Here is a 72089-nt window from a genome sequence, read left to right as displayed (position 1 = left end):
ACTTGCACGTCTCTTCTAAGGCGCATTTAAACCGTTTTTTAAGCTACTGCGACTGGCACGTCTCTTCCAAGGGACATTTAAACCGTCTTGTTAAGCTACTGCGACCTGCATGTCTCTACCAAGGGACATTTAAACCGTCTTGTTAAGCTATTGCGACCTGCACGTCTCTTCCAAGTGGCATTTAAACAATCTTGTTAAGATGCTGTGACCTGCATTTCTCTTCCAAGGGGCATTTAAACTGTCTTATTAAGCTACTGCGACCTCCAACGCTCTTCCAAGGGGCATTTCATCTGTCTTGTAAAGCTACTGCGACCTCCACCGCACTTCCAAGGGGCATTTAAATCATCTTGTTAAGCTACTGCGACCTGCACGTCTCTTCCAAGTGGCATTTAAACCGTCTTGTTAAGCTACTGCGACCTGCACGTCTCTTCCAAGGGGCATTTAAACTGTCTTGCTAAGCTACTGCGACCTCCACCTCTCTTCCAAGGGGCATTTAAATCGTCTTATTAAGCTACTGCGACCTGCACATCTCTTCCAAGGGGCATTTAAACCGTCTTATTAAGCTACTGCGAACTGCATGTCTTTTCCAAGGGGCATTGAAACTGTCTTGTTAAGATACTGCGACCTCCACCACTCTTCCAAGGGGCATTAAAACCGTCTTGTTAAGCTACTGCGACCTGCAAGCCTATTCCAAGGGGCATTTAAACTCTCTTGTTAAGCTGCTGCGACCTGCACGTTTCTTCCAAGGGGGATTTAAGCCATCTTGTTAAGCTACTGCGACCTGCATGTCTCTACCAAGGGACATTTAAAACGTTTTTTAAGCTACTGCGACCTGCACGTCTCTTCCAAGGGATATTTAAACAGTCTTGTTAAGCTACTGCGACCTCCACTGCTCTTCCAAGGGGCTTATAAACTGTCTTGTTAAGCTACTGCGAGCTGCACTTCTCTTCCAAGGGGCATTTAAATCGTCTTGGTAAGCTACTGCGACCTGCAAGCCTCTTCCCAGGGGCATTTAAACCCTCTTGTTAAGCTACTGCGACCTGCATGTCTCTTCCAAGGGGCATTTAAACTGTCATTTTAAGCTACTGCGACCTCCACCGCTCTTCCCAGGGGCATTTAAACCATCTTGTTAAGCTTCTGCGACCTGCACGTCTCTTCCAAGGGGCATTTAAACCGTCTTGGTAAGCTACTGCGACATGCAAGCCTCCTCCAAGGGGCATTTAAACCGTCTTTATAAGCTGCTGCGAACTGCATGTCTCTTCCAAGGGGCATTTAAACCATCTTGTTAAGCTACTGCGACATATACCGCTCTTCCAAGGGGCATTTAAACCGTCTTTTTAAGCTACTGCGACCTGCACGTCTCTTCCAAGGGGCATTTAAACCGTCTTGTTAAGCTACTGCGACCTCCACCGCTCTTCCTAGGGGCATTTAAACCATCTTGTTAAGCTACTGCGACCTGCACGTCTCTTGCAAGGGGGATTTAAACTGTCTTGTTAAGCTACTGCGACCTCCACGTCTCTTCCAAGGGGCATTTAAACCATCTTGTTAAGCTACTGCGACCTGCTCGTCTCTTCCAAGGAGCATTTAAACTGTCTTGTTAAGCTACTGCGACTTGCACGTCTCTTCAAAGGGTCATTTAAACTGTCTTGTTAAGCTACTGTGACCTGCACGTCTCTTCCATGGGGCATTTAAACCGTCTTTTTAAGCTACTGCGACCTTCATGTCTCTAGCAAGGGAGATTTAAACCGTCTTGTTAAGCTACTGCGACCTGCACGTCTCTTCCAAGGGGCATTTAAACTGTCTTATTAAGCTACTGCGACCTCCACCGCTCTTCCAAGGGGCATTTAAACCATCTTGTTAAGCTGCTGCGACCTGCACGTCTCTTCAAAGGGTCATTTAAACTGTCTTGTTAAGCTACTTTGACCTGCACGTCTCTTCCAAGGGGCATTTAAACTGTCTTGTTAAGCTACTGCGACCTCCACCGCTCTTCCAAGGGGCATTTAAACCATCTTGTTAAGCTACTGCGACTTGCACGTCTCTTCCATGGGGGATTTAAACTGTCTTGTTAAGCTACTGCGACCTGCACGTCTCTTCCAAGGGGCATTTAAACCGTCTTGTTAAGCTACTGCGACCTGCTCGTCTTTCGCAAGGGGCATTTAAACTGTCTTGTTAAGCTACTGCGACTTGCACGTCTCTTCCAAGGCGCAATTAAACCGTTTTTTAAGCTACTGCGACTGGCACGTCTCTTCCAAGGGGCATTTAAACAATCTTGTTAAGATGCTGTGACCTGCATGTCTCTTCCAAGGTGCATTTAAACTGTCTTATTAAGCTACTGCGACCTCCAACGCTCTTCCAAGGGGCATTTCATCTGTCTTGTAAAGCTACTGCGACCTCCACCGCACTTCGAAGGGGCATTTAAACCGTCTTGTTAAGCTACTGCGACCTGCACGTCTCTTTCAAGGGGCATTTAAACCGTCTTGTTAAGCTACTGCGACCTGCATGTCTCTTTCAAGGGGCATTTAAACCCTCTTGTTAAGCTACTGCGACCTCGACCGCACTTCGAAGGGGCATTTAAACCGTCTTGTTAAGCTACTGCGACTTGCACGTCTCTTTCAAGGGGCATTTAAACCATCTTGTTAAGCTACTGCGACCTCCACCGCTCTTCCAAGGGGCATTTAAACCGTCTTGTTAAGCTACTGCGACTTGCACGTCTCTTCCAAGTGGCATTTAAACCGTCTGGTTAAGCTACTGCGACCTGCACGTCTCTTCCAAGGGGTATTTAAACTGTCTTGTTAAGCTACTGCGACCTGCACGTCTCTTCCAAGGGGCATTTAAACTGTCTTGTTAAGCTACTGCGACCTCCACCTCTCTTCCAAGGGGCATTTAAACCGTCTTATTAAGCTACTGCGACCTACACATCTCTTCCAAGGGGCATTTAAACCGTCTTATTAAGCTACTGCGAACTGCATGTCTCTTCCAAGGGGCATTTAAACTGTCTTGTTAACCTACTGCGACCTCCACCACTCTTCCAAGGGGCATTTAAACGGTCTTGTTAAGCTACTGCGACCTGCAAGCCTTTTCCAAGGGGCATTTAAACTGTCTTGGTAAGCTACTGCGACCTGCAAGCCTAATCCAAGGGGCATTTAAACCCTCTTGTTAAGCTTCTGCGACCTGAACGTCTCTTCCAAGGGGGATTTAAACCATCTTTTTAAGCTACTGCGACCTGCATGTCTCTACCAAGGGACATTTAAAACGTCTTTTAAGCTACTGCGACCTGCACGTCTCTTCTAAGGGGGATTTAAACCATCTTGTTAAGGTTCTGCGACCTGCATGTCTCTTCCAAGGGGCATTTAAACTGTCTTGTTAAGCTACTGCGAAATCCACCGCTCTTCCAAGGGGCATTTAAACTGTCTTGTTAAGCTACTGCGACCTGCAAGCCTCTTCCAAGGGGCATTTAAACTCTCTTGATAAGCTACTGCGACCTGCACGTCTCTTCCAAGGGGCATTTAAACTGTCTTCTTAAGCTACTGCGACCTCCACCGCTCTTCCAAGGGGCATTTAAACCATCTTGTTAAGCTACTGCGACATGCATGTCTCTTCCAAGGGGCATATAAACTGTCTTGTTTAGCTTCTGCGACCTGCACGTCTCTTCTAAGGGGCATTTAAACAGTTTTGTTAAGCTGCTGCGTCTTGCACGTCTCTTCCAAGGGGCATTTAAACCGTCTTCTTAAGCTACTGTAACCTCCACCACTTTTCCAAGGGGCATTTAAACCGTCTTCTTAAGCTACTGCGACCTGCACGTCTCTTTCAAGGGGAATTTAAAACGCTTTGTTAAGCTACTGCGACCTGCATGTCTCTTCCAAGGGGCATTTAAACCGTCTTGTTAAGCTACTGCGACCTCCACGTCTGTTCCAAGGGTTATTTAAACCGTCTTGTTAAGCTGCTGCGACCTGCATGTCTCTACCAAGGGGCATTTAAACCGTCTTGTTAAGCTACTGCGACCTCCACCACACTTCCAATGGGCATTTAAACAGTCTTGTTAAGCTACTGCGACCTCCACCGCTCTTCCAAGGGGCATTTAAACAGTCTTGTTAAGCTACTGAGACCTGCACGTCTCTTCCAAGGCGCATTTAAACCATCTTTTTAAGCTACTACGACTTGCACGTCTCTTCCAAGGGGCATTTAAACCGTCTTGTTAAGCTACTGTAACCTCCACCACTTTTACAACGGGCATTTAATCAGTCTTGTTAAGCTACTGCTACCTGCACGTCTCTTCCAAGGGGCATTTAAACCATCTTGTTAAGCTACTGCGACCTGCATGTCTCTTCGAAGGGGCATTTAAACCGTCTTGTTAAGCCACTGCGACCTGCACGTCTCTTCCAAGAGGCATTTAAACCATCTTTTTAAGCTCCTGCGAACTGCATGTCTCTTCCAAGGTGCATTTAAACCATCTTGTTAAGCTACTGCGACCTCCACCGCTCTTCCAAGGGGCATTTAAACCATCTTGTTAAGCTACTGCGACCTGCACGTCTCTTCCAAGGGGATTTTAAACCGTCTTGGTAAGCTACTGCGACCTGCAAGCCTCTTCCAAGGGGCATTTAAACCGTCTTTTTAAGCTGCTGCGAACTGCATGTCTCTTCCAAGGGGCATTTAAACCATCTTTTTAAGCTACTGCAACCTCCACCGCTCTTCCAAGGGGCATTTAAACCATCTTGTTAAGCTACTGCGACCTGCACGTCTCTTCCAAGGGGCATTTAAACCATCTTGTTAAGCTACTGCGACCTGCACGTCTCTTCCAAGGGGCATTTAAACTGTCTTGCTAAGCTACTGCGACCTCCACCGCTCTTCCAAGGGGCATTTAAATCATCTTGTTAAGCTACTGCGACTTGCACGTCTCTTCCATGGGGGATTTAAACTGTCTTGTTAAGCTACTGCGACCTGCATGTCTCTTCCAAGGGGCATTTAAACCGTCTTGTTAAGCTACTGCGACCTGCTCGTCTTTCCCAAGGGGCATTTAAACTGTCTTGTTAAGCTACTGCGACTTGCACGTCTCTTCCAAGGCGCAATTAAACCGTTTTTTAAGCTACTGCGACTGGCACGTCTTTTCCAAGGGGCATTTAAACAATCTTGTTAAGATGCTGTGACCTGCATGTCTCTTCCAAGGTGCATTTAAACTGTCTTATTAAGCTACTGCGACCTCCAACGCTCTTCCAAGGGGCATTTCATCTGTCTTGTAAAGCTACTGCGACGTACACCGCACTTTGAAGGGGCATTTAAACCGTATTGTTAAGCTACTGCGACCTGCACGTCTCTTTCAAGGGGCATTTAAACCGTCTTGTTAAGCTACTGCGACCTGCATGTCTCTTCCAAGGGGCATTTAAACCATCTTGTTAAGCTACTGCAACCTCCACCGCACCTCGAAGGGGCATTTAAACCGTCTTGTTAAGCTACTGCGACCTGCACGTCTCTTCCAAGGAGCATTTAAACTGTCTTGTTAAGCTACTGCGACTTGCACGTCTCTTCCAAGGCGCATTTAAACCGTCTTTTTAAGCTTCTGCGACTTGCACGTCTCTTCCAAGGGTCATTTAAACCGTTTTGTTAAGCTACTGCGACCTGCACGTCTCTTCCATGGGGCATTTAAACCGTCTTGTTAAACTACTGCGACCTGCATGTCTCTAGCAAGGGACATTTAAACCGTCTTGTTAAGCGACTGCGACCTGCACGTCTCTTCCAAGGGGCATTTAAACAATCTTGTTAAGCTACTGCGACCTCCACCGCTCTTACAATGGGCATTTCAACTGTCTTGTTAAGCTACTGCGACCTGCATGTCTCTTCCAAGGGGCATTTAAACCATCTTGTTAAGCTACTGCAACCTGCATGTCTCTTCCAAGAGGCATTTAAACCATCTTGTTAAGCTACTGCGGCCTGCACGTCTTTTCCAAGGCGCATTTACACCGTCTTGTTAAGCTACTGCGACCTGCACGTCTTTTCCAAGGGGCATTTACACCGTCTTGTTAAGCTACTGCGACTTGCACGTCTCTTCTAAGGCGCATTTAAACCGTTTTTTAAGCTACTGCGACTGGCACGTCTCTTCCAAGGGACATTTAAACCGTCTTGTTAAGCTACTGCGACCTGCATGTCTCTACCAAGGGACATTTAAACCGTCTTGTTAAGCTATTGCGACCTGCACGTCTCTTCCAAGTGGCATTTAAACAATCTTGTTAAGATGCTGTGACCTGCATTTCTCTTCCAAGGGGCATTTAAACTGTCTTATTAAGCTACTGCGACCTCCAACGCTCTTCCAAGGGGCATTTCATCTGTCTTGTAAAGCTACTGCGACCTCCACCGCACTTCCAAGGGGCATTTAAATCATCTTGTTAAGCTACTGCGACCTGCACGTCTCTTCCAAGTGGCATTTAAACCGTCTTGTTAAGCTACTGCGACCTGCACGTCTCTTCCAAGGGGCATTTAAACTGTCTTGCTAAGCTACTGCGACCTCCACCTCTCTTCCAAGGGGCATTTAAATCGTCTTATTAAGCTACTGCGACCTGCACATCTCTTCCAAGGGGCATTTAAACCGTCTTATTAAGCTACTGCGAACTGCATGTCTTTTCCAAGGGGCATTGAAACTGTCTTGTTAAGATACTGCGACCTCCACCACTCTTCCAAGGGGCATTAAAACCGTCTTGTTAAGCTACTGCGACCTGCAAGCCTATTCCAAGGGGCATTTAAACTCTCTTGTTAAGCTGCTGCGACCTGCACGTTTCTTCCAAGGGGGATTTAAGCCATCTTGTTAAGCTACTGCGACCTGCATGTCTCTACCAAGGGACATTTAAAACGTTTTTTAAGCTACTGCGACCTGCACGTCTCTTCCAAGGGATATTTAAACAGTCTTGTTAAGCTACTGCGACCTCCACTGCTCTTCCAAGGGGCTTATAAACTGTCTTGTTAAGCTACTGCGAGCTGCACTTCTCTTCCAAGGGGCATTTAAATCGTCTTGGTAAGCTACTGCGACCTGCAAGCCTCTTCCCAGGGGCATTTAAACCCTCTTGTTAAGCTACTGCGACCTGCATGTCTCTTCCAAGGGGCATTTAAACTGTCATTTTAAGCTACTGCGACCTCCACCGCTCTTCCCAGGGGCATTTAAACCATCTTGTTAAGCTTCTGCGACCTGCACGTCTCTTCCAAGGGGCATTTAAACCGTCTTGGTAAGCTACTGCGACATGCAAGCCTCCTCCAAGGGGCATTTAAACCGTCTTTATAAGCTGCTGCGAACTGCATGTCTCTTCCAAGGGGCATTTAAACCATCTTGTTAAGCTACTGCGACATATACCGCTCTTCCAAGGGGCATTTAAACCGTCTTTTTAAGCTACTGCGACCTGCACGTCTCTTCCAAGGGGCATTTAAACCGTCTTGTTAAGCTACTGCGACCTCCACCGCTCTTCCTAGGGGCATTTAAACCATCTTGTTAAGCTACTGCGACCTGCACGTCTCTTGCAAGGGGGATTTAAACTGTCTTGTTAAGCTACTGCGACCTCCACGTCTCTTCCAAGGGGCATTTAAACCATCTTGTTAAGCTACTGCGACCTGCTCGTCTCTTCCAAGGAGCATTTAAACTGTCTTGTTAAGCTACTGCGACTTGCACGTCTCTTCAAAGGGTCATTTAAACTGTCTTGTTAAGCTACTGTGACCTGCACGTCTCTTCCATGGGGCATTTAAACCGTCTTTTTAAGCTACTGCGACCTTCATGTCTCTAGCAAGGGAGATTTAAACCGTCTTGTTAAGCTACTGCGACCTGCACGTCTCTTCCAAGGGGCATTTAAACTGTCTTATTAAGCTACTGCGACCTCCACCGCTCTTCCAAGGGGCATTTAAACCATCTTGTTAAGCTGCTGCGACCTGCACGTCTCTTCAAAGGGTCATTTAAACTGTCTTGTTAAGCTACTTTGACCTGCACGTCTCTTCCAAGGGGCATTTAAACTGTCTTGTTAAGCTACTGCGACCTCCACCGCTCTTCCAAGGGGCATTTAAACCATCTTGTTAAGCTACTGCGACTTGCACGTCTCTTCCATGGGGGATTTAAACTGTCTTGTTAAGCTACTGCGACCTGCACGTCTCTTCCAAGGGGCATTTAAACCGTCTTGTTAAGCTACTGCGACCTGCTCGTCTTTCGCAAGGGGCATTTAAACTGTCTTGTTAAGCTACTGCGACTTGCACGTCTCTTCCAAGGCGCAATTAAACCGTTTTTTAAGCTACTGCGACTGGCACGTCTCTTCCAAGGGGCATTTAAACAATCTTGTTAAGATGCTGTGACCTGCATGTCTCTTCCAAGGTGCATTTAAACTGTCTTATTAAGCTACTGCGACCTCCAACGCTCTTCCAAGGGGCATTTCATCTGTCTTGTAAAGCTACTGCGACCTCCACCGCACTTCGAAGGGGCATTTAAACCGTCTTGTTAAGCTACTGCGACCTGCACGTCTCTTTCAAGGGGCATTTAAACCGTCTTGTTAAGCTACTGCGACCTGCATGTCTCTTTCAAGGGGCATTTAAACCCTCTTGTTAAGCTACTGCGACCTCGACCGCACTTCGAAGGGGCATTTAAACCGTCTTGTTAAGCTACTGCGACTTGCACGTCTCTTTCAAGGGGCATTTAAACCATCTTGTTAAGCTACTGCGACCTCCACCGCTCTTCCAAGGGGCATTTAAACCGTCTTGTTAAGCTACTGCGACTTGCACGTCTCTTCCAAGTGGCATTTAAACCGTCTGGTTAAGCTACTGCGACCTGCACGTCTCTTCCAAGGGGTATTTAAACTGTCTTGTTAAGCTACTGCGACCTGCACGTCTCTTCCAAGGGGCATTTAAACTGTCTTGTTAAGCTACTGCGACCTCCACCTCTCTTCCAAGGGGCATTTAAACCGTCTTATTAAGCTACTGCGACCTACACATCTCTTCCAAGGGGCATTTAAACCGTCTTATTAAGCTACTGCGAACTGCATGTCTCTTCCAAGGGGCATTTAAACTGTCTTGTTAACCTACTGCGACCTCCACCACTCTTCCAAGGGGCATTTAAACGGTCTTGTTAAGCTACTGCGACCTGCAAGCCTTTTCCAAGGGGCATTTAAACTGTCTTGGTAAGCTACTGCGACCTGCAAGCCTATTCCAAGGGGCATTTAAACCCTCTTGTTAAGCTTCTGCGACCTGAACGTCTCTTCCAAGGGGGATTTAAACCATCTTTTTAAGCTACTGCGACCTGCATGTCTCTACCAAGGGACATTTAAAACGTCTTTTAAGCTACTGCGACCTGCACGTCTCTTCTAAGGGGGATTTAAACCATCTTGTTAAGGTTCTGCGACCTGCATGTCTCTTCCAAGGGGCATTTAAACTGTCTTGTTAAGCTACTGCGAAATCCACCGCTCTTCCAAGGGGCATTTAAACTGTCTTGTTAAGCTACTGCGACCTGCAAGCCTCTTCCAAGGGGCATTTAAACTCTCTTGATAAGCTACTGCGACCTGCACGTCTCTTCCAAGGGGCATTTAAACTGTCTTCTTAAGCTACTGCGACCTCCACCGCTCTTCCAAGGGGCATTTAAACCATCTTGTTAAGCTACTGCGACATGCATGTCTCTTCCAAGGGGCATATAAACTGTCTTGTTTAGCTTCTGCGACCTGCACGTCTCTTCTAAGGGGCATTTAAACAGTTTTGTTAAGCTGCTGCGTCTTGCACGTCTCTTCCAAGGGGCATTTAAACCGTCTTCTTAAGCTACTGTAACCTCCACCACTTTTCCAAGGGGCATTTAAACCGTCTTCTTAAGCTACTGCGACCTGCACGTCTCTTTCAAGGGGAATTTAAAACGCTTTGTTAAGCTACTGCGACCTGCATGTCTCTTCCAAGGGGCATTTAAACCGTCTTGTTAAGCTACTGCGACCTCCACGTCTGTTCCAAGGGTTATTTAAACCGTCTTGTTAAGCTGCTGCGACCTGCATGTCTCTACCAAGGGGCATTTAAACCGTCTTGTTAAGCTACTGCGACCTCCACCACACTTCCAATGGGCATTTAAACAGTCTTGTTAAGCTACTGCGACCTCCACCGCTCTTCCAAGGGGCATTTAAACAGTCTTGTTAAGCTACTGAGACCTGCACGTCTCTTCCAAGGCGCATTTAAACCATCTTTTTAAGCTACTACGACTTGCACGTCTCTTCCAAGGGGCATTTAAACCGTCTTGTTAAGCTACTGTAACCTCCACCACTTTTACAACGGGCATTTAATCAGTCTTGTTAAGCTACTGCTACCTGCACGTCTCTTCCAAGGGGCATTTAAACCATCTTGTTAAGCTACTGCGACCTGCATGTCTCTTCGAAGGGGCATTTAAACCGTCTTGTTAAGCCACTGCGACCTGCACGTCTCTTCCAAGAGGCATTTAAACCATCTTTTTAAGCTCCTGCGAACTGCATGTCTCTTCCAAGGTGCATTTAAACCATCTTGTTAAGCTACTGCGACCTCCACCGCTCTTCCAAGGGGCATTTAAACCATCTTGTTAAGCTACTGCGACCTGCACGTCTCTTCCAAGGGGATTTTAAACCGTCTTGGTAAGCTACTGCGACCTGCAAGCCTCTTCCAAGGGGCATTTAAACCGTCTTTTTAAGCTGCTGCGAACTGCATGTCTCTTCCAAGGGGCATTTAAACCATCTTTTTAAGCTACTGCAACCTCCACCGCTCTTCCAAGGGGCATTTAAACCATCTTGTTAAGCTACTGCGACCTGCACGTCTCTTCCAAGGGGCATTTAAACCATCTTGTTAAGCTACTGCGACCTGCACGTCTCTTCCAAGGGGCATTTAAACTGTCTTGCTAAGCTACTGCGACCTCCACCGCTCTTCCAAGGGGCATTTAAATCATCTTGTTAAGCTACTGCGACTTGCACGTCTCTTCCATGGGGGATTTAAACTGTCTTGTTAAGCTACTGCGACCTGCATGTCTCTTCCAAGGGGCATTTAAACCGTCTTGTTAAGCTACTGCGACCTGCTCGTCTTTCCCAAGGGGCATTTAAACTGTCTTGTTAAGCTACTGCGACTTGCACGTCTCTTCCAAGGCGCAATTAAACCGTTTTTTAAGCTACTGCGACTGGCACGTCTTTTCCAAGGGGCATTTAAACAATCTTGTTAAGATGCTGTGACCTGCATGTCTCTTCCAAGGTGCATTTAAACTGTCTTATTAAGCTACTGCGACCTCCAACGCTCTTCCAAGGGGCATTTCATCTGTCTTGTAAAGCTACTGCGACGTACACCGCACTTTGAAGGGGCATTTAAACCGTATTGTTAAGCTACTGCGACCTGCACGTCTCTTTCAAGGGGCATTTAAACCGTCTTGTTAAGCTACTGCGACCTGCATGTCTCTTCCAAGGGGCATTTAAACCATCTTGTTAAGCTACTGCAACCTCCACCGCACCTCGAAGGGGCATTTAAACCGTCTTGTTAAGCTACTGCGACTTGCACGTCTCTTTCAAGGGGCATTTAAACCGTCTTGTTAAGCTACTGCGACCTCCACCGCTCTTCCAAGGGGCATTTAAACCGTCTTGTTAAGCTACTGCGACTTGCACGTCTCTTCCAAGTGGCATTTAAACCGTCTTGTTAAGCTACTGCGACCTGCACGTCTCTTCCAAGGGGCATTTAAACTGTCTTGTTAAGCTACTGCGACCTCCACCTCTCTTCCAAGGGGCATTTAAACCGTCTTATTAAGCTACTGCGACTTGCACATCTCTTCCAAGGGGCATTTAAACCGCCTTATTAAGCTACTGCGAACTGCATGTCTCTTCCAAGGGGCATTTAAACTGTCTTGTTAAGCTACTGCGACCTCCACCACTCTTCCAAGGGGCATTTAAACCGTCTTGTTAAGCTACTGCGAACTGCAAGCCTTTTCCAAGGGGCATTTAAACCGTCTTGGTAAGCTACTGCGACCTGCAAGCCTATTCCAAGGGGCATTTAAACCCTCTTGTTAAGCTTCTGCGACCTGCACGTCTTTTCCAAGGGGGATTTAAACCATTTTTTTAAGCTACTGCGACCTGCATGTCTCTACCAAGGGACATTTAAAACGTCTTTTAAGCTACTGCCACCTGCACGTCTCTTCCAAGGGGGATTTAAACCATCTTGTTAAGGTTCTGCAACCTGCATGTCTCTTCCAAGGGGCATTTAAACTGTCTTGTTAAGCTACTGCGAACTCCACCGCTCTTCCAATGGGCATTTAAACTGTCTTGTTAAGATACTGCGACCTGCTAACCTCTTCCAAGGGGCATTTAAACCCTCTTGTTAATCTACTGCGACCTGCACGTCTCTTCCAAGGGGCATTTAAACTGTCTTCTTAAGCTACTGCGACCTCCACCCCTCTTCCAAGGGGCATTTAAACCATCTTGTTAAGCTACTGCGACATGCACGTCTCTTCCAAGGTGCATTTAAACTGTCTTGTTTAGCTTCTGCGACCTGCACGTCTCTTCTAAGGGGCATTTAAACAGTCTTGTTAAGCTACTGCGACTTGCACGTCTCTTCCAAGGGGCATTTAAACCGTCTTCTTAAGTTACTGTAACCTCCACCACTTTTCCAAGGGGCATTTAAACCGTCTTCTTAAGCTACTGCGACCTGCACGTCTCTTTCAAGGGGAATTTAAAACGCTTTGTTAAGCTACTGCGACCTGCATGTCTCTTCCAATGGGCATTTAAACCATCTTGTTAAGCTACTGCGACCTCCACGTCTGTTCCAAGGGTTATTTAAACCGTCTTGATAAGCTGCTGCGACCTGCATTTCTCTTCCAAGGGGCATTTAAACCGTGTTGTTAAGCTACTGCGACCTCCACCACACTTCCAATGGGCATTTAAACCGTCTTGTTAAGCTTCTGCGACCTGCACGTCTCTTCTAAGGGGCATTTAAACAGTCTTGTTAAGCTATTGCGCCTTGCACGTCTCTTCCAAGGGGCATTTAAACTGTCTTGTTAAGCTACTGCGACCTCCTCCGCTCTTCTAAGGGACATTTAAACGCCTTGTTAAGCTACTGTGACCTGCATGTCTCTTCCAAGTGGCATTTAAACCGTCTTGTTAAGCGTCTGCGACTTGCATGTCTCTTCCAAGGGGCATTTAAACTGTCTTGTTAAGCTACTGCGACCTCCACCTCTCTTCCAAGGGGCATTTAAACCGTCTTATTAAGGTACTGCGACCTGCACGTCTCTTCCAATGGGCATTTAAACCGTCTTGTTAAGCTAATGCGACCTCCACCGCTTTTCCAAGGGGCATTTAAACCAACTTGTTAAGCTACTGTGACCTGCACATCTCTTCCAAGGGGGATTTAAACCATCTTGTTAAGGTTCTGCGACCTGCATGTCTCTTCCAAGGGGCATTTAAACTGTCTTGTTAAGCTACTGCGAACTCCACCGCTCTTCCAAGGGGCATTTAAACTGTCTTGTTAAGCTACTGCGACCTGCTATCCTCTTCCAAGGGGCATTTAAACCCTCTTGTTAATCTACTGCGACCTGCACGTCTCTTCCAGAGGGCATTTAAACTGTCTTCTTAAGCTACTGCGACCTCCACCCCTCTTCCAAGGGGCATTTAAACCATCTTGTTAAGCTACTGCGACATGCACGTCTCTTCCAAGGTGCATTTAAACTGTCTTGTTTATCTTCTGCGACCTGCACGTCTCTTCTAAGGGGCATTTAAAAAGTCTTCTTAAGCTACTGCGACCTGCACGTCTCTTTCAAGGGGAATTTAAAACACTTTGTTAAGCTACTGCGACCTGCATGTCTCTTCCAATGGGCATTTAAACCATCTTGTTAAGCTACTGCGACCTCCACGTCTGTTCCAAGGGTTATTTAAACCGTCTTGATAAGCTGCTGCGACCTGCATGTCTCTTCCAAGGGGCATTTGAACCATGTTGTTAAGCTACTGCGACCTCCACCACACTCCCAATGTGCATTTAAACCGTCTTGTTAAGCTTCTGCGACCTGCACGTCTCTTCTAAGGGGCATTTAAACAGTCTTGTTAAGCTATTGCGCCTTGCACGTATCTTCCAAGGGGCATTTAAACTGTCTTGTTAAGCTACTGCGACCTCCTCCGCTCTTCTAAGGGACATTTAAACCGGCTTGTTAAGCTACTGTGACCTGCATGTCTCTTCCAAGTGGCATTTAAACCGTCTTGTTAAGTGTCTGTGACTTGCACGTCTCTTCCAAGGGGCATTTAAACTGTCATGTTAAGCTACTGCGACCTCCACCTCTCTTCCAAGGGGCATTTAAACCGTCTTATTAAGCTACTGCGACCTGCTCGTCTCTTCCAATGGGCATTTAAACCGTCTTGTTAAGCTAATGCGACCTCCACCGCTCTTCCAAGGGGCATTTAAACCATCTTGTTAAGCTACTGCGACCTGCACATCTCTTCCAAGGGGGATTTAAACCATCTTGTTAAGGTTCTGCGACCTGCATGTCTCTCCCAAGGGGCATTTAAACTGTCTTGTTAAGCTACTGCGAACTCCACCGCTCTTCCAAGGGGCATTTAAACTGTCTTGTTAAGCTACTGCGACCTGCTAACCTCTTCCAAGGGGCATTTAAACCCTCTTGTTAATCTACTGCCACCTGCACGTCTCTTCCAAGGGGCATTTAAACTCTCTTCTTAAGCTACTGCGACCTCCACCCCTCTTCCAAGGGGCATTTAAACCATCTTGTTAAGCTACTGCGACATGCACGTCTCTTCCAAGGTGCATTTAAACTGTCTTGTTTAGCTTCTGTGACCTGCACGTCTCTTCTAAGGGGCATTTAAACAGTCTTGTTAAGCTACTGCGACTTGCACGTCTCTTCCAAGGGGCATTTAAACCGTCTTCTTAAGCTACTGTAACCTCCACCACTTTTCCAAGGGGCATTTAAACTGTCTTCTTAACCTACTGCGACCTGCACGTCTCTTTCAAGGGGAATTTAAAACGCTTTGTTAAGCTACTGCGACCTGCATGTATCTTCCAATGGGCATTTAAACCATCTTGTTAAGCTACTGCGACCTCCACGTCTGTTCCAAGGGTTATTTAAACCGTCTTGATAAGCTGCTGCGACCTGCATGTCTCTTCCAAGGGGCATTTAAACAGTGTTGTTAAGCTATTGCGCCTTGCACGTCTCTTCCAAGGGGCATTTAAACTGTCTTGTTAAGCTTCTGCGACCTCCTCCGCTCTTCTAAGGGACATTTAAACAGCCTTGTTAAGCTACTGTGACCTGCATGTCTCTTCCAAGTGGCATTTAAACCGTATTGTTAAGCGTCTGCGACTTGCACGTCTCTTCCAAGGGGCATTTAAACTGTCTTGTTAAGCTACTGCGACCTCCACCTCTCTTCCAAGGGGCATTTAAACCTTCTTATTAAGCTACTGCGACCTGCACGTCTCTTCCAATGGTCATTTAAACCGTCTTGTTAAGTTAATGTGACCTCCACCGCTCTTCCAAGGGGCGTTTAAACCATCTTGTTAAGCTACTGCGACCTGCACATCTCTTCCAAGGGGCATTTAAACCGTCTTGTTAAGCTGCTGCGGCCTGCATGTCTCTTCCAAGGGGCATTTAAACCGTCTTGTTAAGCTACTGCGACCTCCACCATACTTCCAATGGGAATTTAAACCGTCTTGTTAAGCTTCTGCGACCTGCACGTCTCTTCTAAGAGTCATTTAAACAGTCTTGTTAAGCTACTGCGCCTTGCACGTCTCTACCAAGGGGCATTTAAACTGTCTTGTTAAGCTACTGCGACCTCCTCCGCTCTTCTAAGGAACATTTAAACCGCCTTGTTAAGCTACTGTGACCTGCATGTCTCTTCCAAGTGGCATTTAAACCGACTTGTTAAGCGTCTGCGACTTGCACGTCTCTTCCAAGGGGCATTTAAACTGTGTTGTTAAGCTACTGCGACCTCCACCTCTCTTCCAAGGGGCATTTAAACCGTCTTATTAAGCTACTGCGACCTGCACGTCTCTTCCAATGGGCATTTAAACCGTCTTGTTAAGCTAATGCGACCTCCACCGCTCTTCCAAGGGGCATTTAAACCATCTTGTTAAGCTACTGCGACCTGCACATCTCTTCCAAGGGGCATTTAAACCGTCTTGTTAAGCTGCTGCGACCTGCATGTCTCTTCCAAGGGGCATTTAAACCGTCTTCTTAAGCTACTGCGACCTCCACCACACTTCCAATGGGCATTTAAACTGTCTTGTTAAGCTTCTGCGACCTGCACGTCTCCTCTAAGGGGCATTTAAACAGTCTTGTTAAGCTACTGCGCCTTGCACGTCTCTTCCAAGGGGCATTTAAACCGTCTTGTTAAGCTACTGCGACCTGCACGTCTCTTTCAAGGGGCATTTAAACCGTCTTGTTAAGCTACTGCGACCTGCACATCTCTTCCAAGGGGCATTTAAACCATCTTGTTAAGCTACTGTGACCTCCACCACACTTCCAATGGGCATTTAAACCATCTTGTTAAGCTTCTGCGACCTGCACGTCTCTTCTAAGGGGCATTTAAACAGTCTTGTTAAGCTACTGCGCCTTGCACGTCTCTTCCAAGGGGCATTTAAACCGTCTTGTTAAGCTACTGCGACCTGCACGTCTCTTTCAAGGGGCATTTAAACCGTCTTGTTAAGCTACTGCGACCTGCACGTCTCTTCCAATGGGCATTTAAACTGTCTTGTTAAGCTAATGCGACCTCCACCGCTCTTCCAAGGGGCATTTAAACCATCTTGTTAAGTTACTGCGACCTGCACATCTCTTCCAAGGGGCATTTAAACCGTCTTGTTAAGCTGCTGCGACCTGCATGTCTCTTCCAAGGGGCATTTAAACAGTCTTGTTAAGCTACTGCGACCTCCACCACACTTCCAATGGGCATTTAAACCGTCTTGTTAAGCTTCTGCGACCTGCACGTCTCTTCTAAGGGGCATTTAAACAGTCTTGTTAAGCTACTGCGCCTTGCACGTCTCTTCCAAGGGGCATTTAAACCGTCTTGTTAAGCTACTGCGACCTGCACGTCTCTTTCAAGGGGCATTTAAACCGTCTTGTTAAGCTACTGCGACCTGCACATCTCTTCCAAGGGGCTTTAAACCATCTTGTTAAGCTACTGCGACCTGCACCACTCTTCCAATGGGCATTTAAACCGTCTTTTTAAGCTACTGCGACCTGCACATCTCTTCCAAGGGGCATTTAAACCATCTTGTTAAGCTCCTGCGACCTGCACCACTCTTCCAATGGGCATTTAAACCGTCTTTTTAAGCTACTGCGACCTGCAAGTCTCTTCCAAGGGGCAATTAAACCGTCTTGGTAAGCTACTGCGACCTGCAAGCCTATTCCAAGGGGCATTTAAACCCTCTTGTTAAGCTGCTGCGACCTGCACGTCTCTTCCAAGGGGGATTTAAACCGTCTTGTTAAAGTACTGCGACCTGCACGTCTCTTCCAAGGGGCATTTATACCGTCTTGTTAAGCTACTGTGACCTGCTCTTCTATTCCAAGGGGCATTTAAACCGTCTTGTTAAGCTACTGCGACCTGCACGTCTCTTCCAAGGTGCATTTAAACCGTCTTTTTAAGCTACTGCGACTTGCATGTCTCTTCCAAGGGGCATTTAAACTGTTTTGTTAAGCTACTGTAACCTCCACCACTTGTCCAAGGGGCATTTAAACTGTCTTGTTAAGCTACTGCGACCTGCATGTCTCTTCCAAGGGGCATTTAAACCATCTTGTTAAGCCACTGCTACCTGCACGTCTCTTCCAAGGGGCATTTAAACCATCTTGTTAAGCTGCTGCGTACTGCATGTCTCTTCCAAGGGGCATTTAAACCCTTTTGTTAAGCTACTGCGACATCCACCGCACTTCCAAGGGGCAATTAAACGGTCTAGTTAAGCTACTGCGACCTGCACGTCTCTTTCAAGGGGCATTTAAACTGTCTTCTTAAGCTACTGCGACCTCCACCGCTCTTCCAAGGGGCATTTAAACAGTCTTGTTAAGCTACTGAGACCTGCACGTCTATTCCAAGGCGCATTTAAACCATCTTTTTAAGCTACTACAACTTGCACGTCTCTTCCAAGGGACATTTAAACCGCCTTGTTAAGCTACTGTGACCTGCATGTCTCTTCCAAGTGGCATTTAAACCGTCTTGTTAAGCGTCTGCGACTTGCACGTCTCTTCCAAGGGGCATTTAAACTGTCTTGTTAAGCTACTGCGACCTCCACCTCTCTTCCAAGGGGCATTTAAACCGTCTTATTAAGCTACTGCGACCTGCACGTCTCTTCCAATGGGCATTTAAACTGTCTTGTTAAGCTAATGCGACCTCCACCGCTCTTCCAAGGGGCATTTAAACCATCTTGTTAAGCTACTGCGACCTGCACATCTCTTCCAAGGGGCATTTAAACCGTCTTGTTAAGCTGCTGCGACCTGCATGTCTCTTCCAAGGGGCATTTAAACCGTCTTGTTAAGCTACTGCGACCTCCACCACACTTCCAATGGGCATTTAAACCGTCTCGTTAAGCTTCTGCGACCTGCACGTCTCTTCTAAGGGGCATTTAAACAGTCTTGTTAAGCTACTGCGCCTTGCACGTCTCTTCCAAGGGGCATTTAAACCGTCTTGTTAAGCTACTGCGACCTGCACGTCTCTTTCAAGGGGCATTTAAACCGTCTTGTTAAGCTACTGCGACCTGCATGTCTCTTCCAAGGGGCATTTAAACCGTCTTGTTAAGCTACTGCGACCTGCACCACTCTTCCAATGGGCATTTAAACCGTCTTTTTAAGCTACTGCGACCTGCACATCTCTTCCAAGGGGCATTTAAACCATCTTGTTAAGCTCCTGCGACCTGCACCACTCTTCCAATGGGCATTTAAACCGTCTTTTTAAGCTACTGCGACCTGCAAGTCTCTTCCAAGGGGCAATTAAACCGTCTTGGTAAGCTACTGCGACCTGCAAGCCTATTCCAAGGGGCATTTAAACCCTCTTGTTAAGCTGCTGCGACCTGCACGTCTCTTCCAAGGGGGATTTAAACCGTCTTGTTAAGCTACTGCGACCTGCACGTCTCTTCCAAGGGGCATTGATACCGTCTTGTTAAGCTACTGCGACCTGCTCTTCTATTCCAAGGGGCATTTAAACCGTCTTGTTAAGCTACTGCGACCTGTACGTCTCTTCCAAGGCGCATTTAAACCGTCTTTTTAAGCTACTGCGACTTGCATGTCTCTTCCAAGGGGCATTTAAACTGTCTTGTTAAGCTACTGTAACCTCCACCACTTGTCCAAGGGGCATTTAAACTGTCTTGTTAAGCTACTGCGACCTGCATGTCTCTTCCAAGGGGCATTTAAACCATCTTGTTAAGCCACTGCTACCTGCACGTCTCTTCCAAGGGGCATTTAAACCATCTTGTTAAGCTGCTGTGAACTGCATGTCTCTTCCAAGGGGCATTTAAACCGTTTTGTTAAGCTATTGCGACATCCACCGCACTTACAAGGGGCAATTAAACGGTCTTGTTAAGCTACTGCGACCTGCACGTCTCTTCCAAGGGGCATTTAAACCATCTTGTTAAGCTACTGCGACCTGCATGTCTCTTCCAAGGGGCATTTAAACCGTCTTGTTAAGCCACTGCGACCTGCACGTCTCTTCCAAGGGGCATTTAAACCATCTTTTTAAGCTGCTGCGAACTGCATGTCTCTTCCAAGGGGCATTTAAACCATCTTGTTAAGCTACTGCGACCTCCTCCGCTCTTCCAAGGGGCATTTAAACCATCTTGTTAAGCTACTGCGACCTGCACGTCTCTTCCAAGGGGCATTTAAACCGTCTTGGTAAGCTACTGCGACCTGCAAGCCTCTTCCAAGGGGCATTTAAACCGTCTTTTTAAGCTACTGCGACCTCCACCGCTCTTCCAAGGTGCATTTAAACCATCTTGTTAAGCTACTGCGACCTGCACGTCTCTTCCAAGTGGCATTTAAACCGTCTTGTTAAGCTACTGCGACCTGCACGTCTCTTCCAAGGGGCATTTAAACTGTCTTGTTAAGCTACTGCGACCTCCACCTCTCTTCCAAGGGGCATTTAAACCGTCTTATTAAGCTACTGCGACTTGCACATCTCTTCCAAGGGGCATTTAAACCGCCTTATTAAGCTACTGCGAACTGCATGTCTCTTCCAAGGGGCATTTAAACTGTCTTGTTAAGCTACTGCGACCTCCACCACTCTTCCAAGGGGCATTTAAACCGTCTTGTTAAGCTACTGCGACCTGCAAGCCTTTTCCAAGGGGCATTTAAACCGTCTTGGTAAGCTACTGCGACCTGCAAGCCTATTCCAAGGGGCATTTAAACCCTCTTGTTAAGCTTCTGCGACCTGCACGTCTTTTCCAAGGGGGATTTAAACCATTTTTTTAAGCTACTGCGACCTGCATGTCTCTACCAAGGGACATTTAAAACGTCTTTTAAGCTACTGCCACCTGCACGTCTCTTCCAAGGGGGATTTAAACCATCTTGTTAAGGTTCTGCAACCTGCATGTCTCTTCCAAGGGGCATTTAAACTGTCTTGTTAAGCTACTGCGAACTCCACCGCTCTTCCAATGGGCATTTAAACTGTCTTGTTAAGATACTGCGACCTGCTAACCTCTTCCAAGGGGCATTTAAACCCTCTTGTTAATCTACTGCGACCTGCACGTCTCTTCCAAGGGGCATTTAAACTGTCTTCTTAAGCTACTGCGACCTCCACCCCTCTTCCAAGGGGCATTTAAACCATCTTGTTAAGCTACTGCGACATGCACGTCTCTTCCAAGGTGCATTTAAACTGTCTTGTTTAGCTTCTGCGACCTGCACGTCTCTTCTAAGGGGCATTTAAACAGTCTTGTTAAGCTACTGCGACTTGCACGTCTCTTCCAAGGGGCATTTAAACCGTCTTCTTAAGTTACTGTAACCTCCACCACTTTTCCAAGGGGCATTTAAACCGTCTTCTTAAGCTACTGCGACCTGCACGTCTCTTTCAAGGGGAATTTAAAACGCTTTGTTAAGCTACTGCGACCTGCATGTCTCTTCCAATGGGCATTTAAACCATCTTGTTAAGCTACTGCGACCTCCACGTCTGTTCCAAGGGTTATTTAAACCGTCTTGATAAGCTGCTGCGACCTGCATTTCTCTTCCAAGGGGCATTTAAACCGTGTTGTTAAGCTACTGCGACCTCCACCACACTTCCAATGGGCATTTAAACCGTCTTGTTAAGCTTCTGCGACCTGCACGTCTCTTCTAAGGGGCATTTAAACAGTCTTGTTAAGCTATTGCGCCTTGCACGTCTCTTCCAAGGGGCATTTAAACTGTCTTGTTAAGCTACTGCGACCTCCTCCGCTCTTCTAAGGGACATTTAAACGCCTTGTTAAGCTACTGTGACCTGCATGTCTCTTCCAAGTGGCATTTAAACCGTCTTGTTAAGCGTCTGCGACTTGCATGTCTCTTCCAAGGGGCATTTAAACTGTCTTGTTAAGCTACTGCGACCTCCACCTCTCTTCCAAGGGGCATTTAAACCGTCTTATTAAGGTACTGCGACCTGCACGTCTCTTCCAATGGGCATTTAAACCGTCTTGTTAAGCTAATGCGACCTCCACCGCTCTTCCAAGGGGCATTTAAACCAACTTGTTAAGCTTCTGTGACCTGCACATCTCTTCCAAGGGGGATTTAAACCATCTTGTTAAGGTTCTGCGACCTGCATGTCTCTTCCAAGGGGCATTTAAACTGTCTTGTTAAGCTACTGCGAACTCCACCGCTCTTCCAAGGGGCATTTAAACTGTCTTGTTAAGCTACTGCGACCTGCTATCCTCTTCCAAGGGGCATTTAAACCCTCTTGTTAATCTACTGCGACCTGCACGTCTCTTCCAAAGGGCATTTAAACTGTCTTCTTAAGCTACTGCGACCTCCACCCCTCTTCCAAGGGGCATTTAAACCATCTTGTTAAGCTACTGCGACATGCACGTCTCTTCCAAGGTGCATTTAAACTGTCTTGTTTATCTTCTGCGACCTGCACGTCTCTTCTAAGGGGCATTTAAAAAGTCTTCTTAAGCTACTGCGACCTGCACGTCTCTTTCAAGGGGAATTTAAAACACTTTGTTAAGCTACTGCGACCTGCATGTCTCTTCCAATGGGCATTTAAACCATCTTGTTAAGCTACTGCGACCTCCACGTCTGTTCCAAGGGTTATTTAAACCGTCTTGATAAGCTGCTGCGACCTGCATGTCTCTTCCAAGGGGCATTTGAACCATGTTGTTAAGCTACTGCGACCTCCACCACACTCCCAATGTGCATTTAAACCGTCTTGTTAAGCTTCTGCGACCTGCACGTCTCTTCTAAGGGGCATTTAAACAGTCTTGTTAAGCTATTGCGCCTTGCACGTATCTTCCAAGGGGCATTTAAACTGTCTTGTTAAGCTACTGCGACCTCCTCCGCTCTTCTAAGGGACATTTAAACCGGCTTGTTAAGCTACTGTGACCTGCATGTCTCTTCCAAGTGGCATTTAAACCGTCTTGTTAAGTGTCTGTGACTTGCACGTCTCTTCCAAGGGGCATTTAAACTGTCATGTTAAGCTACTGCGACCTCCACCTCTCTTCCAAGGGGCATTTAAACCGTCTTATTAAGCTACTGCGACCTGCTCGTCTCTTCCAATGGGCATTTAAACCGTCTTGTTAAGCTAATGCGACCTCCACCGCTCTTCCAAGGGGCATTTAAACCATCTTGTTAAGCTACTGCGACCTGCACATCTCTTCCAAGGGGGATTTAAACCATCTTGTTAAGGTTCTGCGACCTGCATGTCTCTTCCAAGGGGCATTTAAACTGTCTTGTTAAGCTACTGCGAACTCCACCGCTCTTCCAAGGGGCATTTAAACTGTCTTGTTAAGCTACTGCGACCTGCTAACCTCTTCCAAGGGGCATTTAAACCCTCTTGTTAATCTACTGCCACCTGCACGTCTCTTCCAAGGGGCATTTAAACTCTCTTCTTAAGCTACTGCGACCTCCACCCCTCTTCCAAGGGGCATTTAAACCATCTTGTTAAGCTACTGCGACATGCACGTCTCTTCCAAGGTGCATTTAAACTGTCTTGTTTAGCTTCTGTGACCTGCACGTCTCTTCTAAGGGGCATTTAAACAGTCTTGTTAAGCTACTGCGACTTGCACGTCTCTTCCAAGGGGCATTTAAACCGTCTTCTTAAGCTACTGTAACCTCCACCACTTTTCCAAGGGGCATTTAAACTGTCTTCTTAACCTACTGCGACCTGCACGTCTCTTTCAAGGGGAATTTAAAACGCTTTGTTAAGCTACTGCGACCTGCATGTATCTTCCAATGGGCATTTAAACCATCTTGTTAAGCTACTGCGACCTCCACGTCTGTTCCAAGGGTTATTTAAACCGTCTTGATAAGCTGCTGCGACCTGCATGTCTCTTCCAAGGGGCATTTAAACAGTGTTGTTAAGCTATTGCGCCTTGCACGTCTCTTCCAAGGGGCATTTAAACTGTCTTGTTAAGCTTCTGCGACCTCCTCCGCTCTTCTAAGGGACATTTAAACAGCCTTGTTAAGCTACTGTGACCTGCATGTCTCTTCCAAGTGGCATTTAAACCGTATTGTTAAGCGTCTGCGACTTGCACGTCTCTTCCAAGGGGCATTTAAACTGTCTTGTTAAGCTACTGCGACCTCCACCTCTCTTCCAAGGGGCATTTAAACCTTCTTATTAAGCTACTGCGACCTGCACGTCTCTTCCAATGGTCATTTAAACCGTCTTGTTAAGTTAATGTGACCTCCACCGCTCTTCCAAGGGGCGTTTAAACCATCTTGTTAAGCTACTGCGACCTGCACATCTCTTCCAAGGGGCATTTAAACCGTCTTGTTAAGCTGCTGCGGCCTGCATGTCTCTTCCAAGGGGCATTTAAACCGTCTTGTTAAGCTACTGCGACCTCCACCATACTTCCAATGGGAATTTAAACCGTCTTGTTAAGCTTCTGCGACCTGCACGTCTCTTCTAAGAGTCATTTAAACAGTCTTGTTAAGCTACTGCGCCTTGCACGTCTCTACCAAGGGGCATTTAAACTGTCTTGTTAAGCTACTGCGACCTCCTCCGCTCTTCTAAGGAACATTTAAACCGCCTTGTTAAGCTACTGTGACCTGCATGTCTCTTCCAAGTGGCATTTAAACCGACTTGTTAAGCGTCTGCGACTTGCACGTCTCTTCCAAGGGGCATTTAAACTGTGTTGTTAAGCTACTGCGACCTCCACCTCTCTTCCAAGGGGCATTTAAACCGTCTTATTAAGCTACTGCGACCTGCACGTCTCTTCCAATGGGCATTTAAACCGTCTTGTTAAGCTAATGCGACCTCCACCGCTCTTCCAAGGGGCATTTAAACCATCTTGTTAAGCTACTGCGACCTGCACATCTCTTCCAAGTGGCATTTAAACCGTCTTGTTAAGCTGCTGCGACCTGCATGTCTCTTCCAAGGGGCATTTAAACCGTCTTCTTAAGCTACTGCGACCTCCACTACACTTCCAATGGGCATTTAAACTGTCTTGTTAAGCTTCTGCGACCTGCACGTCTCCTCTAAGGGGCATTTAAACAGTCTTGTTAAGCTACTGCGCCTTGCACGTCTCTTCCAAGGGGCATTTAAACCGTCTTGTTAAGCTACTGCGACCTGCACGTCTCTTTCAAGGGGCATTTAAACCGTCTTGTTAAGCTACTGCGACCTGCACATCTCTTCCAAGGGGCATTTAAACCATCTTGTTAAGCTACTGCGACCTCCACCACACTTCCAATGGGCATTTAAACCATCTTGTTAAGCTTCTGCGACCTGCACGTCTCTTCTAAGGGGCATTTAAACAGTCTTGTTAAGCTACTGCGCCTTGCACGTCTCTTCCAAGGGGCATTTAAACCGTCTTGTTAAGCTACTGCGACCTGCACGTCTCTTTCAAGGGGCATTTAAACCGTCTTGTTAAGCTACTGCGACCTGCACGTCTCTTCCAATGGGCATTTAAACTGTCTTGTTAAGCTAATGCGACCTCCACCGCTCTTCCAAGGGGCATTTAAACCATCTTGTTAAGTTACTGCGACCTGCACATCTCTTCCAAGGGGCATTTAAACCGTCTTGTTAAGCTGCTGCGACCTGCATGTCTCTTCCAAGGGGCATTTAAACAGTCTTGTTAAGCTACTGCGACCTCCACCACACTTCCAATGGGCATTTAAACCGTCTTGTTAAGCTTCTGCGACCTGCACGTCTCTTCTAAGGGGCATTTAAACAGTCTTGTTAAGCTACTGCGCCTTGCACGTCTCTTCCAAGGGGCATTTAAACCGTCTTGTTAAGCTACTGCGACCTGCACGTCTCTTTCAAGGGGCATTTAAACCGTCTTGTTAAGCTACTGCGACCTGCACATCTCTTCCAAGGGGCTTTAAACCATCTTGTTAAGCTACTGCGACCTGCACCACTCTTCCAATGGGCATTTAAACCGTCTTTTTAAGCTACTGCGACCTGCACATCTCTTCCAAGGGGCATTTAAACCATCTTGTTAAGCTCCTGCGACCTGCACCACTCTTCCAATGGGCATTTAAACCGTCTTTTTAAGCTACTGCGACCTGCAAGTCTCTTCCAAGGGGCAATTAAACCGTCTTGGTAAGCTACTGCGACCTGCAAGCCTATTCCAAGGGGCATTTAAACCCTCTTGTTAAGCTGCTGCGACCTGCACGTCTCTTCCAAGGGGGATTTAAACCGTCTTGTTAAAGTACTGCGACCTGCACGTCTCTTCCAAGGGGCATTTATACCGTCTTGTTAAGCTACTGTGACCTGCTCTTCTATTCCAAGGGGCATTTAAACCGTCTTGTTAAGCTACTGCGACCTGCACGTCTCTTCCAAGGTGCATTTAAACCGTCTTTTTAAGCTACTGCGACTTGCATGTCTCTTCCAAGGGGCATTTAAACTGTTTTGTTAAGCTACTGTAACCTCCACCACTTGTCCAAGGGGCATTTAAACTGTCTTGTTAAGCTACTGCGACCTGCATGTCTCTTCCAAGGGGCATTTAAACCATCTTGTTAAGCCACTGCTACCTGCACGTCTCTTCCAAGGGGCATTTAAACCATCTTGTTAAGCTGCTGCGTACTGCATGTCTCTTCCAAGGGGCATTTAAACCCTTTTGTTAAGCTACTGCGACATCCACCGCACTTCCAAGGGGCAATTAAACGGTCTAGTTAAGCTACTGCGACCTGCACGTCTCTTTCAAGGGGCATTTAAACTGTCTTCTTAAGCTACTGCGACCTCCACCGCTCTTCCAAGGGGCATTTAAACAGTCTTGTTAAGCTACTGAGACCTGCACGTCTATTCCAAGGCGCATTTAAACCATCTTTTTAAGCTACTACAACTTGCACGTCTCTTCCAAGGGACATTTAAACCGCCTTGTTAAGCTACTGTGACCTGCATGTCTCTTCCAAGTGGCATTTAAACCGTCTTGTTAAACGTCTGCGACTTGCACGTCTCTTCCAAGGGGCATTTAAACTGTCTTGTTAAGCTACTGCGACCTCCACCTCTCTTCCAAGGGGCATTTAAACCGTCTTATTAAGCTACTGCGACCTGCACGTCTCTTCCAATGGGCATTTAAACTGTCTTGTTAAGCTAATGCGACCTCCACCGCTCTTCCAAGGGGCATTTAAACCATCTTGTTAAGCTACTGCGACCTGCACATCTCTTCCAAGGGGCATTTAAACCGTCTTGTTAAGCTGCTGCGACCTGCATGTCTCTTCCAAGGGGCATTTAAACCGTCTTGTTAAGCTACTGCGACCTCCACCACACTTCCAATGGGCATTTAAACCGTCTCGTTAAGCTTCTGCGACCTGCACGTCTCTTCTAAGGGGCATTTAAACAGTCTTGTTAAGCTACTGCGCCTTGCACGTCTCTTCCAAGGGGCATTTAAACCGTCTTGTTAAGCTACTGCGACCTGCACGTCTCTTTCAAGGGGCATTTAAACCGTCTTGTTAAGCTACTGCGACCTGCATGTCTCTTCCAAGGGGCATTTAAACCGTCTTGTTAAGCTACTGCGACCTGCACCACTCTTCCAATGGGCATTTAAACCGTCTTTTTAAGCTACTGCGACCTGCACATCTCTTCCAAGGGGCATTTAAACCATCTTGTTAAGCTCCTGCGACCTGCACCACTCTTCCAATGGGCATTTAAACCGTCTTTTTAAGCTACTGCGACCTGCAAGTCTCTTCCAAGGGGCAATTAAACCGTCTTGGTAAGCTACTGCGACCTGCAAGCCTATTCCAAGGGGCATTTAAACCCTCTTGTTAAGCTGCTGCGACCTGCACGTCTCTTCCAAGGGGGATTTAAACCGTCTTGTTAAGCTACTGCGACCTGCACGTCTCTTCCAAGGGGCATTGATACCGTCTTGTTAAGCTACTGCGACCTGCTCTTCTATTCCAAGGGGCATTTAAACCGTCTTGTTAAGCTACTGCGACCTGTACGTCTCTTCCAAGGCGCATTTAAACCGTCTTTTTAAGCTACTGCGACTTGCATGTCTCTTCCAAGGGGCATTTAAACTGTCTTGTTAAGCTACTGTAACCTCCACCACTTGTCCAAGGGGCATTTAAACTGTCTTGTTAAGCTACTGCGACCTGCATGTCTCTTCCAAGGGGCATTTAAACCATCTTGTTAAGCCACTGCTACCTGCACGTCTCTTCCAAGGGGCATTTAAACCATCTTGTTAAGCTGCTGTGAACTGCATGTCTCTTCCAAGGGGCATTTAAACCGTTTTGTTAAGCTATTGCGACATCCACCGCACTTACAAGGGGCAATTAAACGGTCTTGTTAAGCTACTGCGACCTGCACGTCTCTTCCAAGGGGCATTTAAACCATCTTGTTAAGCTACTGCGACCTGCATGTCTCTTCCAAGGGGCATTTAAACCGTCTTGTTAAGCCACTGCGACCTGCACGTCTCTTCCAAGGGGCATTTAAACCATCTTTTTAAGCTGCTGCGAACTGCATGTCTCTTCCAAGGGGCATTTAAACCATCTTGTTAAGCTACTGCGACCTCCTCCGCTCTTCCAAGGGGCATTTAAACCATCTTGTTAAGCTACTGCGACCTGCACGTCTCTTCCAAGGGGCATTTAAACCGTCTTGGTAAGCTACTGCGACCTGCAAGCCTCTTCCAAGGGGCATTTAAACCGTCTTTTTAAGCTACTGCGACCTCCACCGCTCTTCCAAGGTGCATTTAAACCATCTTGTTAAGCTACTGCGACCTGCACGTCTCTTCCAAGGGGCATTTAAACCATCTTGTTAAGCTACTGCGACCTGCACGTCTCTTCCAAGGGGCATTTAAACTGTCTTGTTAAGCTACTGCGACCTGCACGTCTCTTCCATGGGGCATTTAAACCGTCTTGTTAAGCTACTGCGACCTGCATGTCTCTACCAAGGGACATTTAAACAGTCTTGTTAAGCTATTGCGACCTGCACGTCTCTTCCAAGGGGCATTTAAACAATCTTGTTAAGATGCTGTGATCTGCATGTCTCTTCCAAGGGGCATTTAAACTGTCTTATTAAGCTACTGCGACCTCCAACGCTTTTCCAAGGGGCATTTCATCTGTCTTGTAAAGCTACTGCGACCTCCACCGCACTTCGATGGGGCATTTACACCGTCTTGTTAAGCTACTGCGACCTGCACGTCTCTTCCAAGGGGGATTTAAACCGTCTTGTTAAGCTACTGCGACCTGCACCACTCTTCCAATGGGCATTTAAACCGTCTTTTTAAGCTACTGCGACCTGCACATCTCTTCCAAGGGGCATTTAAACCATCTTCTTAAGCTCCTGCGACCTGCACCACTCTTCCAATGGGCATTTAAACCGTCTTTTTAAGCTACTGCGACCTGCAAGTCTCTTCCAAGGGGCAATTAAACCGTCTTGGTAAGCTACTGCGACCTGCAAGCCTATTCCAAGGGGCATTTAAACCCTCTTGTTAAGCTGCTGCGACCTGCACGTCTCTTCCAAGGGGGATTTAAACCGTCTTGTTAAAGTACTGCGACATGCACGTCTCTTCCAAGGGGCATTTATACCGTCTTGTTAAGCTACTGTGACCTGCTCTTCTATTCCAAGGGGCATTTAAACCGTCTTGTTAAGCTACTGCGACCTGCACGTCTCTTATAAGGCGCATTTAAACCGTCTTGTTAAGCTACTGCGACTTGCATGTCTCTTCCAAGGGGCATTTAAACTGTCTTGTTAAGCTACTGTAACCTCCACCACTTGTCCAAGGGGCATTTAAACTGTCTTGTTAAGCTACTGCGACCTGCATGTCTCTTCCAAGGGGCATTTAAACCATCTTGTTAAGCCACTGCTACCTGCACGTCTCTTCCAAGGGGCATTTAAACCATCTTGTTAAGCTACTGCGACATCCACCGCACTTCCAAGGGGCAATTAAACGGTCTTGTTAAGCTACTGCGACCTGCACGTCTCTTTCAAGGGGCATTTAAACTGTCTTCTTAAGCTACTGCGACCTCCACCGCTCTTCCAAGGGGCATTTAAACAGTCTTGTTAAGCTACTGAGACCTGCACGTCTATTCCAAGGCGCATTTAAACCATCTTTTTAAGCTACTACAACTTGCACGTCTCTTCCAAGGGACATTTAAACCGCCTTGTTAAGCTACTGTGACCTGCATGTCTCTTCCAAGTGGCATTTAAACCGTCTTGTTAAGCGTCTGCGACTTGCAAGTCTCTTCCAAGGGGCATTTAAACTGTCTTGTTAAGCTACTGCGACCTCCACCTCTCTTCCAAGGGGCATTTAAACCGTCTTATTAAGCTACTGCGACCTGCACGTCTCTTCCAATGGGCATTTAAACCGTCTTGTTAAGCTAATGCGACCTCCACCGCTCTTCCAAGGGGCACTTAAACCATCTTGTTAAGCTGCTGCGACCTGCATGTCTCTTCCAAGGGGCATTTAAACCGTCTTGTTAAGCTACTGCGACCTCCACCACACTTCCAATGGGCATTTAAACCGTATCGTTAAGCTTCTGCGACCTGCACGTCTCTTCTAAGGGGCATTTAAACAGTCTTGTTAAGCTACTGCGCCTTGCAAGTCTCTTCCAAGGGGCATTTAAACCGTCTTGTTAAGCTACTGCGACCTGCACGTCTCTTTCAAGGGGCATTTAAACCGTCTTGTTAAGCTACTGCGACCTGCATGTCTCTTCCAAGGGGCATTTAAACCGTCTTGTTAAGCTACTGCGACCTGCACCACTCTTCCAATGGGCATTTAAACCGTCTTTTTAAGCTACTGCGACCTGCACATCTCTTCCAAGGGGCATTTAAACCATCTTGTTAAGCTCCTGCGACCTGCACCACTCTTCCAATGGGCATTTAAACCGTCTTTTTAAGCTACTGCGACCTGCAAGTCTCTTCCAAGGGGCAATTAAACCGTCTTGGTAAGCTACTGCGACCTGCAAGCCTATTCCAAGGGGCATTTAAATCCTCTTGTTAAGCTGCTGCGACCTGCACGTCTCTTCCAAGGGGGATTTAAACCGTCTTGTTAAGCTACTGCGACCTGCACGTCTCTTCCAAGGGTCATTGATACCGTCTTGTTAAGCTACTGCGACCTGCTCTTCTATTCCAAGGGGCATTTAAACCGTCTTGTTAAGCTACTGCGACCTGTACGTCTCTTCCAAGGCGCATTTAAACCGTCTTTTTAATCTACTGCGACTTGCATGTCTCTTCCAAGGGGCATTTAAACTGTCTTGTTAAGCTACTGTAACCTCCACCACTTGTCCAAGGGGCATTTAAACTGTCTTGTTAAGCTACTGCGACCTGCATGTCTCTTCCAAGGGGCATTTAAACCATCTTGTTAAGCCACTGCTACCTGCACGTCTCTTCCAAGGGGCATTTAAACCATCTTGTTAAGCTGCTGTGAACTGCATGTCTCTTCCAAGGGGCATTTAAACCGTTTTGTTAAGCTATTGCGACATCCACCGCACTTACAAGGGGCAATTAAACGGTCTTGTTAAGCTACTGCGACCTGCACGTCTCTTCCAAGGGGCATTTAAACCATCTTGTTAAGCTACTGCGACCTGCATGTCTCTTCCAAGGGGCATTTAAACCGTCTTGTTAAGCCACTGCGACCTGCACGTCTCTTCCAAGGGGCATTTAAACCATCTTTTTAAGCTGCTGCGAACTGCATGTCTCTTCCAAGGGGCATTTAAACCATCTTGTTAAGCTACTGCGACCTCCTCCGCTCTTCCAAGGGGCATTTAAACCATCTTGTTAAGCTACTGCGACCTGCACGTCTCTTCCAAGGGGCATTTAAACCGTCTTGGTAAGCTACTGCGACCTGCAAGCCTCTTCCAAGGGGCATTTAAACCGTCTTTTTAAGCTACTGCGACCTCCACCGCTCTTCCAAGGTGCATTTAAACCATCTTGTTAAGCTACTGCGACCTGCACGTCTCTTCCAAGGGGCATTTAAACCATCTTGTTAAGCTACTGCGACCTGCACGTCTCTTCCAAGGGGCATTTAAACTGTCTTGTTAAGCTACTGCGACCTGCACGTCTCTTCCATGGGGCATTTAAACCGTCTTGTTAAGCTACTGCGACCTGCATGTCTCTACCAAGGGACATTTAAACAGTCTTGTTAAGCTATTGCGACCTGCACGTCTCTTCCAAGGGGCATTTAAACAATCTTGTTAAGATGCTGTGATCTGCATGTCTCTTCCAAGGGGCATTTAAACTGTCTTATTAAGCTACTGCGACCTCCAACGCTTTTCCAAGGGGCATTTCATCTGTCTTGTAAAGCTACTGCGACCTCCACCGCACTTCGATGGGGCATTTACACCGTCTTGTTAAGCTACTGCGACCTGCACGTCTCTTCCAAGGGGGATTTAAACCGTCTTGTTAAGCTACTGCGACCTGCACCACTCTTCCAATGGGCATTTAAACCGTCTTTTTAAGCTACTGCGACCTGCACATCTCTTCCAAGGGGCATTTAAACCATCTTCTTAAGCTCCTGCGACCTGCACCACTCTTCCAATGGGCATTTAAACCGTCTTTTTAAGCTACTGCGACCTGCAAGTCTCTTCCAAGGGGCAATTAAACCGTCTTGGTAAGCTACTGCGACCTGCAAGCCTATTCCAAGGGGCATTTAAACCCTCTTGTTAAGCTGCTGCGACCTGCACGTCTCTTCCAAGGGGGATTTAAACCGTCTTGTTAAAGTACTGCGACCTGCACGTCTCTTCCAAGGGGCATTTATACCGTCTTGTTAAGCTACTGTGACCTGCTCTTCTATTCCAAGGGGCATTTAAACCGTCTTGTTAAGCTACTGCGACCTGCACGTCTCTTATAAGGCGCATTTAAACCGTCTTGTTAAGCTACTGCGACTTGCATGTCTCTTCCAAGGGGCATTTAAACTGTCTTGTTAAGCTACTGTAACCTCCACCACTTGTCCAAGGGGCATTTAAACTGTCTTGTTAAGCTACTGCGACCTGCATGTCTCTTCCAAGGGGCATTTAAACCATCTTGTTAAGCCACTGCTACCTGCACGTCTCTTCCAAGGGGCATTTAAACCATCTTGTTAAGCTACTGCGACATCCACCGCACTTCCAAGGGGCAATTAAATGGTCTTGTTAAGCTACTGCGACCTGCACGTCTCTTTCAAGGGGCATTTAAACTGTCTTCTTAAGCTACTGCGACCTCCACCGCTCTTCCAAGGGGCATTTAAACAGTCTTGTTAAGCTACTGAGACCTGCACGTCTATTCCAAGGCGCATTTAAACCATCTTTTTAAGCTACTACAACTTGCACGTCTCTTCCAAGGGACATTTAAACCGCCTTGTTAAGCTACTGTGACCTGCATGTTTCTTCCAAGTGGCATTTAAACCGTCTTGTTAAGCGTCTGCGACTTGCAAGTCTCTTCCAAGGGGCATTTAAACTGTCTTGTTAAGCTACTGCGACCTCCACCTCTCTTCCAAGGGGCATTTAAACCGTCTTATTAAGCTACTGCGACCTGCACGTCTCTTCCAATGGGCATTTAAACCGTCTTGTTAAGCTAATGCGACCTCCACCGCTCTTCCAAGGGGCACTTAAACCATCTTGTTAAGCTGCTGCGACCTGCATGTCTCTTCCAAGGGGCATTTAAACCGTCTTGTTAAGCTACTGCGACCTCCACCACACTTCCAATGGGCATTTAAACCGTATCGTTAAGCTTCTGCGACCTGCACGTCTCTTCTAAGGAGCATTTAAACAGTCTTGTTAAGCTACTGCGCCTTGCAAGTCTCTTCCAAGGGGCATTGAAACCGTCTTGTTAAGCTACTGCGACCTGCACGTCTCTTTCAAGGGGCATTTAAACCGTCTTGTTAAGCTACTGCGACCTGCATGTCTCTTCCAAGGGGCATTTAAACCGTCTTGTTAAGCTACTGCGACCTGCACCACTCTTCCAATGGGCATTTAAACCGTCTTTTTAAGCTACTGCGACCTGCACATCTCTTCCAAGGGGCATTTAAACCATCTTGTTAAGCTCCTGCGACCTGCACCACTCTTCCAATGGGCATTTAAACCGTCTTTTTAAGCTACTGCGACCTGCAAGTCTCTTCCAAGGGGCAATTAAACCGTCTTGGTAAGCTACTGCGACCTGCAAGCCTATTCCAAGGGGCATTTAAACCCTCTTGTTAAGCTGCTGCGACCTGCACGTCTCTTCCAAGGGGGATTTAAACCGTCTTGTTAAGCTACTGCGACCTGCACGTCTCTTCCAAGGGGCATTTATACCGTCTTGTTAAGCTACTGCGACCTGCACTTCTATTCCAAGGGGCATTTAAACCGTCTTGTTAAGCTACTGCGACCTGCACGTCTCTTCCAAGGCGCATTTAAACCGTCTTTTTAATCTACTGCGACTTGCATGTCTCTTCCAAGGGGCATTTAAACTGTCTTGTTAAGCTACTGTAACCTCCACCACTTGTCCAAGGGGCATTTAAACTGTCTTGTTAAGCTACTGCGACCTGCATGTCTCTTCCAAGGGGCATTTAAACCATCTTGTTAAGCCACTGCTACCTGCACGTCTCTTCCAAGGGGCATTTAAACCATCTTGTTAAGCTGCTGCGAACTGCATGTCTCTTCCAAGGGGCATTTAAACCGTTTTGTTAAGCTACTGCGACATCCACCGCACTTCCAAGGGGCAATTAAACGGTCTTGTTAAGCTACTGCGACCTGCACGTCTCTTTCAAGGGGCATTTAAACTGTCTTCTTAAGCTACTGCGACCTCCACCGCTCTTCCAAGGGGCATTTAAACAGTCTTGTTAAGCTACTGAGACCTGCACGTCTATTCCAAGGCGCATTTAAACTATCTTTTTAAGCTACTACGACTTGCACGTCTCTTCCAAGGGGCATTTAAACCGTCTTGTTAAGCTACTGTAACCTCCACCACTTTTACAAGGGGCATTTAAACAGTCTTGTTAAGCTACTGCTACCTGCACGTCTCTTCCAAGGGGCATTTAAACCATCTTGTTAAGCTACTGCGACCTGCATGTCTCTTCCAAGGGGCATTTAAACCGCCTTGTTAAGCCACTGCGACCTGCACGTCTCTTCCAAGGGGCATTTAAACCATCTTTTTAAGCTGCTGCGACCTCCACCGCTCTTCCAAGGTGCATTTAAACCATCTTGTTAAGCTACTGCGACCTGCACGTCTCTTCCAAGGGGCATTTAAACCATCTTGTTAAGCTACTGCGACCTGCACGTCTCTTCCAAGGGGCATTTAAACTGTCTTGTTAAGCTACTGCGACCTCCACCGCTCTTCCAAGGAGCATTTAAACCATCTTGTTAAGCTACTGCGACTTGCACGTCTCTTCCATGGGGGATTTAAACTGTCTTGTTAAGCTACTGCGACCTGCACGTCTCTTCCAAGGGGCATTTAAACCGTCTTGTTAAGCTACTGCGACCTGTACGTCTCTTCCATGGGGCATTTAAACCGTCTTGTTAAGCTACTGCGACCTGCATGTCTCTACCAAGGGACATTTAAACAGTCTTGTTAAGCTATTGCGACCTGCACGTCTCTTCCAAGGGGCATTTAAACAATCTTGTTAAGATGCTGTGATCTGCATGTCTCTTCCAAGGGGCATTTAAACTATCTTATTAAGCTACTGCGACCTCCAACGCTCTTCCAAGGGGCATTTCATCAGTCTTGTAAAGCTACTGCGACCTCCACCGCACTACGACGGGGCATTTAAACCGTCTTGTTAAGCTACTGCGACCTGCACGTCTCTTTCAAGGGGCATTTAAACCGTCTTGTTAAGCTACTGCGACCTCCACCGCTCTTCCAAGAGGCATTTAAACCGTCTTGTTAAGCTACTGCGACCTGCACGTCTCTTCCAAGTGGCATTTAAACCGTCTTGTTAAGCTACTGCGACCTGCACGTCTCTTCTAGAGATGAGCGTTGTTCTACTCGAACTGTTCGCCAATCTCAAATTCGAGCTGTTTTGGGCGGTGTTCGAGCCGTTCGGCGAACACGAACAATTTGAGAAAAATTCGGCTGTTCGAGGTTATGTTCGATAACTGTTCGTGCACCAAAATCATAACTGGATTTTTTCTCAGTAATGATGAAAATTAATGTTAATTCGCAGTTTGAGTGTACAGCGGGGTGGGGGGAGGGGCAGGGGATGGATCTCTGCAGGAACAATGAAGATCTCCATTTTTTTTTCTCTTTCCCGCATTTGCAGTGGGGAGGTGCAATCTGTCAGCCTATCAGCAGCGCACACACGGAGCGAAGTGCTTTTTTTCACACAAGCAAGGGCATGTGTCATTGGCAGTGTATGTCACATGTCCTTGCCCTATAAGACCAAGCCATTTTCCCCGTCGCCCCCATTTTCTCACTGCTGCAGCTGCGTGTTAGACGGCACCGCTGTTGCTGTGTGCGCTATACCTTGTTAATTTCAAGCCAATTTTTGCACAAATATACAGATAGCTTGGGAGTAGGGAATAGTTGTGATTGCAGTCCTTTTAAGGACTAGGTTACAGCATTTCCTACGACTTTTATCAGGGAGGTCTGTGCTCTTAAATAGATAGGTTGTGGGAGTAAAGACTAATTGTAATTGGAGTCCTTTTCAGGACTAGGTTACATGAGTTCCTATCAGTTTTTGCCAGGCAGGTCTGTGCCAGTGCTGTGCAAGTTTTTTTCACAGCATTTGGCTGAATCTAGCAAAGCTAATCCTTTTTGGCCTATTGCAGAGTGTGTTAGTCAGTGGAGTAGCCTATCTGTGTTGCAAGATATACCACCTGTGTATAGAATACCAATTTTTTTACTGCACCTAGTGAAGTAAAATCTTTTGGGCATAGCATCATTCTATTAGTCCATCTATACTGACCTCCATCAGGTTGCAAACTGAATATAATTTTTTTCTGCATCTAGCTCTGAAAAAATATTTGGGCTTCTAGCGGTGTGTGGGACTTGGTCTATTAGTCCATCTATACTGACCTCCATCAGGTTGCAAATTAAAAATAATTTTTTTCTGCATCTAGCTCTGAAAAAATATTTGGGCTTCTAGCGGTGTGTGGGACTTGGTCTATTAGTCCATCTATACTGACCTCCATCAGGTTGCAAATTAAAAATAATTTTTTTCTGCATCTAGCTCTGAAAAAATATTTGGGCTTCTAGCGGTGTGTGGGACTTGGTCTATTAGTCCATCTACACTGACCTCCATCAGGTTGCAAATTAAAAATAATTTTTTTCTGCATCTAGCTCTGAAAAAATATTTGGGCTTCTAGCGGTGTGTGGGACTTGGTCTATTAGTCCATCTATACTGACCTCCATCAGGTTGCAAATTAAAAATAATTTTTTTCTGCATCTAGCTCTGAAAAAATATTTGGGCTTCTAGCGGTGTGTGGGACTTGGTCTATTAGTCCATCTATACTGACCTCCATCAGGTTGCAAATTAAAAATAATTTTTTTCTGCATCTAGCTCTGAAAAAATATTTGGGCTTCTAGCGGTGTGTGGGACTTGGTCTATTAGTCCATCTATACTGACCTCCATCAGGTTGCAAATTAAAAATATTTTTTTTCTGCATCTAGCTCTGAAAAAATATTTGGGCTTCTAGCAGTGTGTGGGACTTGGTCTATTAGTCCATCTATACTGACCTCCATCAGGTTGCAAATTGAATCAAAAAATTTTCTGCATCTAGCTCTGAAAAAATATTTGGGCTTCTAGCGGTGTGTGGGACTTGGTCTATTAGTCCATCTATACTGACCTCCATCAGGTTGCAAATTAAAAATAATTTTTTTCTGCATCTAGCTCTGAAAAAATATTTGGGCTTCTAGCAGTGTGTGGGACTTGGTCTATTAGTCCATCTATACTGACCTCCATCAGGTTTCAAATTGAATCAAAAATTTTCTGCATCTAGCTCTGAAAAAATATTTGGGCTTCTAGCGGTGTGTGGGACTTGGTCTATTAGTCCATCTATACTGACCTCCATCAGGTTGCAAATTAAAAATAATTTTTTTCTGCTTCTAGCTCTGAAAAAATATTTGGGCTTCTAGCGGTGTGTGGGACTTGGTCTATTAGTCCATCTATACTGACCTCCATCAGGTTGCAAATTGAATCAAAAAATTTTCTGCATCTAGCTCTGAAAAAATATTTGGGCTTCTAGCGGTGTGTGGGACTTGGTCTATTAGTCCATCTATACTGACCTCCATCAGGTTGCAAATTAAAAATAATTTTTTTCTGCATCTAGCTCTGAAAAAATATTTGGGCTTCTAGCGGTGTGTGGGACTTGGTCTATTAGTCCATCTATACTGACCTCCATCAGGTTGCAAATTAAAAATAATTTTTTTCTGCATCTAGCTCTGAAAAAATATTTGGGCTTCTAGCAGTGTGTGGGACTTGGTCTATTAGTCCATCTATACTGACCTCCATCAGGTTGCAAATTGAATCAAAAAATTTTCTGCATCTAGCTCTGAAAAAATATTTGGGCTTCTAGCGGTGTGTGGGACTTGGTCTATTAGTCCATCTATACTGACCTCCATCAGGTTGCAAATTAAAAATAATTTTTTTCTGCATCTAGCTCTGAAAAAATATTTGGGCTTCTAGCAGTGTGTGGGACTTGGTCTATTAGTCCATCTATACTGACCTCCATCAGGTTGCAAATTGAATCAAAAAATTTTCTGCATCTAGCTCTGAAAAAATATTTGGGCTTCTAGCGGTGTGTGGGACTTGGTCTATTAGTCCATCTATACTGACCTCCATCAGGTTGCAAATTAAAAATAATTTTTTTCTGCATCTAGCTCTGAAAAAATATTTGGGCTTCTTGCGGTGTGTGGGACTTGGTCTATTAGTCCATCTATACTGACCTCCATCAGGTTGCAAATTGAATCAAAAAATTTTCTGCATCTAGCTCTGAAAAAATATTTGGGCTTCTAGCGGTGTGTGGGACTTGGTCTATTAGTCCATCTATACTGACCTCCATCAGGTTGCAAATTAAAAATAATTTTTTTCTGCATCTAGCTCTGAAAAAATATTTGGGCTTCTAGCGGTTTGTGGGACTTGGTCTATTAGTCCATCTATACTGACCTCCATCAGGTTGCAAATTAAAAATAATTTTTTTCTGCATCTAGCTCTGAAAAAATATTTGGGCTTCTAGCAGTGTGTGGGACTTGGTCTATTAGTCCATCTATACTGACCTCCATCAGGTTGCAAATTGAATCAAAAAATTTTCTGCATCTAGCTCTGAAAAAATATTTGGGCTTCTAGCGGTGTGTGGGACTTGGTCTATTAGTCCATCTATACTGACCTCCATCAGGTTGCAAATTAAAAATAATTTTTTTCTGCATCTAACCCAGCCAATAGTTTTGGCCTAATACCACAGTTTGGCCACTCAGCTCTGCTCGGTTACCATCCATTGTTTTTTTGTGCAAACAACTCCAGAGTTGTGAATTAGTTAACCACCAAAATGAGTGGAAAAAGGCCTGCTGCTGGTGGAAAGGGGAATAGGCATGTTGGGAAGGGAAAAAAGGTTGTGTCCGTGGGGTAGGTGCAGAAGAAAGACCATCTTCCAGCCAAACTAAAATGTCTACTTCTTTTAGCGGACAATGTGATAAGATCCCTTTCTTACGGCCACGCCAATCGCTACAAATTCCAGATGAGGCACAAAAACAGCAGGTGCTTCAACGGATATCAAGTGCTCCTTTAAGTGGGCTCTCCTCCACATCAACTTCAACATCACAAATACTCCAGTCCTCAAAGGTGTCACCCAAATCGCACTTGCTTCCTCACAGCTCCCAAATCTCCAGCTGCCCGTCTGAGTATGAGGTAGAACAGATGGTTGAGTCTGCAGAGCTGTTTACTCATACTATAGCCTGGGAATCAGAGGTCGACTCCAGCGCTTCTGTGAATCCAGACGAGGAAATGATCTGCACTGATGCCCAGAATCTTTATGAGTCGGATCCAGGACCAGACGCAGAAGGTTCTGACCATAATGTAGACCCTCATTCCCAAACTGTAACTCCTGTTGGTGGAGACAATGAGGAAGACGATGATAAGACTCAAATACCTGATTGGAGCGACAACTTTAGTTTTTTGTCAGGGCAGGAACAGGTTGGCTCTGAGGACGACGGGTGTGATAACGCACAGGGTGATGATGATGAGGTCGGAGATCCCACTTACTGTCAACCCACAGTCAGCCAAGAGATGAGGTCAGCAGAGGAGGTGGAGGAAGATGCTAGTGACGACGAGGTCAGGTTGCGCCTTCCTGGACAGAGACGTAGTACTGGAAGCACGTCAACAACTGCATCCTCAAACACAACTCTGCCTCTCACCACAAGTCGTGGTGGCTCTTCAGGTCGCATGGGTGCTAAGCCTTGCATAGCCTGGGCATTTTTTCAGATTGATAAAGATGACCCAACTCGTGTTATCTGTAATATTTGTCAGCAAAAGCTAAGTAGAGGCCAAAAAATACATAGTTTGAGTACTTCATGCATGAACCGGCACATGGACATGAAGCATAAGTTGCAGTGGGAAGCTCAGTGTGCTACAATGCGGCCTAGCCGGCCGGGCCAACCACCGTCTGCCATATCTTGTGCATCCGCGGCCTCTTCATCCTCTGTGACTGGGGGGACAGCAGTCACACCTGTTTTGGGGCGCAGACCTGCCACCTCTTTACCCGCAACAGCCAGCGTGATTGGCAGGTCATCATTTTCTTTGGAGGTGGGAACACCAGCTGGTGTTGAGCGCTGTCCGACATCGATAGCACCACCTTTGGATCAAGGCAACCTAACATGTCCGCCTGCATCTTCCTCACAGACCGGCAGTTTGCCGGGGACACCCTTATCAACCCCGTCTAAGCACAAGAGCCAGCCCTCGGTCCCTCAGATGTGGACAAGTAAAAGACCATTTCCTCCTAGCCATGAGAAAGCTAAGAGGTTGAATTTCACCATCTGCAAGCTCTTGGCTACAGAAATGCTGCCTTTCCGCCTGGTGGACACAGAGGATTTTCGAGACCTTATGTCCGTCGCAGTGCCCCAGTACCAGATGCCCAGTCGGCACTACTTCTCAAAGAAAGGTGTGCCTGCGCTCCACCAGCATGTCGCACACAACATCACCGCTTCTTTGAGAAACTCTGTGTGTGACAGGGTGCATTTCACCACAGACACTTGGACGAGTAGGCATGGACAGGGGCGTTACATGTCGCTGACTGGGCACTGGGTAACTATGGTGACAGCAGGACAAGGGGCTGCTGTCCAAGTCTTGCCGTCCCCACGAGTTGTGCGTCAATCCTCTTTATGTCAAAGTTCCTCCACTGCTTCTGCCTCCTCAACCTCCTCTCGGTCTTCCACCTGCACCCAAAGCCTGTCTGGTCATGCCACAAGCTTTCTAACTGCGCAGAAGGGATCCTGCACACCTCCTTACTATGCTGGCAGTAGGGCTCAACGTCATCAGGCGGTTTTTACATTGAAATGTCTGGGAAATGTGAGTCACACAGCTGAGGAGTTGTGGTCAGCTCTGGAGAACCAATTTCATGAATGGTTGTCTCCACTGGACCTGAAACCAGGGAAGGCCGTGTGCGACAATGCTGCAAACCTGGGTGCGGCCCTTCGCCGGGGCAATGTCACACACGTGCCTTGTATGGCTCACGTGTTGAACCTGGTTGTCCAGCAATTTTTAGCCCACTATCCCAGACTAGATGGCCTTCTGCAGAGGGCACGGTCGCTGTGTGCTCACTTCCGCCGTTTGCATCCCGCAGCTCAGCGACTTACATCTCTACAGAAGTCGTTGGGCCTGCCACTTCACCGGCTAAAATGCGATGTGCCTACCCGGTGGAATTCAACTCTGCACATGTTGCAGCGACTGTGGCAGCACCGACAAGCCCTGGTGCAATACGTTCTGACGTATAGCCTGGGCCAACGAGATCCAGAGGTGGGGCAAATCACGCTGGAGGAGTGGTCTCAGATCAGGGACCTATGCACCCTTCTGCACAGTTTTGAAATGGCGACGAAGATGTTTAGTGCTGACGATGCCATTATCAGCATGACTATTCCGGTGATTTACATGCTGGAGCACATGTTAAACAGAATTCGGAGTCAGGTGGTGGCACAAGAGGAGGTGGAGGAAGTAGAGGAGGAGGAGTTGTATGCGGAAGGGCTAACATCTGCAAGGTCCAGACGGTCGGCAGCACCAAGGCGGCAGGCATGTGAGGGTGGGGGAGATGGTTATACCAGGGCGCATGGTAGCAGCCAAACTAGTGAGGAAGGTGCAGGAGCCCAGGAAGAAGTGGAGGACGAACTGATGGAAGACTCATCAGATGAGGGAGACCTTGATCACATTTCTGTTGTGCGAGGTTGGGGGGAGAGGACAGAGGAAGGAAGCATGATTGTTACCTCGCCACCAACACAACAGGGACTTGGTGCTCCTGGATGCGCAACACACATGAGTGCCTTCTTGCTGCACTACCTGCAACATGACCCTCGAATTGTGAGAATTAGAAATAATCCTGACTACTGGGTTGCCACACTGTTAGATCCCCGGTACAAAAGTAAATTTGCAGAAATTATTCCTGCCATAGAAAGGGATGCACGCATGCAGGAGTATCAGCAGAGACTGTTGCAGAATCTTACATGTGCTTTTCCACAAAATACCAGTGGTGCACGTAGTGAATCTCACAGTTCCAACTTGCCAACCGTGGGACCGTCAAGTGTTCAGCACTCAAACCGTAACAGAACCACAGTATCTGGTGGTAACATCAATTTTGCGGAATCATTTCACCACATTTTTAGCCCATCCTTTGCAAGGCCACAGGAGACAAGAAGTCTGACACATAGTCAACGCCTAGAGACGATGGTACAGGAGTATCTCCAAGTAAACATTGAAGCCACGACTGTGTCACTGGACCCTTGCTCTTTTTGGGCTTCCAATCTGGATAAATGGCCGGAGCTAGCCACTTACGCCTTGGAGATCTTGTCATGCCCCGCAGCCAGCGTTCTGTCTGAACGTGTGTTCAGCGCTGCTGGTGGTGTGCTGACAGATAAGCGCACGCGGCTCTCCACTGATAATGTAGACAGACTCACGTTCATAAAGATGAACAAATCATGGATCCGAAACGACTTTTCTACCCCTGTGTCATCCTGGGGAGAGTAAAAGCTTGATGATTGTTTAAAATCACCCTACCAACCGTTTTAAGCTTTCAAATTACTAATCATGTTTATCTGTATCTTGACTGGAAAATAATTTGGGCTTTGTAGCAGTGTGCAGCACTGATCCTATTAGGCCATCTATAATAAGCTCCACCAGATTTAAAATTAAAAATAATTTTTAGCTGCATCTAGCCCGGAAAATAATTTTGGGGCTCTGAGATGCGCAAGACACATAAGTGCCTTCTTGCTGCACTACCTGCAGCATGACCCTCATATTGTCAGAATTCGAAGTAATCATGACTACTGGGTTGCCACACTCTTAGATCCCCCAAACTTTTCGATCAACCTTTTCATTTTAATAAAGACCAAAAAAATGGTCATTTTTGAAATTATAAGCATTAGCAGGTTGTTAGAAACTGAAATCAAACAGTTTTCAACTCAAAACTTTATTCTAGGTGATGTTACATTTTCACATAGGACCCCTTGTTCGAAAGGAGCTTCTGAACTCTCTCGTCCATTGAATTTGTCAGGTTTTGGATGGTTTCTGCTTCAATTGTTTTGCATGAGGACAGAATACCCTCCCAGAGCTGTTGCTTAGATGTGAACTGCCTCCCGCCATCATAGACACTCCTTTTAATGATGCTCCAAAGGTTCTGAATGGGGTAGAGGTCAGGGGAGCATGGGGGTCACACCATAAGTTTGTCCCCTTTTATGCCCATATCAGCCAGAGATGCAGATGTTTTATGTGCAGCATGAGATGGTGCATTATCATGCAGAAAAATGATCTTGCTGTGAAATACACGGTTCTTCTTCTTGAACCATGGCAGGAAGTGCTGTTTGAGAAAATCCACATACATTATGGAGTTCATCTTTAGCGCATTCAGGGATCCTAAAGGGGCCGACAATCTCTCTCCCCATGATTCCAGCCCAAAACATTACTCCACCTCCTCCTTGTTGGCGCTGTAGCCGTGTTTGCGTGGGGTGTCCATCAACCAGCCATCCTCCACTCCATCCATCTGGACCATCGAGCGCTGCATGGCACTCATCCGTGAACAAAACTGTTTTGAAATCAGTTTTCATGTAATGTTTGGCCCACTGGAGCCGTTTCTGCTTGTGTGAAGTGGATAGAGGAGGTCGACAGGATGGCGTATGCACAGCTGCAAACCTCTGAAGGACCCTGCATCTTGTTGTTCGGGGGACATTGGAGGCACAAGCAGCTTCAAAAACTTGTCTGCTGCTATGACAAGGCTTTTTTGCCGCTGCTCTTTCAACCTGACGTAATTGCCTGTAGGAAAGAGTCCTCAATTTGCCCTTATCAGCACGCACACATGTGTACTGTGAATCAGCTACATACTTCTTGATTGCCAAGACACTTCATCCTGATCATCGCACAATGTTGATTGTAGTCATGCGTTGACCTAAACACTCCACAATTTGTTGCTTCTCAGCAGCCGACACATCCTGTTTCTTTCCCATTTTGGCAGAAAATGTAGGCTGCTGAATAATGTGAGAGAGCCTTCTTAAGTAGTCTTGCCTTTCATTGGACACACCTGCCAAACTAATTAGCACTGGTGTCTGCAATTGCTTACAGTGATATAAAGAGCCCTGACACACATCACCATCAATGAGTTTAACTGACAAACAAACAAATTCTTCCCTTATCACTCCTAAACACTTTTTGCATAATAATTTGGAACACAGTGTACATGTGCTTTTCCACAAAACACCAGTGGTTCACGTAGTGAATCTTACAGTTCTAACTTGCCAACCGTGGTCTGTATGGAGTTGTTCAATAAAGGGCCCAAAATTAAGATAACATAGATGGGAGAGGTCTCTATGAATAGGAATTCCTAAGTATTTGATACCCTGTGAGGGCCAGGCAAAGGGAAGGTTGGACTGGATGGAATCCTATATGGATTTGGGGAGGGAGACATCGAGGGCCTCAGACTTCGCTGCATTGATTTTAAAATTTGACCATGTAACAAAGTGATCTATTTCAGCCATAACAGCATGGATGGATATATGTGATTGAGTGATATATACTAGGACATCATCAGCAAATAGAGAGCACTTGTACTCGGTGCCTCCCACCTCAATCCACCTAATATTGGGGTTATGGCGAATTGATGAGAGCAGGTGCTCCGTCACTAGGATGTATAAGAGAGGGGACAGAGAACATCCCTGCCTTGTCCCATTGGTGATTGTGAAAGGTGATGAAAATGTTCTACCGCGCCCCCTGGGCCTTGGGACACCCGGAGCCGGACCCTTTTTGGTGGATGCTGGTGGTTGTAGTCTCCGTGGCGGCAACCCGGTTCCGTGGCTCAGGGCGGTCAAACCAGTGGCGGAACTATTTATGTGGTTTTGATGTTTAAATGTCCGACTATGCCACCCGTGGATTGCGGTCAGAGTGAACCGCCGCTCCAGGGCAGACCGCTGAGGCTGGTGTTGTGGGTGCAGCAGAGCGTAGCATAACTCCCCACGGGAGGAGTATAGCCTCAGGGCAGTGTATGCGGAGGATGGGGGTGATGGTGCAGGGCAGCAGCAGTAATGACACGGAGTCAGTGATGCAGTCCAGGGCCTTTACTCACAGTTCTTATTATCCAGATCACGTCTGCAGGTAACGGCTGCCCACGTAGTACTGTGCTCACCAGGTGAGGGGCTCAGACAACTCCCAGATAACTTTGGAGCGCTTCACAGGACCCCCTTTGTGTGTCCTTTGTCTGGCCTTTCTTACCAACCCTTCTGTCCGGCTGCCTCGGGCCTCCTCTTGGTAAACTTGGCGCCAGTTTCCCTGACCCTATGTGGTGCCTTCCTAGCGGGTGTAGCGAGGGGCTGCGCCACATAAAATGTCACAGCCTCCTGTTTCTAGCTGAGGGTCATTTCCTGCCTCCACTAGTTTCGGGGACCGGTCTCCCCCTTTGGCCTGACCCCTCCACGCAGGTGGATTCTGGCGTGCGGTGGCGACTCGCCCGTCCGCACCCCTGAGATCCCTTCGTTCCACGTTCCTGGAGCCTTCTCCGCTCATCTTCCTTCCTTCTCCCTCTTCCAGGCCTGGGCCTCTGTTACTAGGCCCGCCTCCGGAGCAGAGCTCATTCGGAGCCCCTGCTCCCTGCCACTTCTGCTCAGACTTCTCTGCACTGAACTAAGATGGTGCCCACCTTTTATACTCCCTTCTCAATGCACCCAGGAACTGCTTCCTCCCTGCTCCTGCACTACAGGGTTCCCCTTCCTCAGTGTTCCCTCCCCCCACTCCAGCCAGGGACAGGGACTGTCGTGCCCATCTCAGGGGCATATTGGTCGCCCTGCCCCACGGCAATGTGGTGTAATGCATGCAGGTGTCGGGTCCTGATCCACACTGCATCCTTACCTGAGAGTGAGATATCACACCTCTGGGTGAGGTGCAATACCTCTGTAGCAACCAAGCCCTCAGGGTGCTACAGTTCCATTTATCTTCAGCCTAGGTGACGTATTGCGATACAGGGCCGTGATTTTGGCTATAAAAGGGTCCCCTAGACCCCTACCCCAAGCTTTTTAAGAGAATCATATATGGCGTGCCAGGAGACTCTATGGAATGCTTTCTCAGCATCCAACGAGAGTATCTAATTACAAATTTTTAACTGCATCTAGCCCAGGAAATACTTTGTGCCTAGTAGCAGGGTCTGCTAGTCAGCGGATTATCCCGGCTGTTAAGCAAGCTACACCACCTGTAGTTTGGACACTTCATTTTTTCAAAGGAAATGCTTCGGGACCACGGGATACTCAGTGAAGAGCATCAGGAGGCACCCCAAGGCATAGGGGCTGGGACTGGCAGTAGGATGCCTTGCGGTGGACAGCCGAGCTCGATCCTTATAAAAGCTTTTTAACTGCAGCAGCTTTAGTGGACGCTACTGGAGCTGGAATTACGCGGCTGCTGGCATGAGACTTGCCCTCCAATAGATCCTTGTAAATGGATTTAAAGTGTATTCATTCAAATTAGAGAGACAATTTAAATTAAAAAGCTTAGAGCTGCCTCCACCACAGGGGGGCTCGCTCGACCCACCAGCGGACAGGCACCAGTATTGGGAGAGGGGGGCTGGCCATCAGGGTTCACCGCGGCTCTGGCACAAACCCGGCGACACGGAGGTGGCACGGGCAGGAGCGGACTGGCCGTGTCGGCTTCTCACTTTTTGGATTTTAGAAGGGCATGACATGCCTATATCTGTGTCTCCCAGTCCTTTTACTCCTCCACCTCTTTTATTTTCGCATGACTATATGTACTTGTCACTTTTCCATGTGTTAGTTATGTCTTCTGAGCAGTTTGTCAGCTTTTGGACACCTTTGAAGGTGTTTTCTATGTGTTTCTATGTGTTTTTGTTTGTCTGCCATTGATTTTAACGGTGTTCGAAGGTGTTCGACGAACAGTTCGACGAACAGTTCGGCGAACACACGGGTGTTCGACGAACCGAACCGAACTCGAACACTACGGGGGTGGCTCAAAACTAGTCTCTTCCAAGGGGCATTTAAACCGTCTTGTTAAGCTACTGCGACCTCCACCGCTCTTCCAAGGGGCATTTAAACCGTCTTGTTAAGCTACTGCGACCTGCACGTCTCTTCCAAGGGTCATTTAAACCATCTTGTTAAGCTGCTGTGACCTGCATGTCTCTTCCAAGGGGCATTTAAACCGTTTTGCTAAGCTACTGCGACATCCACCGCACTTCCAAGGGGCAATTAAACGGTCTTGTTAAGCTACTGCGACCTGCACGTCTCTTTCAAAGGGCATTTAAACTGTCTTCTTAAGCTACTGCGACCTCCACCGCTCTTCCAAGGGGCATTTAAACAGTCTTGTTAAGCTACTGAGACCTGCACGTCTCTTCCAAGGCGCATTTAAACCATCTTTTTAAGCTACTACGACTTGCACGTCTCTTCCAAGTGGCATTTAAACCGTCTTGTTAAGCTACTGTAACCTCCACCACTTTTACAAGGGGCATTTAAACAGTCTTGTTAAGCTACTGCTACCTGCACGTCTCTTCCAAGGGGCATTTAAACCATCTTGTTAAGCTACTGAGACCTGCATGTCTCTTCCAAGGGGCATTTAAACCGTCTTGTTAAGCCACTGCGACCTGCACGTCTCTTCCAAGGGGCATTTAAACCATCTTTTTAAGCTGCTGCGAACTGCATGTCTCTTCCAAGGGCCATTTAAACCATCTTGTTAAGCTACTGCGACCTCCACCACTCTTCCAAGGGGCATTTAAACCATCTTGTTAAGCTACTGCGACCTGCACGTCTCTTCCAAGGGGCATTTAAACCGTCTTGGTAAGCTACTGCGACCTGCAAGCCTCTTCCAAGGGGCATTTAAACCGTCTTTTTAAGCTGCTGCGAACTGCATGTCTCTTCCAAGGGGCATTTAAACCATCTTTTTAAGCTACTGCGACCTCCACCGCTCTTACATGGGGCATTTAAACCATCTTGTTAAGCTACTGCGACCTGCACGTCTCTTCCAAGGGGCATTTAAACCATCTTGTTAAGCTACTGCGAACTGCACGTCTCTTCCAAGGGGCATTTAAACCGTCTTGTTAAGCTACTGCGACCTGCTCGTCTTTCCCAAGGGGCATTTAAACTGTCTTGTTAAGCTACTGCTACTTGCACGTCTCTTCCAAGGCGCATTTAAACCGTTTTTTAAGCTACTGCGACTGGCACGTCTCTTCCAAGGGACATTTAAACCGTCTTGTTAAGCTACTGCGACCTGCACGTCTCTTCCATGGGGCATTTAAACCGTCTTGTTAAGCTACTGCGAACTGCATGTCTCTACCAAGGGACATTTAAACCGTCTTGTGAAGCTATTGCGACCTGCACGTCTCTTCCAAGGGGCATTTAAACAATCTTGTTAAGATGCTGTGACCTGCATGTCTCTTCCAAGGGGCATTTAAACTGTCTTATTAAGCTACTGCGACCTCCAACGCTCTTCCAAGGGGCATTTCATCTGTCTTGTAAAGCTACTGCGACCTCCACCGCACTTCGAAGGGGCATTTAAACCATCTTGTTAAGCTACTGCGACCTGCACGTCTCTTTCAAGGGGCATTTAAACCGTCTTGTTAAGCTACTGCGACCTCCACCGCTCTTCCAAGGGGCATTTAAACCGTCTTGTTAAGCTACTGCGACCTGCACGTCTCTTCCAAGTGGCATTTAAACCGTCTTGTTAAGCTACTGCGACCTGCACGTCTCTTCCAAGGGGCATTTAAACCGTCTTGTTAAGCTACTACGACCTGCACGTCTCTTCCAAGGGGCATTTAAACTGTCTTGTTAAGCTACTGCGACCTCCACCTCTCTTCCAAGGGGCATTTAAACCGTCTTATTAAGCTACTGCGACCTGCACATCTCTTCCAAGGGGCATTTAAACCATCTTATTAAGCTACTGCGAACTGCATGTCTCTTCCAAGGGGCATTGAAACTGTCTTGTTAAGCTACTGCGACCTCCACCACTCTTCCAAGGGGCATTTAAACAGTCTTGTTAAGCTACTGCGACCTGCAATCCTCTTTCAAGGGGCATTTAAACCATCTTGGTAAGATACTGTGACCTGCAAGCCTATTCCAAGGGGCATTTAAACCCTCTTGTTAAGCTGCGGCGACCTGCACGTCTCTTCCAAGGGGGATTTAAGCTTCTTGTTAAGCTACTGCGACCTGCATGTCTCTAACAAGGGACATTTAAAAAGTCTTTTAAGCTACTGCGACCTGCACGTCTCTTCCAAGGAATATTTAAACAGTCTTGTTAAGGTGCTGCGACCTGCTTGTCTCTTCCAAGGGGGATTTAAACCATATTGTTAAGCTACTGCGACCTCCACCGCTCTTCCAAGGGGCATTTAAACTGTCTTGTTAAGCTACTGCGAGCTGCACGTCTCTTCCAAGGGACATTTAAATCGTCTTGGTAAGCTACTGCGACCTGCAAGCCTCTTCCAAGGGGCATTTAAACTGTCCTGTTAAGCTACTGCGACCTGCACGTCTCTGCCAAGGGGCATTTAAATCGTCTTGGTAAGCTACTGCGACCTGCAAGCCTCATCGAAGGGGCATTTAAACCCTCTTGTTAAGCTACTGCGACTTGCAAGCCTCTTCCAAGGGGCATTTAAACCGTCTTTATCACCTGCTGCGAACTGCATGTCTCTTCCAAGGGTCATTTAAACCGTCTTGTTAAGCTTCTGCAACCTCCACCGCTCTTCCAATGGACATTTAAACCGTCTTGTTAAGCTACTGCGACCTGCACGGCTCTTCCAAGGGGCATTTAAACCGTATTGGTAAGCTACTGCGACCTGCAAGCCTATTCCAAGGGGCATTTAAACCCTCTTGTTAAGCTACTGCGACCTGCACGTCTCTTCCTAGGGGGATTTAAACCGACTTGTTAAGCTACTGCGACCTGCACGTCTCTTCCAAGGGGCATTTAAACAGTCTTGTTAAGCTACTGGGACCTGCTAGTCTATTCAAAGGGGCATTTAAACCGTCTTGTTGAGTTTCTGCAACCAGCACGTCTCTTCCAAGGGGCATTTAAACAGTCTTGTTAAGCTTCTGCGACCTGCACGTCTCTTCCAAGGGGCATTTAAACTGTCTTTTTAAGATACTGTAACCTCCAACACTTTTCCAAGGGGCATTTAAACCGTCTTGGTAAGCTAACGCGTCCTGCAAGCCTATTCCAAGGGGCATTTAAACACTCTTGCTAACTACTGCGACCTGCACGTCTCTTCCAAGAGGGATTTAAACCGTCTTGTTAAGCTACTGCGACCTGCACGTCTCTTCTGAGGGGCATTTATATCGTCTTGGTAAGCTACTGCGACCTGCAAGCCTATTCCAAGGGACATTTAAACTGTCTTGTTAAGCTACTGTGACCTGCACGTCTCTTCCAAGGGGCATTTAAACCCTCTTGTTAAGCTACTGCAACCTGCACATCTCTTCCAAGGGGCATTTAAGCTGTCTTCTTAAGCTACTGCGACCTCCACCGCTCTTCCAAGGGGCATTTAAACCATCTTGTTAAGCTACTGCGACCTGCACGTCTCTTCCAAGGGGCATTTAAACTGTCTTGTTTAGCTTCTGCCACCTGCACGTCTCTTCTAAGGGGCATTTCAACAGTCTTGTTAAGCTACTGCGACTTGCACGTCTCCTCCAAGGGGCATTTAAACCGTCTTCTTAATCTACTGTAACCTCCACCACTTTTCCAAGGGGCATTTAAACCGTCTTCTTAAGCTACTGCGACCTGCACGTCTCTTTCAAGGGGAATTTAAAAACGCTTTGTTAAGCTACTGCGACCTGCATGTCTCTTCCAAGGGGCATTTAAACCATCTTGTTAAGCCACTGCTACCAGCACGTCTCTTCCAAGGGGCATTTAAACCATCTTGTTAAGCTGCTGCGAACTGCATGTCTCTTCCAAGGGGCATTTAAACCGTCATGTTAAGCTACTGCGACATCCACCGCACTTCCAAGGGGCATTTAAACTGTCTTGTTAAGCTACTGCGACCTCCACCTCTCTTCCAAGGGTCATTTAAACCGTCTTATTAAGCTACTGCGACCTGCACATCTCTTCCAAGGGGCATTTAAACCGTCTTATTAAGCTACTGCGAACTGCATGTCTCTTTCAAGGGGCATTGAAACTGTCTTGTTAAGCTACTGCGACCTCCACCACTCTTCCAAGGGGCATTTAAACCGTCTTGTTAAGCTACTGCGACCTGCAAGCCTCTTCCAAGGGGCATTTAAACCATCTTGGTAAGCTACTGCGACCTGCAAGCCTATTCCAAGGGGCATTTAAACCCTCTTGTTAAGCTGCGGCGACCTGCACGTCTCTTCCAAGGGGGATTTAAGCTTCTTTTTAAGCTACTGCGACCTGCATGTCTCTACCAAGGGACATTTAAAACGTCTTTTAAGCTACTGCGACCTGCACGTCTCTTCCAAGGGATATTTAAACAGTCTTGTTAGGGTGCTGCGACCTGCATGTCTCTTCCAAGGGGCATTTAAACTGTCTTGTTAAGCTACTGCGACCTCCACCGCTCTTCCAAGGCGCATTTAAACTGTCTTGTTAAGCTACTGCGAGCTGCACGTCTCTACCAAGGGACATTTAAATCGTCTTGGTATGCTACTGCGACCTGCAAGCCTCTTCCAAGGGGCATTTAAACTGTCTTGTTAAGCTACTGCGACCTGCACGTCTCTGCCAAGGGGCATTTAAACCGTCTTGGTAAGCTACTGCGACCTGCAAGCCTCTTCGAAGGGGCATTTAAACCCTCTTGTTAAGCTACTGCTACTTGCAAGCCTCTTCCAAGGGGCATTTAAACCGTCTTTATAAGCTGCTGCGAACTGCATCTGTCTTCCAAGGGGCATTTAAACCGTCTTGTTAAGCTTCTGCGACCTCCACCGCTCTTCCAATGGACACTTAAACCGTCTTGTTAAGCTACTGCGACCTGCACGGCTCTTCCAAGGGGCATTTAAACCGTATTGGTAAGCTACTGCGACCTGCAAGCCTATTCCAAGGGGCATTTAAACCCTCTTGTTAAGCTACTGCGACCTGCACGTCTCTTCCTAGGGGGATTTAAACCGACTTGTTAAGCTACTGCGACCTGCACGTCTCTTCCAAGGGGTATTTAAACAGTCTTGTTAAGCTACTGCGACCTGCTAGTCTATTCAAAGCGGCATTTAAACCGTCTTGTTAAGCTTCTGCGACCTGCACGTCTCTTCCAAGGGGCATTTAAACAGTCTTGTTACGCTTCTGCGACCTGCACGTCTCTTCCAAGGGGCATTTAAACTGTCTTTTTAAGATACTGTAACCACCACTTTTCCAAGGGGCATTTAAACTGTCTTGTTAAGCTACTGCGACCTGCACGTCTCTTCCAAGGGGCATTTAAACACTCTTGTTAACTACTGCGACATGCACGTCTCTTCCAAGGGGGATTTAAACCGTCTTGTTAAGCTACTGCGACCTGCACGTCTCTTCCGAGGGGCATTTAAACCGTCTTGTTAAGCTACTGCGACCTGCTCGTCTCTTCCAAGGGGCATTTAAACCGTCTTGTTAAGCTACTGCGACCTGCACGTCTCTTCCAAGGGGCATTTAAACCGTCTTGTTAAGCTACTGCGACCTGCATGTTTCTTCCAAGTGGCATTTAAACTGTCTTGTTAAGCTACTGCGACCTCCACCGCTCTTCCAAGGGAAATTTAAACTGTCTTGTTAAGTTACTGCGACCTGCACGTCTCTTCCAAGGGGCATTTAAATCGTCTTGGTAAGCTACTGCGACCTGCAAGCCTATTCTAAGGGGCATTTAAACCGTCTTATTAAGCTACCTTGACCTGCACGTCTCTTCCAAGGGGCATTTAAACCCTCTTTTTAAGCTACTGCAACCTGCACATCTCTTCCAAGGGGCATTTAAGCTGTCTTCTTAAGCTACTGCGACCTCCACCGCTCTTCCAAGGGGCATTTAAACCATCTTGTTAAGGTACTGCGACTTGCACGTCTCTTCCAAGGGGCATTTAAACTGTCTTGTTTAGCTTCTGCCACCTGCACGTCTCTTCTAAGGGGCATTTCAACAGTCTTGTTAAGCTACTGCGACTTGCACGTCTCCTCCAAGGGGCATTTAAACCGTCTTCTTAATCTACTGTAACCTCCACCACTTTTCTAAGGGGCATTTAAACCGTCTTCTTAAGCTACTGCGACCTGCACGTCTCTTTCAAGGGGAATTTAAAACGCTTTGTTAAGCTACTGAGACCTGCATGTCTCTTCCAAGGGGCATTGAAACCGTCTTGTTAAGCTACTGCGACCTCCACGTCTGTTCCAAGGATTATTTAAACCGTCTTGTTAAGCTGCTGCGACCTGCATGTCTCTTCCAAGGGGCATTTAAACCGTCTTGTTAAGCTACTGCGACCTCCACCACACTTCCAATGGGCATTTAAACCGTCTTGTTAAGCTTCTGCGACCTGCACGTCTCTTCCAAGGGTCATTTAAACCGTCTTTTTAAGCTACTGCGACATGCATGTCTGTTCCAAGGGGCATTTAAACTGTCTTGTTAAGCTACTGTAACCTCCACCACTTTTCCAAGGGGCATTTAAACTGTCTTGTTAAGCTACTGCGACCTGCATGTCTCTTCCAAGGGGCATTTAAACCATCTTGTTAAGCAACTGCTACCTGCGCGTCTCTTCCAAGGGGCATTTAAACCATCTTGTTAAGCTGCTGCGACCTGCATGTCTCCTCCAAGGGGCATTTAAACCGTCTTGTTAAGCTACTGCGACATCCACCGCACTTCCAAGGGGCATTTAAACGGTCTTGTTAAGCTACTGCGACCTGCGCGTCTCTTTCAAGGGGCATTTAAACTGTCTTCTTAAGCTACTGCGACCTCCACCGCTCCTCCAAGGGACATTTAAACCGTCTTGTTAAGATACTGCACCCTGCACGTCTCTTCCAAGTGGCATTTAAACCGTCTTGTTCAGCTACTGCGACCTGCACGTCTCTTCCAAGGGGCATTTAAACTGTCTTGTTAAGCTACTGCGACCTCCACCTCTCTTCCAAGGGGCATTTAAATTGTCTTGGTAAGATACTGCGACCTGCACTTGTCTTCCAAGGTGCATTTAAACTGTCTTGTTAAGCTACTGCAACCTCCACCTCTCTTCCATGGGGCATTTCAACAGTCTTTTTAAGCTACTGCGACCTGCATGTCTCTTCCAAGGGGCATTTAAACCGTCTTGTTAAGCTACTGCGACCTGCATGTCTCTTCCAAGGGGCATTTGAACCGTCTTTTTAAGCTGCTGCGAACTGCATGTCTCTTCCAAGGGGCATTTAAACCGTCTTGTTAAACAACTGCGACCTGCACGTCTCTTCCAAGGGGCATTTAAACCGTCTTGTTAAGCTACTGCGACCTGCAAGCCTCTTCCAAGGGGCATTTAAACTGTCTTGTTAAGCTACTGCGACCTGCACGTCTCTTCCAAGGGGCATTTAAACTGTCTTGTTAAGCTACTGCGACCTGCACGTCTCTTCCAAGGGGCATTTAAACCGTCTTGTTAAGCTACTGCGACCTGCATGTCTCTTCCAAGGGGCATTTAAACCGTCTTGTTAAGCTACTGAGACCTGCACGTCTCTTCCAAGGGGCATTTAAACCGTCTTGTTATGCTACTGTAATCTCCACCACTTTTCCAAGGGGCATTTAAACCGTCTTGTTAAGCTACTGCGACCTGCACGTTTCTTCCAAGGGGTCGTTTAAATCATCTTGTTAAGCTACTGTAATCTCCACCACTTTTCCAAGGGGCATTTCAACCGTCTTGTTAAGCTACTGCGACCTGCACGTCTCCTCCAAGGGGCATTTAAACCGTCTTGTTAAGCTACTGCGACCTGCATGTCTCCACCAAGGGGCATTTAAACTGTCTTGTTAAGCTACTGTGACCTGCACGTCTCTTCCAAGGGGCATTTAAACAGTCTTGATAACCTGCTGCGACCTGCAAGCCTCATCGAAGGGGCATTTAAACCCTCTTGTTAAGCTACTGCGACTTGCAAGCCTCTTCCAAGGGGCATTTAAACCGTCTTTATCACCTGCTGCGAACTGCATGTCTCTTCCAAGGGTCATTTAAACCGTCTTGTTAAGCTTCTGCAACCTCCACCGCTCTTCCAATGGACATTTAAACCGTCTTGTTAAGCTACTGCGACCTGCACGGCTCTTCCAAGGGGCATTTAAACCGTATTGGTAAGCTACTGCGACCTGCAAGCCTATTCCAAGGGGCATTTAAACCCTCTTGTTAAGCTACTGCGACCTGCACGTCTCTTCCTAGGGGGATTTAAACCGACTTGTTAAGCTACTGCGACCTGCACGTCTCTTCCAAGGGGCATTTAAACAGTCTTGTTAAGCTACTGGGACCTGCTAGTCTATTCAAAGGGGCATTTAAACCGTCTTGTTGAGTTTCTGCAACCAGCACGTCTCTTCCAAGGGGCATTTAAACAGTCTTGTTAAGCTTCTGCGACCTGCACGTCTCTTCCAAGGGGCATTTAAACTGTCTTTTTAAGATACTGTAACCTCCAACACTTTTCCAAGGGGCATTTAAACCGTCTTGGTAAGCTAACGCGTCCTGCAAGCCTATTCCAAGGGGCATTTAAACACTCTTGCTAACTACTGCGACCTGCACGTCTCTTCCAAGAGGGATTTAAACCGTCTTGTTAAGCTACTGCGACCTGCACGTCTCTTCTGAGGGGCATTTATATCGTCTTGGTAAGCTACTGCGACCTGCAAGCCTATTCCAAGGGACATTTAAACTGTCTTGTTAAGCTACTGTGACCTGCACGTCTCTTCCAAGGGGCATTTAAACCCTCTTGTTAAGCTACTGCAACCTGCACATCTCTTCCAAGGGGCATTTAAGCTGTCTTCTTAAGCTACTGCGACCTCCACCGCTCTTCCAAGGGGCATTTAAACCATCTTGTTAAGCTACTGCGACCTGCACGTCTCTTCCAAGGGGCATTTAAACTGTCTTGTTTAGCTTCTGCCACCTGCACGTCTCTTCTAAGGGGCATTTCAACAGTCTTGTTAAGCTACTGCGACTTGCACGTCTCCTCCAAGGGGCATTTAAACCGTCTTCTTAATCTACTGTAACCTCCACCACTTTTCCAAGGGGCATTTAAACCGTCTTCTTAAGCTACTGCGACCTGCACGTCTCTTTCAAGGGGAATTTAAAAACGCTTTGTTAAGCTACTGCGACCTGCATGTCTCTTCCAAGGGGCATTTAAACCATCTTGTTAAGCCACTGCTACCAGCACGTCTCTTCCAAGGGGCATTTAAACCATCTTGTTAAGCTGCTGCGAACTGCATGTCTCTTCCAAGGGGCATTTAAACCGTCATGTTAAGCTACTGCGACATCCACCGCACTTCCAAGGGGCATTTAAACTGTCTTGTTAAGCTACTGCGACCTCCACCTCTCTTCCAAGGGTCATTTAAACCGTCTTATTAAGCTACTGCGACCTGCACATCTCTTCCAAGGGGCATTTAAACCGTCTTATTAAGCTACTGCGAACTGCATGTCTCTTTCAAGGGGCATTGAAACTGTCTTGTTAAGCTACTGCGACCTCCACCACTCTTCCAAGGGGCATTTAAACCGTCTTGTTAAGCTACTGCGACCTGCAAGCCTCTTCCAAGGGGCATTTAAACCATCTTGGTAAGCTACTGCGACCTGCAAGCCTATTCCAAGGGGCATTTAAACCCTCTTGTTAAGCTGCGGCGACCTGCACGTCTCTTCCAAGGGGGATTTAAGCTTCTTTTTAAGCTACTGCGACCTGCATGTCTCTACCAAGGGACATTTAAAACGTCTTTTAAGCTACTGCGACCTGCACGTCTCTTCCAAGGGATATTTAAACAGTCTTGTTAGGGTGCTGCGACCTGCATGTCTCTTCCAAGGGGCATTTAAACTGTCTTGTTAAGCTACTGCGACCTCCACCGCTCTTCCAAGGCGCATTTAAACTGTCTTGTTAAGCTACTGCGAGCTGCACGTCTCTACCAAGGGACATTTAAATCGTCTTGGTATGCTACTGCGACCTGCAAGCCTCTTCCAAGGGGCATTTAAACTGTCTTGTTAAGCTACTGCGACCTGCACGTCTCTGCCAAGGGGCATTTAAACCGTCTTGGTAAGCTACTGCGACCTGCAAGCCTCTTCGAAGGGGCATTTAAACCCTCTTGTTAAGCTACTGCTACTTGCAAGCCTCTTCCAAGGGGCATTTAAACCGTCTTTATAAGCTGCTGCGAACTGCATCTGTCTTCCAAGGGGCATTTAAACCGTCTTGTTAAGCTTCTGCGACCTCCACCGCTCTTCCAATGGACACTTAAACCGTCTTGTTAAGCTACTGCGACCTGCACGGCTCTTCCAAGGGGCATTTAAACCGTATTGGTAAGCTACTGCGACCTGCAAGCCTATTCCAAGGGGCATTTAAACCCTCTTGTTAAGCTACTGCGACCTGCACGTCTCTTCCTAGGGGGATTTAAACCGACTTGTTAAGCTACTGCGACCTGCACGTCTCTTCCAAGGGGTATTTAAACAGTCTTGTTAAGCTACTGCGACCTGCTAGTCTATTCAAAGCGGCATTTAAACCGTCTTGTTAAGCTTCTGCGACCTGCACGTCTCTTCCAAGGGGCATTTAAACAGTCTTGTTACGCTTCTGCGACCTGCACGTCTCTTCCAAGGGGCATTTAAACTGTCTTTTTAAGATACTGTAACCACCACTTTTCCAAGGGGCATTTAAACTGTCTTGTTAAGCTACTGCGACCTGCACGTCTCTTCCAAGGGGCATTTAAACACTCTTGTTAACTACTGCGACATGCACGTCTCTTCCAAGGGGGATTTAAACCGTCTTGTTAAGCTACTGCGACCTGCACGTCTCTTCCGAGGGGCATTTAAACCGTCTTGTTAAGCTACTGCGACCTGCTCGTCTCTTCCAAGGGGCATTTAAACCGTCTTGTTAAGCTACTGCGACCTGCACGTCTCTTCCAAGGGGCATTTAAACCGTCTTGTTAAGCTACTGCGACCTGCATGTTTCTTCCAAGTGGCATTTAAACTGTCTTGTTAAGCTACTGCGACCTCCACCGCTCTTCCAAGGGAAATTTAAACTGTCTTGTTAAGTTACTGCGACCTGCACGTCTCTTCCAAGGGGCATTTAAATCGTCTTGGTAAGCTACTGCGACCTGCAAGCCTATTCTAAGGGGCATTTAAACCGTCTTATTAAGCTACCTTGACCTGCACGTCTCTTCCAAGGGGCATTTAAACCCTCTTTTTAAGCTACTGCAACCTGCACATCTCTTCCAAGGGGCATTTAAGCTGTCTTCTTAAGCTACTGCGACCTCCACCGCTCTTCCAAGGGGCATTTAAACCATCTTGTTAAGGTACTGCGACTTGCACGTCTCTTCCAAGGGGCATTTAAACTGTCTTGTTTAGCTTCTGCCACCTGCACGTCTCTTCTAAGGGGCATTTCAACAGTCTTGTTAAGCTACTGCGACTTGCACGTCTCCTCCAAGGGGCATTTAAACCGTCTTCTTAATCTACTGTAACCTCCACCACTTTTCTAAGGGGCATTTAAACCGTCTTCTTAAGCTACTGCGACCTGCACGTCTCTTTCAAGGGGAATTTAAAACGCTTTGTTAAGCTACTGAGACCTGCATGTCTCTTCCAAGGGGCATTGAAACCGTCTTGTTAAGCTACTGCGACCTCCACGTCTGTTCCAAGGATTATTTAAACCGTCTTGTTAAGCTGCTGCGACCTGCATGTCTCTTCCAAGGGGCATTTAAACCGTCTTGTTAAGCTACTGCGACCTCCACCACACTTCCAATGGGCATTTAAACCGTCTTGTTAAGCTTCTGCGACCTGCACGTCTCTTCCAAGGGTCATTTAAACCGTCTTTTTAAGCTACTGCGACATGCATGTCTGTTCCAAGGGGCATTTAAACTGTCTTGTTAAGCTACTGTAACCTCCACCACTTTTCCAAGGGGCATTTAAACTGTCTTGTTAAGCTACTGCGACCTGCATGTCTCTTCCAAGGGGCATTTAAACCATCTTGTTAAGCAACTGCTACCTGCGCGTCTCTTCCAAGGGGCATTTAAACCATCTTGTTAAGCTGCTGCGACCTGCATGTCTCCTCCAAGGGGCATTTAAACCGTCTTGTTAAGCTACTGCGACATCCACCGCACTTCCAAGGGGCATTTAAACGGTCTTGTTAAGCTACTGCGACCTGCGCGTCTCTTTCAAGGGGCATTTAAACTGTCTTCTTAAGCTACTGCGACCTCCACCGCTCCTCCAAGGGACATTTAAACCGTCTTGTTAAGATACTGCACCCTGCACGTCTCTTCCAAGTGGCATTTAAACCGTCTTGTTCAGCTACTGCGACCTGCACGTCTCTTCCAAGGGGCATTTAAACTGTCTTGTTAAGCTACTGCGACCTCCACCTCTCTTCCAAGGGGCATTTAAATTGTCTTGGTAAGATACTGCGACCTGCACTTGTCTTCCAAGGTGCATTTAAACTGTCTTGTTAAGCTACTGCAACCTCCACCTCTCTTCCATGGGGCATTTCAACAGTCTTTTTAAGCTACTGCGACCTGCATGTCTCTTCCAAGGGGCATTTAAACCGTCTTGTTAAGCTACTGCGACCTGCATGTCTCTTCCAAGGGGCATTTGAACCGTCTTTTTAAGCTGCTGCGAACTGCATGTCTCTTCCAAGGGGCATTTAAACCGTCTTGTTAAACAACTGCGACCTGCACGTCTCTTCCAAGGGGCATTTAAACCGTCTTGTTAAGCTACTGCGACCTGCAAGCCTCTTCCAAGGGGCATTTAAACTGTCTTGTTAAGCTACTGCGACCTGCACGTCTCTTCCAAGGGGCATTTAAACTGTCTTGTTAAGCTACTGCGACCTGCACGTCTCTTCCAAGGGGCATTTAAACCGTCTTGTTAAGCTACTGCGACCTGCATGTCTCTTCCAAGGGGCATTTAAACCGTCTTGTTAAGCTACTGAGACCTGCACGTCTCTTCCAAGGGGCATTTAAACCGTCTTGTTATGCTACTGTAATCTCCACCACTTTTCCAAGGGGCATTTAAACCGTCTTGTTAAGCTACTGCGACCTGCACGTTTCTTCCAAGGGGTCGTTTAAATCATCTTGTTAAGCTACTGTAATCTCCACCACTTTTCCAAGGGGCATTTCAACCGTCTTGTTAAGCTACTGCGACCTGCACGTCTCCTCCAAGGGGCATTTAAACCGTCTTGTTAAGCTACTGCGACCTGCATGTCTCCACCAAGGGGCATTTAAACTGTCTTGTTAAGCTACTGTGACCTGCACGTCTCTTCCAAGGGGCATTTAAACAGTCTTGATAACCTGCTGCGACCTGCATGTCTCTTCCAAGGGGCATTTAAATAGTCTTGTTAAGCTACTGCGACCTGCACGTCTCTTCCAACGGCCATTTAAACCGTCTTGGTAAGCTACTGCGACCTGCAAGCCTCTTCCAAGGGGGATTTAAACCGTCTTGGTAAGCTACTGCGACCTGCAATCCTTTTCTAAGGGGCATTTAAACCATCTTGATAAGCTACTGCGAACTGCACGTCTCTTGCAAGGGGCATTTATACCGTCTTTTTAAGCTACTGCGACCTGCACGTCTCTTCTAAGGTGCATTTAAACCATCTTGTTAAGCTACTGCGACCTGCACGTCTGTTCCAAGGAGCATTTAAACTGTCTTGCTAAGCTACTGCGACCTCCACCTCTCTTCCAAGGGGCATTTAAACCATCTTGTTAAGCTACTGCGACCTGAACGTCTGTTCCAAGGGGCATTTAAACTGTCTTGTTAAGCTACTGCGACCTCCACCGCTCTTCCAAGGGGCATTTAAACCATCTTGTTAAGCTACTGCGACCTGCACGTCTCTTCCAAGGGGCATTTAATCCATCTTGTTAAGCCACTGCGACCTGCATGTCTCTTCCAAGGGGCATTTGAACCGTCTTTTTAAGCTGCTGCGACCTGCATGTCTCTTCCAAGGTGCATTTAAACCGTCTTATTAAGCTACTGCGACCTGCACGTCTGTTCCAAGGGGCATTTAAACTGTCTTGGTAAGCTACTGCGACTTGCAAGCCTATTCCAAGGGGCATTTAAACCGTCTTGTTAAGCAACTGCGACCTGCACGTCTCTTCCAAGGGGCATTTAAACTGTCTTGTTAAGCTACTGCGACCTCCACCTCTCTTCCAAGGGGCATTTAAACCGTCTAATTAAGCTACTGCGACCTGCACATCTCTTCCAAGGGGAATTTAAACCGTCTTATTAAGCTACTGCGAACTGCATGTCTCTTCCAAGGGGCATTGAAACTGTCTTGTTAAGCTACTGCGACCTCCACCACTCTTCCAAGGGGCATTTAAACCGTCTTGTTAAGCTACTGCGACCTGCAATCCTCTTTCAAGGGGCATTTAAACCATCTTGGTAAGATACTGTGACCTGCAAGCCTATTCCAAGGGGCATTTAAACCCTCTTGTTAAGCTGCGGCGACCTGCACGTCTCTTCCAAGGGGGATTTAAGCTTCTTGTTAAGCTACTGCGACTTGCATGTCTCTACCAAGGGACATTTAAAAAGTCTTTTAAGCTACTGCGACCTGCACGTCTCTTCCAAGGAATATTTAAACAGTCTTGTTAAGGTGCTGTGACCTGCTTGTCTCTTCCAAGGGGGATTTAAACCATATTGTTAAGCGACTGCGACCTCCACCGCTCTTCCAAGGGGCATTTAAACTGTCTTGTTAAGCAACTGCGAGCTGCACGTCTCTTCCAAGGGACATTTAAATCGTCTTGGTAAGCTACTGCGACCTGCAAGCCTCTTCCAAGGGGCATTTAAACTGTCCTGTTAAGCTACTGCGACCTGCACGTCTCTGCCAAGGGGCATTTAAATCGTCTTGGTAAGCTACTGCGACCTGCAAGCCTCTTCGAAGGGACATTTAAACCCTCTTGTTAAGCTACTGCGACTTGCAAGCCTCTTCCAAGGGGCATTTAAACCGTCTTTATCACCTGCTGCGAACTGCATGTCTCTTCCAAGGGGCATTTAAACCGTCTTGTTAAGCTTCTGCGACCTCCACCGCTCTTCCAATGGACATTTAAACCGTCTTTTTAAGCTACTGCGACCTGCACGTCTCTTCTAAGGTGCATTTAAACCATCTTGTTAAGCTACTGCGACCTGCACGTCTGTTCCAAGGGGCATTTAAACTGTCTTGGTAAGCTACTGCGACTTGCAAGCCTATTCCAAGGGGCATTTAAACCGTCTTGTTAAGCAACTGCGACCTGCACGTCTCTTCCAAGGGGCATTTAAACCGTCTTGTAAAGCTACTACGCCCTGCACGTCTCTTCCAAGGGGCATTTAAACAATCTTGTTAAGCCACTGAGACTTGCACGTCTCTTCCAAGGGGCATTTTAACCGTCTTGTTAAGCCACTGAGACTTGCATGTCTCTTCCAAGGGACATTTAAACCATCTTGTTAAGACACTGCGACCTGCACGTCTCTTCCACGGGGCACTTAAACCGTCTTGATAAGCCACTGCGAAATGCACGTCTTTCACAAGGGGCATTTAAACCATCTTGTTAAGCTACTGTGACCTGCAAGCCTATTCCAAGGGGCATTTAAACCCTCTTGTTAAGCTACTGCGACCTGCACGTCTCTTCCAAGGGGGATTTAAACCATCTTGTTAAGCTACTGCGACCTGCACGTCTCTTCCAAGGGGCATTTAAACCGTCTTGTTAAGCTACTGCGACCTGCACTTCGCTTCCAAGGGGCATATAATTTGTCTTGTTAAGCTACTGCGACCTCCACCGCTCTTCCAAGTGGCACTTAATCCGTCTTGTTAAGCTACTGCGACCTGCACGTGTCTTCCAAGGGGCATTTAAACCGTCTTGTTAAGCTACTGCGACATGCACGTCTCTTCCAAGGGACATTTAAACCGTCCTATAAAGCTACTGCGACCTGCACATCTCTTCCAAGGGGGATTTAAACCGTCTTGTTAAGCTACTGTGACCTGCACGTCTCTTACAAGGGGCATTTAAACCGTCTTGTTAAGCTACTGCGACATGCACGTCTCTTCCAAGGGACATTTAAACCGTCCTATAAAGCTACTGCGACCTGCACATCTCTTCCAAGGGGGATTTAAACCGTCTTGTTAAGCTACTGCGACCTGCACGTCTCTTCCAAGGGGCATTTAAACAGTCTTGTTAAGCTACTGGGACCTGCTAGTCTATTCAAAGGGGCATTTAAACCGTCTTGTTGAGCTTCTGCAACCAGCAAGTCTCTTCCAAGGGGCATTTAAACTGTCTTGTTAAGCTTCTGCGACCTGCACGTCTCTTCCAAGGGGCATTTAAACTGTCTTTTTAAGATACTGTAACCTCCAACACTTTTCCAAGGGGCATTTAAACCGTCTTGGTAAGCTAATGCGTCCTGCAAGCCTATTCCAAGGGGCATTTAAACACTCTTGCTAACTACTGCGACCTGCACGTCTCTTCCAAGAGGGATTTAAACCGTCTTGTTAAGCTACTGCGACCTGCACGTCTCTTCTGAGGGGCATTTATATCGTCTTGGTAAGCTACTGCGACCTGCAAGCCTATTCCAAGGGACATTTAAACTGTCTTGTTAAGCTACTGTGACCTGCACGTCTCTTCCAAGGGGCATTTAAACCCTCTTGTTAAGCTACTGCAACCTGCACATCTCTTCCAAGGGGCATTTAAGCTGTCTTCTTAAGCTACTGCGACCTCCACCGCTCTTCCAAGGGGCATTTAAACCATCTTGTTAAGCTACTGCGACCTGCACGTCTCTTCCAAGGGGCATTTAAACTGTCTTGTTTAGCTTCTGCCACCTGCACGTCTCTTCTAAGGGGCATTTCAACAGTCTTGTTAAGCTACTGCGACTTGCACGTCTCCTCCAAGGGGCATTTAAACCGTCTTCTTAATCTACTGTAACCTCCACAACTTTTCCAAGGGGCATTTAAACCGTCTTGTTAAGCTACTGCGACCTGCACGTCTCTTTCAAGGGGAATTTAAAAACGCTTTGTTAAGCTACTGCGACCTGCATGTCTCTTCCAAGGGGCATTTAAACCGTCTTGTTAAGCTACTGCGACCTCCACCACACTTCCAATGGGCATTTAAACCGTCTTGTTAAGCTTCTGCGACCTGCATGTCTCTTCCAAGGGTCATTTAAACCGTCTTTTTAAGCTACTGCGACTTGCATGTCTGTTCCAAGGGGCATTTAAACTGTCTTGTTAAGCTACTGTAACCTCCACCACTTTTCCAAGGGGCATTTAAACTGTCTTGTTAAGCTACTGTAACCTCCACCACTTTTCCAAGGGGCATTTAAACTGTCTTGTTAAGCTACTGCGACCTGCATGTCTCTTCCAAGGGGCATTTAAACCGTCTTGTTAAGCTACTGCGACATCCACCGCACTTCCAAGGGGCATTTAAACGGTCTTGTTAAGCTACTGCGACCTGCGCGTCTCTTTCAAGGGGCATTTAAACTGTCTTCTTAAGCTACTGCGACCTCCACCGCTCTTCCAAGGGACATTTAAACCGTCTTGTTAAGATACTGCGCCCTGCACGTCTCTTCCAAGGGGCATTTAAACTGTCTTGTTAAGCTACTGCGACCTCCACCTCTCTTCCAAGGGGCATTTAAATTGTCTTGGTAAGATACTGCGACCTGCACTTGTCTTCCAAGGTGCATTTAAACCGTCTTGTTAAGCTACTGCGACCTGCACGTCTGTTCCAAGGGGCATTTAAACTGTCTTGTTAAGCTACTGCAACCTCCACCTCTCTTCCATGGGGCATTTCAACAGTCTTTTTAAGCTACTGCGACCTGCATGTCTCTTCCAAGGGGCATTTAAACCGTCTTGTTAAGCTACTGCGACCTGCATGTCTCTTCCAAGGGGAATTTGAACCGTCTTTTTAAGCTGCTGCGACCTGCATGTCTCTTCCAAGGGGCATTTAAACCGTCTTGTTAAACAACTGCGACCTGCACGTCTCTTCCAAGGGGCATTTAAACCATCTTGTTAAGCTACTGCGACCTGCAAGCCTCTTCCAAGGGGCATTTAAACTGTCTTGTTAAGCTACTGCGACCTGCAGGTCTCTTCCAAGGGGCATTTAAACTGTCTTGTTAAGCTACTGCGACCTGCACGTCTCTTCCAAGGGGCATTTAAACCGTCTTGTTAAGCTACTGCGACCTGCATGTCTCTTCCAAGGGGCATTTAAACCGTCTTGTTAAGCTACTGGGACCTGCACGTCTCTTCCAAGGGGCATTTAAACCGTCTTGTTATGCTACTGTAATCTCCACCACTTTTCCAAGGGGCATTTAAACCGTCTTGTTAAGCTACTGCGACCTGCACGTTTCTTCCAAGGGGTCGTTTAAACCATCTTGTTAAGCTACTGTAATCTCCACCACTTTTCCAAGGGGCATTTCAACCGTCTTTTTAAGCTACTGCGACCTGCACGTCTCCTCCAAGGGGCATTTAAACCGTCTTGTTAAGCTACTGCGACCTGCATGTCTCCACCAAGGGGCATTTAAACTGTCTTGTTAAGCTACTGTGACCTGCACGTCTCTTCCAAGGGGCATTTAAACAGTCTTGATAAGCTGCTGCGACCTGCATGTCTCTTCCAAGGGGCATTTAAATTGTCTTGTTAAGCTACTGCGACCTGCACGTCTCTTCCAACGGCCATTTAAACCGTCTTGGTAACCTACTGCGACCTGCAAGCCTCTTCAAACGGGGATTTAAACCGTCTTGGTAAGCTACTGCGACCTGCAATCCTTTTCTAAGGGGCATTTAAACCATCTTGATAAGCTACTGCGAACTGCACGTCTCTTGCAAGGGGCATTTAAACCGTCTTTTTAAGCTACTGCGACCTGCACGTCTCTTCTAAGGTGCATTTAAACCATCTTGTTAAGCTACTGCGACCTGCACGTCTGTTCCAAGGGGCATTTAAACTGTCTTGTTAAGCTACTGCGACCTCCACCTCTCTTCCAAGGGGCATTTAAACCATCTTGTTAAGCTACTGCGACCTGCACGTCTGTTCCAAGGGGCATTTAAACTGTCTTGGTAAGCTACTGCGACTTGCAAGCCTATTCCAAGGGGCATTTAAACCGTCTTGTTAAGCAACTGCGACCTGCACGTCTCTTCCAAGGGGCATTTAAACCGTCTTGTAAAGCTACTACGCCCTGCACGTCTCTTCCAAGGGGCATTTAAACAATCTTGTTAAGCCACTGAGACTTGCACGTCTCTTCCAAGGGGCATTTTAACCGTCTTGTTAAGCCACTGAGACTTGCATGTCTCTTCCAAGGGACATTTAAACCATCTTGTTAAGACACTGCGACCTGCACGTCTCTTCCACGGGGCACTTAAACCGTCTTGATAAGCCACTGCGAAATGCACGTCTTTCACAAGGGGCATTTAAACCATCTTGTTAAGCTACTGTGACCTGCAAGCCTATTCCAAGGGGCATTTAAAACCCTCTTGTTAAGCTACTGCGACCTGCACGTCTCTTCCAAGGGGGATTTAAACCATCTTGTTAAGCTACTGCGACCTGCACGTCTCTTCCAAGGGGCATTTAAACCGTCTTGTTAAGCTACTGCGACCTGCACTTCGCTTCCAAGGGGCATTTAATTTGTCTTGTTAAGCTACTGCGACCTCCACCGCTCTTCCAAGTGGCACTTAATCCGTCTTGTTAAGCTACTGCGACCTGCACGTGTCTTCCAAGGGGCATTTAAACCGTCTTGTTAAGCTACTGCGACATGCACGTCTCTTCCAAGGGACATTTAAACCGTCCTATAAAGCTACTGCGACCTGCACATCTCTTCCAAGGGGGATTTAAACCGTCTTGTTAAGCTACTGTGACCTGCACGTCTCTTACAAGGGGCATTTAAACCGTCTTGTTAAGCTACTGCGACATGCACGTCTCTTCCAAGGGACATTTAAACCGTCCTATAAAGCTACTGCGACCTGCACATCTCTTCCAAGGGGGATTTAAACCGTCTTGTTAAGCTACTGCGACCTGCACGTCTCTTCCAAGGGTGATTTAAACCGTCTTGTTAAGCTACTGTGACCTGCACGTCTCTTACAAGGGGCATTTAAACCGTCTTGTTAAGCTCCTGCGACCTGCAAGCCTATTCCACGGGGCATTTAAACCCTCTTGTTAAGCTACTGCGACCTGCACTTCGCTTCCAAGGGGCATTTAAACTGTCTTGTTAAGCTACTGCGACCTCCACCGCTCTTCCAAGTGGCACTTAATCCATCTTGTTAAGCTACTGCGACCTGCACGTCTCTTCCAAGGGGCCTTTAAACCGTCTTGTTAATCTACTGCGACATGCACGTCTCTTCCAAGGGACATTTAAACCGTCTTATTAAGCTACTGCGACCTAAATGTCTCTTCCAAAGGGCATTTAAACCGTCTTTTTAAGCCACTGCGACCTGCACGTCTCTACCAAGGGGCATTTAAACCGTCTTGTTAAACTGCTGCGAACTGCATGTCTCTTACAATTGGCATTTAAACCATATTGTTAAGCTACTGCGACCTCCACCGCTCTTCCAAGGGGCATTTAAACTGTCTTGTTAAGCTACTGCAACTTGCTCGTCTCTTCCAAGGGGCATTTAAACCGTCTTGGTAAGCTACTGCGACCTGCAAGCCTATTCCAAGGGGCATTTAAACCGTCTTATTAAGCTACTGTGACCTGCACGTCTCTTCCAAGGGAAATTTAAACTGTCTTGTTAAGCTACTGCGACCTCCACCGCTCTTCCAAATGGCATTTAAACCGTCTTGTTAAGCTACTGCGACCAGCACGTCTCTTCCAAGGGGCGTTTAAACAATCTTGTTAAGCTGCTGCGACCTGCATGTCTCTTCCAAGGGGCATTTAAACCGTCTTGTTAAGCTACTGCGACCTCCACCGCTCTTCCAAGGGGGCATTTAAACCGTCTTGTTAAGTTACTGCGACCTGCACGTCTCTTCCAAGGGCCATTTAAACCGTCTTGGTAAGCTACTGCGACCTGCACGTCTCTTCCAAGGGCCATTTAAACAGTCTTGGTAAGCTACTGCGACCTGCAAGCCTCTTCCAAGGGGAATTTATACCGTCTTGTTAAGCTACTGCGACAAGCACTTCTTTTCCAAGGGGCATATAAAACATCTTGTTAAGCTACTGCGACCTGCAAGTTTTTTCCAAGGGGCATTTAAACCGTCTTGTTAAGCTACTGCGACCTCCACCGCTCTTCCAAGTGGCATTTAAACCATCTTGCTAAGCTACTGCGACCTGCACGTCTCTTCCAAGAGGCATTTAAACCGTCTTGTTAAGCTACTGCGACCTGCACGTCTCTTGCAAGGGGCATTTAATCTGTCTTGTTAAGCTTCCGCGACCTGCACGTCTCTTTCAAGGGGCATTTAAACTGTCTTGTTAAGCTACTGCGACCTGCACGTCTCTTCCAAGGGGCATTTAAACCGTCTTGTTAAGCTACTGCGACCTGCACGTCTCTTCCAAGGGGCATTTAAACCGTCTTTTTAAGCTACTGTAACCTCCACCACTTTTCCAAGTGGCATTTAAACCGTCTTGCTAAGCTACTCTGACCTGCACGTCTCTTCCAAGGGGCATTTAAACCGTCTTGTTAAGCTACTGCGACATGCACGTCTCTTCCAAGGGGCATTTAAACAGTCTTGTTAAGCTGCTGCTACCTGAATGTGTCTTCCAAGGGTCATTTAAACTGTCTTGTTAAGCTACTGAGACCTTCACCGCTCTTCCAAGGGGCATTTAAACTGTCTTGTTAAGCTACTGTGACCTGCACGTCTCTTCCAAGGGGCATTTAAACCGTCTTGTTAAGCTACTGCGACCTGCACGTCTCCTCCTTGGGGCATTTAAACCGTCTTGTTAAGCTACTGCGACCTGCATGTCTCTACCAAGGGACATTTAAACCGTCTTGTTAAGCTACTGCGACCTGCACGTCTCTTCCAAGGGGCATTTAAACTGTCTTGTTAAGCTACTGCGACATCCACCGCTCTTTCAAGGGGCATTTAAACTATCTTGATAAGCTACTGTGACCTGCACGTCTCTTCCAAGGGCCATTTAAACCGTCTTGGTAAGCTACTGCGAACTGCACGTCTCTTCCAAGGGCCTTTTAAATCGTCTTGTTAAGCTACTGCGACTTGCACGTCTCTTCCAAGGGGCATTTAAACCTTCTTGTTAAGCTACTGTAACCTCCAGCACTTTTCCAAGGGGCATTTAAACCATCTTGTTAAGCTACTGCGACCTGCACGTCTCTTCAATGGGGCATTTGAACCGTCTTGTTAAGCTACTGCGACCTGCATGTCTCTACCAAGGGGCATTTAAACCGTCTTGTTAAGCTACTGCGACCTGCACGTCTCTTCCAAGGGACATTTAAACCGTCTTGGTAAGCTACTGCGAACTGCACGTCTCTTCCAAGGGGCATTTAAATCGTCTTGCTAAGCTACTGCGACTTGCACGTCTCTTCCAAGGGGCATTTAAACCTTCTTGTTAAGCTACTGTAACCTCCAGCACTTTTCCAAGGGGCATTTAAACCGTCTTGTTAAGCTACTGCGACCTGCACGTCTCTTCAATGGGGCATTTGAACCGTCTTGTTAAGCTACTGCGACCTGCACGTCTCTTCCAAGCGGCATTTAAACAGTCTTGTTTAGCTAATGCGAACTGCACGTCTCTTCCAAGGGGCATTTAAACTGTCTTGTTAATCTACTGCGACCTACACCGCTCTTCCAAGGGGCATTTAAACCGTCTTGTTAAGCTATTGCGACCTGCACGTCTCTTCCAAGGGGCATTTAAACCTTCTTGTTAAGCTACTGAGACCAGCACGTCTCTTCCAAGGGGCAATTAAACCGTCTTGGTAAGCTTCTACGACCTGCAAGCCTCTTCCAAGGGGTATTTACACCCTCTTGTTAAGCTACTGCGACCTACACGTCTCTTCCAAGGGGCATTTAAACCATCTTGGTAAGCTACTGTGACCTGCTCGTCTCTTCCAAGGGGCATTTAAACCGTCTTGTTAAGCTACTGCGACCTGCACGTCTCTTCAAAGGGGCATTTAAACCGTCTTGGTAAGCTACTGCTAACTGCAAGACTCTTCCAAGGGTCATTTAAACACTCTTGTTAAGCTACTGCGAACTGCACGTCTCTTCCAAGGGGGATTTAAACTGTCTTGTTAAGCCTCTGCGACTTGCACGTCTCTTCCAAGGGGCATTCAAACAATCTTGGTAAGCTACTGCGACCTGCACGTCTCTTCCAAGGCGCATTTAAACCGTCTTTTTAAGCTACTGAGACTTGCACGTCTCTTCCAAGGGACATTTAAACGGTCTTGTTAAGCTACTGTGACCTGCACGTCTCCTCCATGGGGCATTTAAACCGTCTTGTTAAGCTGCTGCGACCTGCATGTTTCTACCAAGGGACATTTAAACCATCTTGTTAAGCTACTGCGACCTGCACGTCTCTTCCAAGGGGCATTTAAACTGTCTTGCTCAGCTACTGCGACCTGCATGTCTCTTGCAAGGGGCATTTAAACTGTCTTGTTAAGCTACTGCGACATCCACCGCTCTTTCAAGGGGCATTTAAACTGTCTTGGTAAGCTACTGCGACTTGCAAGCCTCTTCCAAGGGGCATTTAAACCGTCTTGTTAAGCTACTGTGACCTCCACCGCTCTTCCAAGGGGCACTTAAACTGTCTTGTTAAGCTACTGCGACCTGAAAGCCTCTTCCAAGGGGCATTTAAACAGTCTTGTTAAGCTGCTGCGACCTGCATGTCTCTTCCAAGGGGCATTTAAACTGTCTTGTTAAGCTACTGCGACCTCCACCGCTCTTCCAAGGGGCATTTAAACTGTCTTATTAAGCTACTGCGACCTGCTTGTCTCTTCCAAGGGGCATTTAAACCATCTTGTTAAGATACTGCGACCTGCATGTCTCTTCCAAGGGGCATTTAAACCGTCTTTTTAAGCTACTGTAACCTCCACCACTTTTCCAAGTGGCATTTAAACCGTCTTGCTAAGCTACTCCGACCTGCACGTCTCTTCCAAGGCGCATTTAAACCGTCTTTTTAATCTACTGCGACTTGCACGTCTCTTCCAAGGGGCATTTAAACCGTCTTGTTAAGCTACTGCGACATGCACGTCTCTTCCAAGGGGCATTTAAACAGTCTTGTTAAGCTGCTGCTACCTGAATGTGTCTTCCAATGGGCATTTAAACTGTCTTGTTAAGCTACTGAGACCTTCACCGCTCTTCCAAGGGGCATTTAAACTGTCTTGTTAAGCTACTGTGACCTGCACGTCTCTTCCAAGGGGCATTTAAACCATCTTGTTAAGCTACTGAGACCTGCTCGTCTCTTCCAAGGGGCATTTAAACCGTCTTGTTAAGCTACTGCGACCTGCACGTCTCTTACAAGGCGCATTTAAACCGACTTTTTAAGCTACTGCGACTTGCACGTCTCTTCCAAGGGACATTTAAACCGTCTTGTTAACCTACTGCGACCTGCACGTCTCCTCCTTGGGGCATTTAAACCGTCTTGTTAAGCTACTGCGACCTGCATGTCTCTACCAAGGGACATTTAAACCGTCTTGTTAAGCTACTGCGACCTGCACGTCTCTTCCAAGGGGCATTTAAACTGTCTTGTTAAGCTACTGCGACATCCACCGCTCTTTCAAGGGGCATTTAAACTATCTTGATAAGCTACTGTGACCTGCACGTCTCTTCCACGGTGCATTTAAATCGTCTTGGTAAGCTACTGTGACCTGCACGTCTCTTCCATGGGGCATTTAAACCGTCTTTTTAAGCTACTGCGAACTGCACGTCTCTTCCATGGGGCATTTAAATCGTTTTGGTAAGCTACTGCGCCCTGCTCGTCTCTTCCAAGGGGCATTTAAACCGTCTTGTTAAGCTACTGCATCCTGCACGTCTCTTCCAAGGGGCATTTAAACCGTCTTGTTAAGCTACTGCGACCTGCATGTCTCTACCAAGGGGCATTTAAACCGTCTTTTTAAGCCACTGCGACCTCCACCGCTCTTCCTAGGGGCATTTAAACGTCTTGTTAAGTTACTGCGACCCACACTTC

The sequence above is a fragment of the Phyllobates terribilis genome, unplaced genomic scaffold, assembly GCF_046119375.1.
Source record: "Phyllobates terribilis strain yellow unplaced genomic scaffold, ASM4611937v1 Scaffold_15__1_contigs__length_34870131, whole genome shotgun sequence".
In the NCBI taxonomy this organism is placed as follows: domain Eukaryota; kingdom Metazoa; phylum Chordata; class Amphibia; order Anura; family Dendrobatidae; genus Phyllobates; species Phyllobates terribilis.
The sequence above is the reverse complement of the archived record's forward strand: the minus strand, read 5'-3'. Positions refer to the sequence as shown.